We start from the raw sequence: 64,415 nt of genomic DNA, 5'->3' as shown, positions 1-64,415 counted from the left end.
GAGAAACATTATCGAGAGAGCACCAGAGAAGGTTGCCATCAGTGGAAATTTGTCATTGAAAAATTGAAACTCTAAAAGGGAAAATATGACTTTTCAAAATTTAAGTCTAAGGGAAAATTATTAGTTTTTAGAGTTTAAAGATAAAAATAAGATAAAATTTTAAAATTGAAGGATTTGGTTAACTTTAACCGAGCATAAATAAGTATTTAAGTTTTTAGAAAATAACAGATAAAAACTTGGACAAAGAATAAACTTAGAACGGAAATAAGTCCTTTGGCCTTCACCTCCTAACAATTTCTAAATTTCTCCTGAAAAGGATACAATAAATTTAACATATATAGAGTCTTATATATAATCATCTATAATCATATAACTCATAAATGATAAACACTAGACATCAAGAATTCCTCGACCTCTCTCTTTCCCTAATTTGCTTTTATTCTATATTTCCTAACTATTTAAAAAAATAATTTTTTATTAGTCCACAAATCTCTCATCATTTATATTCATATTTGTATAAGTCCTTAGACCTTCATTATATTTATATTCATAATAGGTTTGTAGATATTTTATCGTATTCATATTCTAATTAGTCCAGAAATCTTTAATCACTCATATTTATTATAGGTCCGCAGATCTTGCATTATTCATATTCATCCGTTACAAAGATTTGATTGAGTTAATTTATATTCGAAAATTTTTTGCAAGGTTAATTAATAAGAAATTTAAATGTCATAAAAATTTAGTAATGTTCCAATGAATTTAGAATTTGTTAAAATTTGTTAATTTGATATTATATTTTAATTAAATGTTTTTATCAAAAAAATTATTTGAAATTAAAAATTTTTCTGAAAATTCTACAACGTATCTTTTCAATTATGTCAAATTTTTATAATTTTCTAATAATTATATAAATTATTAAAAAATTTTGAATTTTATACAATTTAACATTCTTGAACGTTTTAATAAAATTTTGATAAAATAACAAATACTGTCCAATAAAATTCTCAAATTATAAACAGTTTTATATTATGATTTTATTAAATATTTTGAATATAAAATTAAATTAATTTATATCTAAGTATTTTTCTGAAATTTTTGTTGTCTGTCTTTTACATTATATTAAAATTATTAAATTTGGTTTTCTTAACAGTCCTAATACTTTTTTTTTTTAACTATTGTTCGACAATTTTTTTATTATTTATACAATTATAATAAATTTATAAAAAATATTATATAATTTTGAGAAAAGATTTTCAATTGCAAATGAAATAAAATCATTTAACAAATTCAAAATTAAAATTCTTTACTGGCTAATGTCTATGCTAAGATTTTTAATAATTTCTAAACTCATCATAAAATTGCTATTTTTTATAATTTATAATAGACATATTAATAAACCTCCACAAAATTTGTCGAAATTAAATTAAATTAACTCAATTTTTAAAATATAATTTTATCCCTAATAATATGGTAATATAATTAAAACCTAAATCATGGATAATCTAATAAAAAAAATAAAAATTCCTATAATTTAATGTATGTAAATTAAATAAATGGGGAAAATTTTTTAAAAATTACTCAAATTCCCAACCTTTTTTCCTTTAATTGCAAAGAGGGTAGAAAATGTGTGTTTTTTTTTTTTAGGATGTAAATTTTTGAAATTTAAAAAAATAATTAATTTGTTTGAAATTCAAAGGATAAGAATTCCTTTAATTTAGAACCATATTTATTTAAATCATATCCTATTTTAATTTCTTTTTCAAATTTGGATTTTAAAAGGATAATAATTCATCCAATTTAAAAATCTTTTTTTTTAATATCTTAAAAGGATAAGAATTCCTTTAAAAATAAAAATCCATCAATATCTCCCTACATGTACATATATATATATTTATCTAATTATATTTTTTCTTTAATTTAATTTTTTATTATATATTTTATCTTAAATTTAAATTTAAAATTATTCAATCATATAATAATATGTCATTATTTTTTCATTTTATTTATGTAAATAACATTACTCATATTTTTTAACATGAAAAAGGGTAAATTACAATATTGATAATTCAAAATAAAAAAAGAAAAACAGACTGTCCAACAAAGAAGTAGAATAATTTCTTACAATCACCAAATTCAACACAAAAATGAGATTTGCTAGAACTTCGTTCTTCTTGGTTTCAAAGGTTGCATGGAGACTTGAGGATGGTTTGGAACCCAAAAATGACAATGGAGCCGTGTATACATCATCTTCGCTTTCCCTAAGTTCGTGGATGAATTGGCAGGTGGGACCAATTGGTTGTGTTCCCTCTTCATGTTGGAAAATAAAACAGACGAAAATGAAAATGAAAAATTTTGGCTAGGTTGTTTTGAGAGTGAAGGAAAAGAATCTGGGCATTGAAGGGGATGGGTCGTGATGGAAGGCCAAGGTTCAATGAAGGAGAGGGAGAAAGTGAGTCAGTGGCGTTTGAGAAATTGGGAATGAAAGTTGGAAGGAACAGATAAAGTAATGATGAACAAAAATTATAATTTTTTTTTTTTGATCATCCCAGTCCATTTAGGGGCGTCCCGGTTCATCCATGGCCGATGGGTTTAGAAAATATTTTATTATTAAAATTAAAAAATTATTTTAAAAATAGATAATTTAAAAGATTATTAATATAAATAATTATTATATTTAATAAAATTTGATTTAATAATATTTTATAAATATAAATAATTATTATGTTTGATTAGAGGTAATAAAAAAATATTTTACTTAAATGTTATTGAGCATAATTATTTGAAAATATATATCATATTACTAATGGTAATAGAATATTACAGTAATATTTTATTATTGACAAATCAAATAAAGTAATATAAGTAATAAAAAATAGATTATCATGAACCAAACGACCTTTTAATGTTTTATTGTCAAGAAAATAGGCATTGTTTGTGAAATCAATCAGGGATGTATACAATTCGCTTTAAATCGTAAAATCGAACTAAACTATTTAAAAATTATGGTTTGATTTATAAAATGATTCGGTTTGGATTGGAATTTTTCAAACTTTTTTTTTTTCAATTTAGATTATGGTTTGGACAATTTTTAAACTAAACCAAACCATAAACTGTGTTTTTTTAAAATAAATATATATAGTCATATTTGATAGAATTTTTTAATAAGCAATTAGGTGTACAATTGGTTTTTTCATAATTTTTTTATTATTTTCTTTACATGTATATTATATATATATATTATATTTATTTTACACGTGTATATTATGTTTTAGAAAATTAAAATTTAGTTAATTTTATTAAATGATATATATGTTTAGAAATGAATGATTTTAAAAGATTCAAACTATATTAATTGAATTGTGTATCGTATCATGTATTAAAACTCTAATTTACTATATCATTTATTATATCATATGATATGTCTTTTAAAAATTAAAGTAATAAAATGCTAATAAAATAATAATATACTAATAAAATCTTATAATTAATATGTTATCATTTTGAAAAATATTACAAACATTCTTAATATTTTAAAAATTTTCATATACACCCCTAATACACTATCATTTTCTATAAAAAAATTATATCAATTTATATCGATAATATGTATCATATCTTATGACACATTTATAATATTATATTAATTTGATATACCTTATAATACATATTATTTTTTATCTGTATCATATAATACGATACGTATTATGCATTATAAGATACTGATAACTATAATTCAAACCAGAGCAAATCGTATTTTTTCAGTTTAATTTAACTTGAAATCTAAGATGATTTGATTTAATTTAAAAAAAAAATTTAAATGTTTTTTTTTTCAATTTAATTTGAAAAAATTGCACCAAACCGAAATATGAAGACCCTTATATCCAACTCTTTCAACCGTCAACATTTATTTTTTCGCGTTTAAATTAAGAGAATCAAATTTACTTAAATGCCATTTTTATTAACAAATTATACTAAAGTTAACTGCTCATTGGTGAAACTTTGGCCTGTCCAAACTTCATGGGTAGAAGGTAACCAAACATCAAACTTTGGGTGGGAAAAGTCTTTTGGCCTTCAGTAAATATACCACATAAACCAAGGAAAATGACAGCTATAAACAAATAGTTAGAAATATTATTTATTTCAAGAAACTGATGAAAATAGGAATCTACATAATTAAACTGAAATACAAATCAAGATTATGATTAGGCACAAAAGTGACCGTAAAATTATATGATCATCAAGTCGATATATTAGTCCAAATCCAAATATCACTGATTCTAGTAAACCATCAAGTCACTTCCAATATAATTATGACAAAGATAAATCACTCGGTAATCCGCTACCTACATGTACAAGAACATCATCATAGAGTCAAAAAAATGTCTGGTATGCAATGCCCATAACCTGTAAAGATAACAACTGATGTAAAAGTAACTGAATATAGTTCAAATAAATTGTAAATCCTCGCAATTAGGGAAAATTACAAAATGGTTTTTATGCAGAAAGGATGTAACTCAAGCACAAGTCTAAACAACAGAAATCGATTAAACAGGAAGCAGATGATCTTGAATGTGAGCCCCCAGATCAATTGTAGACCATGTATTTGGGGGTTGCACTGAACTTTTGGTATCCCTTGATAACTTTATTCACTGCATCAAGGAAGTCTTTCTCTGTCACTGTTTTCCTTCTTGCCCGGATGGCGTACATTCCAGCTTCTGTGCATACACTCCTTATATCAGCTCCTGAGGAAGATAACCAATTGCCAAAATGAGACATGCAAACATTCAATAGGACCCCAATAAACTTATATCAGTTAGTAAGATAACTATCCAATTTGAGAAGTGAGAAATCCACTAAAGGCATACTTACCAGTTGAATTTGGGCAAAGGCGAGCCAAAAGTTCAAATCGGATATCTCTTTCACAGTTCATTGTTCTTGTATGGATCTTAAATATCTGGGTTCTGCCCTCCAAATCAGGAAGGCCAAACTCAACCTTACGATCTAATCGCCCTGGTCTTAACAATGCAGGATCAAGCGTGTCAGGCCTGAAAAACAGAACATCAAGCCCAATGTAAGCAAAACATTATAAATACAACAGAAGTTTGTGCTAGTTAAATTAGGAATTTTATGATGTTCACTTTAACATTCATCACTAATTATGAAGACTTGAAGCTGGAGCACACCCCATCTGCCACTCTCACAGAACAACCTCACTAGTGAAAACATGATTGTATGCATGATAAGTGTGCGCATTAATAGAGGGGGAGAATGAAGCTTATAGGGCTATATGTAAGGCAGCAAACTATACCTGTTTGTTGCCATTAGGACTTTGATATTTCCGCGAGCATCAAACCCATCAAGTTGATTGACAATTTCAAGCATTGTACGTTGGACCTCATTATCTCCACCAACGCCATCATCAAAACGGGCACCTCCTATGGCATCAACTTCATCAAAAAACACAATACAAGCCTTCTTTGAACGTGCCATCTGCAGGGGACAAAATAGTAGCCAATTAACAAGGTGACAAGCAAAAGGAATTATAGATAGCTTCAAGGACAGCAAACACTATTACATGTAATGGATCAGTTTCTAACCTGAAACAACTCACGAACCATACGAGCTCCCTCACCAACGTATTTTTGAACAAGCTCACTTCCAATAACACGGATGAAACAAGCATCGGTTCTATTAGCCACAGCTCTGGCTAGAAGTGTTTTACCAGTTCCAGGAGGGCCATAGCAGAGAACACCCTTTGGGGGATCAATACCAAGCTTTACAAATTTCTCAGGATGAAGCATTGGTAGTTCAACAACCTAGATGAAACCAAATTCAGAGATATAATTATCATATTAAACAATTATATCTACCTCTGAAAGCAACTCCAGACTCATTATGTTTTAATGTCGACTAATTAAATTATATTACTTACTTCTCGCATCTTTTCAATTTGCTCCTTGCATCCCCCAACATCATTATATGTCACATCTGGCTTCTCCTCTACTGTCATCATGGTCACACTTGGATCAATTTTTGGAGGCAAGGGAATTTGAATTTGATATTTATTCCGGTCAACCCTGCAATGACAGAATATTAGTCAAACTAACAAGAAATATATAACGAACAAGTACAAGAGTAGACAGACCTTGAAAGATGCATCAACAAAAGGTAGAGTAAGAATGGAAATCTAGAAACATTCACTTGTAAGTTGAAAACTTACCCCACCCGCATGCCTTCTTCAATATCAGTAGGGGAAACTTTGTCACCAAGCCCAACAACAAACTGCAGTTTAATTTATAAAAATTATTACACCCAACAAGCACATATATGATTAACAAAAATCATACAAATTCAGACTCAAACTCAACTTAAGATGAAACAATATCAAAAAAAAATTTATGCTCTATCTAAAAATTCATCAAAAATAGAAGGAAAAAAGCCACTGAATGCAGAAAACTTGCATTCTTCAACTGAAAAGGTAAAAACAAAAGGAAACATAGAACAAAAGCTGCACAATTTGAACGAATACATATGCTATTGAGTATAACAAAAGAGAAAAAAGAATCTGTAAAAGCTAAAATATACCTTAGCAATTTGCTTGACATTAATAACGTATTTGGCATCCTCAGAGTTAGGATTGATTATCTTGGTGCACCTTGCCACCTAGTCAAGAAAATTGCAAACAGAAGAAGCTTAAGACTTCAAAAACACCAGAGGGAAATGAAATCAGTGAAAGATACTAACCTGAAGAGGCTGCTCCTCCTGCATCATCTGCTTATCAGAGACAAGATCCCACTGGCTGGGTGCAGCTAGGCCAGTGTCGGACTCTTTAATACCACATAGGTCATTCACCTTTTTAGCCATATCCTTAATTTCTTTCTCAACTTTCTTAATGCTTGTCGAGTAGGGTCCTAAACCCTACATTAAACAACCAAAACGAGAAAAACTTGTAAAATTTCCCAAATTTCTCAGCTATGCTATGCTATTACTATTTGGAATATCAACATTAAGACCGATACAATCTACTGCGTAACAAAATAAACCAAGATAACAAAACCCAGCATATGAACCAGTAAATAAAATTAGGGTTATGGAAAGAAAGAACGAAAGAAAGAAAGCATACGTAGGTTTTGAGAAGAGCGATATCGTCCTCGTCGAGAGGTCTAGGGTTCTTCTCGTCCTTGATTTCATCTTCCGGTTCCGGTGCCATGATTTTTCAGATTGCTTGCGAGTTGAGTCACCAAAGCTTCCTCCTTGCGGGCTTCTGTTTCTTTGATCCCTTCAAATAAGAAAGAGATTCGATAGACTGATTTTAGAGTTCGGGCTTGGGCTGTGCATGACAATTAATTAATTTTCTAATTATGAATATTAATTAGTAATTACATTATTTTTTTAAATCAAGCATATATAAATTTCAATAATTTATGTGTACATACTTTTTAAATAATAATTAAGTAACCTTTGAATATATAATTGAATTTATAAATAATTTGTTATTATATTATAATTGAATTTTTAAATAATTTATAAATAATTTGTTATTATATTATAATTGAATTTTTAAATAATTTATAAATAATTTGTTATTATATGTGTACACAATATCAAATGCAGATTTCAAGTCACCATATGTGATTGACATCTTATTTGGAAAATATTGTCTCTTAATATATGTTGTGTAAAAAATGGAATATTCTTCCATATGTTAGATTAGTGAATGACTCTCTAACCAAACATTAAAGAGAATTCAAATCAAATTAAACAAATATCCACCCTCTTTATCCTAAACTAGAGCTCGTTAATAGAGTTTTCCTTGCTGATTTCCTACAAAAGTACTGAATGAGTTAATGTATTATTGAATCTCGATGTGTTCAAATCAAAAAATGGCCCAACGCATGTATGTTAGAATATCATCTTTTGATTATCGTTAAGCCTCATTCGAATCTGGTTGAATGCATCTTTGTGTAGTAACACTATCACATGTGTTTTAAAATGGTGAGAAACCAGTACTTCTCAACAACCTTATTGCTTTGCCTTTGTCACAACCAAGTTTTCTCTTGTTTTAGTTTGATGTTATGTTGTACAATCAAAAGATTAAAAATTGGTTACTTCTTATAACAAAGCAACAAATTTAATTATATAGACTAAAATAACCCCCTTTTGACATAAATATCGGTGGATACAAATCAAACCAAGCAAACACCCTTGACTTGAGTTTGGTAAAAATAAAAAATGTTTACTCTTACCCTCACGTATGACTATAAAATGTGCCAAATTACAATAACCTCTTAACATGAAACTCTTATATTTATCCCTGCCTAATGCCACCCCGAGATTTTATGCTCTTTGTGATAAGTACGCCAAGTGCAAATCCATCAATGTTTTGCAAATGTTTCTCATAGTAACTAAAAATTGATTCAATATCATGCAAATAGATTCTCACTATCTTTAATCTCAAACACATTCATTACTCAATCACCAAAATAAAAATCAAATTCAAAACAATGTTCTTGAACCCGAACCAAGCCTTGACCTGGTCAAGAGGATGATCTAAGTCTATCCCAATCCAATCGAGACATCAATATTATTGATATAATGTAAGTTCACATGGTTAAACAAATTAAATAAAAATTAGAATAATGTATAATCAACATAATTGTGATCTATTGGTCATATTCTTGCAATTGTTGGGACCCAACTTGAGTTTGAACCCTAACAATTGCCAAAAAAAATTTACAAAGTAATATTGATGACAACAATTATAAGAAATTTTAAAAAACTCTTTGACTCTATGATTGAGTTGCAACCCAACATGATCCACTTTTTTTTATCATGGGACTATTCAGTTTAATTAGTAATATCAATATAAAAATTGAACTAGATCAAATTGACCATCGAGTGTTGGTCAAACTAGTTTGATTCCACCAACGGGTCTAGATGTTAAGATGCAAATTCAAACCTAAGCCTAAACTTTAATTATGCTGTAAAACCTTAAAGTCATAAAGAATTGCATTTAACACTAGCGAATATTATAAATTTAGTACAATATTATAACAAAGAAACAATCATAACTTTTTTTTTGAAGTGAAAAATTAATAGCAATTTTCGAAGAAGATTGATTGTTCACTATCACAATGTTAACTGAGGACAAACAAAGGTGAAAAGGAACGAATTAAAGAAGATTAACAATAAATAAAATGACTAATATGCTAGATAAGATATGGTTGGTGTGTTTTATGCCAATTGTTTAACAAAAATGATTAATTTGACATTTTGAAAATTAAGAGAAAAAAGAATGAGTGAAAATTCATTATATATATATAAGAGTAATTTTGTCCTACTAGAATCTAATAGTTGTGTAGGTACAAAAATTGGAGTTAAAATTATTTTTATATAAACCCTTTAACCTCGTAGTAATATTTTATATATCTATTTTAAATACATAAATAGATATATATTTATATGTATTATTATACGTTTAGAAGTTATTTTATCATTAATTCAAAATCATCAAATCACATAATAATACATATAAGTGTATACCAATTTATCTACTTAAAACGGGTATGTATAATTTTATTGTTATCTTTATATTGTCCTAACAATCATAAGTTAAACTGAACAATATCAAATCTTAATAATATCATAATCTTGGAGCTAAATTGTTAAAAAATTCAATTAAAACTTATTGTACGTATACAAACTCTTCGTTGTTCTTTGTTTTAATATTTTTAATAATTTATGTAATTATCAGAAAATTGTGAAATTTGATATAAATTAAAATACATATAAGAAAATCTCCAAAAAAATTTTTTAAATACGATTCAATTTAATTTATTAATAAAAACATTTAACAAAAGGGAAAATGACTATTTCCTACCCAAGTTTTAGTCTTATCTCAAAAGTATATCTACGTCTGATGAAAAACCTAAACACTCACCCATCTCTAAATCGTCGTTAAGTTTTTCATTAAATATAAGGGTAAAACCATTATTTTACTGTTTACATTCAAGTTATATAATTTTATCGCATTTTTCCCCTCCGATTTTAAAAATTAACTTTTACTCCCATCCCTGAACTTTGAAAAGTGACTTTCACCCCCTCCCAAATCCTTAATTTTTTTTCACTTTCCCTCCAACCACCGACGACGACGTGGTTGGAGGGAGAGTGACGATCATCGTCTAGATCTGGACGACGCTCGTTGATCTTCACTAGACGATGCTTATCATCCATTCTAGATGACTCTCGTCGTCCAGAATAGACGACTCTCTGTCGTCCAGACTGGACGACGCTTCGTTGTCCAAAGATCTAAACGATGGTCATCCTTCTTGGACGACGATCATCGTCCAGAGGTGGTCGACCTCTAGACGAAAACTTTTATGTCGTCGTTGGAGAAACTGGTTGCATTTCAGGGGAGAAAAGTAAATTTTTCAAAACTTAATTCAGGTAACAAATGTTAGTTTTTCAAATTAAAGGGGGGAAAATGAGATAAAATTTTAATTATTTAATATTATTGATGAAATAACAAATTTACCCCTTAACCCTAATAAAAAATATGAGTAGGTCCAAATAGATTAAACTTTGGGTGGGTATTTAAATTTTTCATCAGGAGTGGGTATACTTTTGAGATAAGGGTAAAACTTGGGCGGGAAATAGTCCTTTTCCCTTAACAAAAATTAAAATATTGGACATCCCATGTTATATAAGTTTGGTAATTTTTATTAGAAAATTACCAACCTTCAAAAAAAAAAATTTCATATATAAATTAATTCAATTTAATTTTTAATAATCTCTAAGGTCATCAGAAAATTACAAAATTTATAGACGATTTAATGGACATAAGAGTGAACATCCAAAAAATTTTTGAAAATAAATTAATTCAATTTTATTTTTAAAATTTTATAAATGTTGTCCAAAATTTTATTTTCTAATATATACACAAACTATTCTACTTTTAATATTATTCTAATGCAATTAAAACTTAAATTATCAATAATTCAATGAAGTAAATTAGAACTCCTAAAATTACTTGAGCTGAGATAAAAGAAAAAGGGGAAAGATTTTTAAACTTAGATTTCAAGCTTTCTATTGAATCCACACAACACTTTCACTTTTTCTTCTTCTATTGGAAATAACTTAAAAAATTTAGAGTATTGAATGACAAAAACAGATTGAATTTATGGGGTGTTTGGTCGAGGGAGAATGAAGATTATTTTGATAATCTATCTTTATTATTTACATTATTTTATTTAATTTATAAATAATAAAATATTTTAATAATATTTTATTATCAATGATGATATAAGATAAGAGGTAATCTGATTATTATCTCCATATTAATATTAAAAGATTCTCAAATTAATCTTATTTTATTATAATTATATTTTTATTTATTAATTTTTTAGAACAAAAATAATCTCATTCTCAATTAATATAATAAATCATATAAATAATATTTTAAAATAATTATACTCAAGAGAATTTAAGTAAAATAATATATTAGTATTCTTTTATTACCTCTAACCAAACACAATAATTATTTATATCCATTCAATTTTATCAAACGTAGTAATAATTTATATCTAATAATTCTCAAAGTAATCTATCTTCAAGATAATATTTTTATTTTGATAATACAACATTCCCCAAACCAAATACCCTATAAGTTCCAATTTGCAGTAAGATAAGCAAAGGATTATTCTAATTTAAATATCCATTTTTATCATAATATGTCACTATCTCCTTGTCTATCTTATATATGGTCCAATTTGCAGTAAGATAAGCAAAGGTTCTGCATAAGGAGGGTGCAATATCTACTACATTGTCATGGTTTAAGTTTACACAGAGCATATAGCTCTTCTGAGATTAGATTCCCAGAATACTGATTTAAATGAAGCAAATTCCCACATATTTTCTTCTTGCCTAATTTTCCCCACTATGATTCTCATGCAATCCAAATAAATAGTCAGCCTTTAACAAAGTGCTAATTAATAAGTTATGACATAACTATTAAAAAAATGTGATTAAGATACCCATTAGTGGCAGATGTTCACAGCAGAACTTACCATGAAGGAGCTAGCAATTTGTTTGTTTCATGCATAGATTTGTTAAGCTCATCTTCACTTGCCTTCATATTAGAAATAGCCAAGTTCTGAGACTCTGAATGATTTGAGACTAACAGGAGCTTCTCACTACCCTACACTAACAAAGTAACCATATAAAAGAAGAAAATGGGATTCTCGAGGGGGCAATGAGAAAAAGGGAGGGCAAAAATTAACAACAGAGTGAAAAAAAATAAAAAGGTTCTTATAGACTTATCGTAGGCTACATGCCATCATATTCCCTGTTACAAACACACTAGGAACAAGGGAAGAACATGAACAAACAACATCCAACATTTCAATATGCTGGCCCTAATTAGCGTTAGTAGCTGAAATAAAATGTGATGCAGGACCTAAGTAAAATGTGCCGTAATAGGTTAAGGTTTTACTAAGAATGGTCTGTTCTCTCAGAGGTTTACATACGTGATTTTTCTATGCGCATTAGCATTTAAAGAAATCACGTTGCGATTTTAAATTTTTGCAAAATGTCAAAAACTCATAATATGGTGAATGCCAGGAACACCTGCAGTGCTCGCCTATGAAATAAGATCCAAAAGAATGGGATGTTAGGCAGAGGTAAAACCTATACAAGGAAGAAAACATGTGAGAACATGTCACTAAGTACATTTGACAAGATTCTACACAAATGCACAAAATTCTGGAACTAACCTACATACAGAAAATGCAAATGTCAATGGAAGCAAAGAAACTGAACCATAAAAGTAATTCTTGTGAATGATGGTTCCCCTGATAACCAGATAACAGATTTCGGATCCGGTACAATTTTAGAAAACTGATAAGTACATATTAAATGCAACTTCAAACCACAATTTTAAGAGAAAAAGCAATATACATACATGCATACATACATACATATACATATATATATATATATATATATATATATATATATATATATATATATATATATACATATATGTATATATATATATATATATAGAGAGAGAGAGAGAGAGAGAGAGAGAGAGAGAGAGAGAGAGAGAGAGAGATACATACGTACATACACATATATATAATTTTTTGAACTAACAACAATAAAGGATCAATAAGATGGTGTCTATATGTCTCTACTGTAACACCCCACTTCGGGAACATACCCCTAGCTGTGATTATCCTTTTTTTTTTTTCCCTCTTTTCTCCAAACAGTGACAGAGTTCTTTTCTTCCAACATTGTAGAGTTGGCTTCCTGGAGAAAGAAGACGACAATAGTTTTGCCCATGATAGGTGTACATGCCGCATGGCCTACGCGTGAGTTGCACAGCCAAAGTATTTGGTGCTCATCCAGTATGCGCGTAGCATGTCTGTCATGCACACTGCATTTCAGCAATAGAGCACTTGCCAATTAGGACACGATCGGCATCTATGCTGGAGTCGGGATCCTGGCAACGTCGGATGGTGACCCAACCATGGTTCGGCCATGACCTTCCGACTCCCAAGCCGTCGAATCGCACAATATAAACATCACAGTATATATATAAAGACGCCATAAAATTTCCAAAATGTTATAGTTCATGCACGAATCGCACTATAAACATCACAGTATATATATAAAGACACCATAACTTTTAAAATTTCCAAAATGTTATAGTTCATGCAAAGTTTCTCTCTCTCTCTCCGTGTGTGTGTGTGTGTGTAAAAAACCATCATGACAATCATACTTCCTAAGAGATTCAGAATAGACATTCACAACGTTCTATGGTTTAGACATTAAATTCCAGTGCAAAAGAATGAATTAATGGCCTATCTCTCCTCCAGCGATGACGACGATCTTCGCGTGACAACGGTCTCCTTGGTGACTTTCTTCCTTGGATGGCAAACAGAAGGTCCTTCTCTCTCCTTTGTTGCACAAAAAGAGGATTCTAGGAGTATTACAATATGTAGTGGAGAAGAGTTTTTTTTTTTTTTGGTCAAAGAAAGCAAAGAAAATATTTATCCGAGAGGCTTCTGAAACTACCTCCTTTTTTTTTTTTGTGTCATTGCCTTTCCAAAACGTTTTCCAGGGGAGTGATACACAACAAACGTAATCTAGTTAGAAGTAACTGTCGAATTTGAAGAAAACGCGTTACACAAAGTTGGCAGAGAATTAACTACTGGGATTTATATTTCAATATATAAACACTTCCTTTCAAATATTTTACTCACACATATATTTTATGTTCAAATATATCTATATATAGTCACGCAATGCTCCTCTGAGTTTACTCTCAGATGTATACAATTTTTGTATATGGGCACATACACACAGTTAATACTTACAAAAAGAATTAGGTGACAAATTTAGAATGATAACAAAATGACCAAAATGCCCTTTTTAATTAATTTAAGAGAATTACATCTACCCAAAAGACTTCTAGACTATATTTATCTATAGCATAGCACCTACTATGTCTATCAGTCTATCATTATCATTCATTGCACATATTGGCGAATTGTGTTTGTGGAAAATAATAGCAATAAAGACATCAGTAATCTCTGTCTATAAATCAGCTAGCCCTGTTGATTCTATTTCATTCAAATTGAAGTCATTTCCACCAAAAGATTTAACAACTTACAGGAAAAGATTAATTATTGGCTAATTATCATTAGCCATAAAATATGTACATTTCCACAATTCACAACCAAAGATTCCAGTATAATATTTTGGGCATTTGAGGCCACAGAGAATAATAAATTTCTAACTCCTTTACAACTTCAATCAATATGTCAAATAACAATAACAGAAACCATTACCTCCTCGCAATATGCTGTAACCTTCAATGCAACAGCCGTGCATTTAAGCTGCAATGTTTTGGAAATATAATATGAAGCAGTAAAAGAAACTTAGAAGCATTGAAATGCTGATTGAAAACCGTGTTATGCATATATCCCTTTGTGGGGTGAATTACCTACGTGCAAGAAATGCCATTATCACTTCAATAGAAACCCTTACTAAAGCTAGAGAGAGCCTATGACATGCCTCAGTTGAACACAGTCTCAAATGCCGGAAAAAAATGCAGTGACTGGATAGAGAAATAAAGAGATGTATTGGCCATTAAAACAAAAGAACTTGAATAGAATAAATGTAGGTTGAATGTGAAAACATTGAAAATTCCATAGTTGTATAACAATTTTATTTCTTATCTGTATATATAAATTCTATAAATTATTAGACTGCTATTTTGTTTCATTTAATTTCTGCAGGTAAAGAAAATAAACAGTCAAATATATGAAGGTGAGTTAAAGAGAGGAGAAAGAACCTTGACGGGTAATTAACGTCAAGATTAGCAACCTCCTTAGATATGGATTACAAGAATATCTCAGACGGCTTAACCCGTGCCAACAGCATCAGCCCCAACCTACACAAACAAGAAATTAGATATAAACCGCCATCCAATAAAAAAGAAGAAGAATAGAACTTTGAAATATATCCATGAATCTTCCTCTTTAAAGATCCTTGAGGAGCCATCGCCAGACCCAACCACGCTTTATTCATCTACAAAAAGCAAACCCAGATGAAATCAGATGAACATTTGAATAAAAGAAAGAACAGAAGAATTGGCGAATGGAAACCTTGAGAGCAATGAAATGGATGAGGAGTTCAAGATGGTTGGAGTTTTTGGAAGAAGAGAGGCGGTGCTATAGTTGTTTGTTTGACAGTGGAGGGAGTGAGAGATGAAGCGGGTTCAGAAACAAGAGGGTCAATGGATCTGCTAAAGCACCAGTTCCTGCCTTTTACGGGGAACACAACCAATCTCGCTCTCATCACTCCGTATATTCTAACTTCAAAAATACAATACAATACGATACAAAACTCAATTCACAGGCTGAAACAGTGGGCTGCCACTACTTCTACAATGGGAGTGATGTAGATTATCGCTCACCATTTTGCCCCTCTGCACAACCCACCTTCCCACATAGGACGTGTCGTTTATGCTTCGAACCTGCCAGAAGCTGCTGACAGTACACGCACATAACTTATTATAATGTTTATATGATCATCCCCTGCTACAACTCTCTGCAAGTTGAACGATTCTTTGATTTACAGAAGAATGCTGATTGTCGCAATCATTCTATGAAACCACTGAGTAAAATAAAATGGAAAGTAGCAAAATATTCTGTGGCGTTTCATTGAAGGTCCAAAGATAATTAACATGAACTCTTTACAAATGAAATAAATGTAAAACAGCACAGGCGTTTTAATTTTTCAAACGGAATTATGATACAAGGAAGCAAGAGAGATTAAACAAAATTTAAGATTACAAAATGCTATTATTATACACTATTATTCGTCTTCAGAATACAACGAGTCAATTCTGCATCTCTTCATTTATTCATCTTCAGCTATGAAGTTGGGATCTTCTCCTTGGCAGAGGTATTCATCACACACTGATGCTGATCCCCAACCCCTCCGCAGACGCAAGATATCCTCGGTGAAGGTAGATCCAGAGGCTCCAATGAACACACTAGACAAACCACATATTGTCTTATCCAACATAGCTTCAACCTTCAATAGATAAATCCATAAACAAATTACAAATATAATTCATTTATATGGTTGAACACACGAAAAAACAAGCACACTATGTTGAATGTATAGGAAAAATTTTCATTAAGTGCTGCGCCTATATTGAAGGCACTCAAATGGCAACTGGGGAAAGCTGGATCACTTAACTAATAACAAATAAACCAAGAGGCACTCCCTAGCTTGATAATTAACTCTCCAAGAGTATTGACCAGAAACCTAAAATACCCATATATCATTGAAATTGAGGACAGACGGGGAAGAGCATCAATGTAAAGCTCATTCTCACATAAAGAAGAACCAAAGAATTTGCACATATACAAAAAATTAAAAGGGCAAACTCATGAGGAAAAAATCTGACCAGAAAGAATCCTCATGGAAAAACCCCCAATTATAGAGAAAAGGTGTGGTAGTGTAATTTCACCTGTGGGTCATTCTCAAGATTATGTCTATACAACAAAGCATCCCATTTTTCAGCTGCATTACGTGCAGGCCGCTTAACAAGTGGTATAGTCTTCCCATTCACCACAATTAGTGACTGAAGCAAACTAGTTTCACTTTCTGCTGCATCTGTTGAAAGGTATATGACTGGTGCATTGGCTCTTTCAACAATCCGAATGATACAATCTGCAGCTTGAGGAATGGGGTAAAAACAACTTGGCTTTTTAGCATTGCTGTCAAAATAAGCAATTCTAGTTAGAGAAACAACAACTTCAATGATTTCTCAGCATGAGCAGAAAGATAAAAAATAAAAAATAAAAAACTGCTAAAAAAAATGTTTGTGAGCCACAAAACAATTACCCGATTAATAAAATGCACATTAACTGGAATAGGAAGGAAAAAAGAAAATGTACCACCTTTAATACCAAACCATTTGATAATTTCGTAGATACACATTATTGACAATGTTTCCACTAAAAGAAAGATATACACACAACAATTCAATCTAAAACAAACTGGTAATAGCATCATCTATTAAAAGAAAAGGAATTATTTTCAACACCTTAAGTGGAACTAGGAATGAACTCATTGAGGAGCTTTAATTTTGGATAAATTATATAAACTTCTTCTTCCACACATTCTACCCACGCAATTACAAGGAACTACATGTTTCATTTGAAAAACATCAAGTCGTAGGTCACACCAGGTAATCCGACCTCTAGGTTTGCATAAAGAATGTAATTAATAGTTCAAACAATTTGTTAGATTAAATATACATGCTTCTAACACATTAATCAGAAACTTATACAAGAAAATCAGTTTTGGCAAGAAAGTAGAAAAGCATACCAGAACTTCAAAAATCCATGCCGACGAAAATGAAGAGCAATGAAATTACTTCCCAAGAAGGTCTGAACAAAGCGCTGAGCAGTAAGGAAAATAAGCCTACTGGGTTCAATCAAGGTCTTGCAATTGTGAGCAACGGGACCACCTGGCTGCATAACCCAATCTCTCTCAACATCTGCATAAAACACATCCCCAATGGCAATCACAGCATCGTCTGTCTTAAATTTTGCCTCAATATCCTGAATTGTCTTTTGACTCGGCTTCTTGGTATCCTCCTTCCAAGGAGTCTCAATCTTGCCTATAGTAAGTTCTAACTGTTTCAACTTCTTCATATGCTCATCATCAATATAGCAGGGCTGTGGCGAAGAGAAATAACATATAAATTTCTCAATGTGGAGATGATTTTTTCTCGATTCCTCAAACTCTTCAAATGACACCACTACTTTTCTACCCACACATTTATTTATATGCTCGATATCTAAAACTCTACTGTACTGATAATCAAACTTAGAACTGGGCATCACCAAAACACGACCTAACACAGCAGCAAAAAACATATGCTTTTCTAAGCAAATCAAATGGTTCGACATTTGTCCTGACAAACAAATCGCGAACAAGTATTTGCCCGACTTTGGCTTCCATTCAATGGTTCTTCTATTCGCAACCCACGAATCATTCTTTCTACAGCTATTGAAACCAAAAAGCGGGTTCCAAGCATCATCGTTTTGAGAAAAATTAGAAACTTTATGAGGAGATAAAAGAACTTGCTGGATCTGTTTGTTCAACGAAATTTGTTTGAGAAGAATAGATTTAGCGTCTTGAAAGAATGCATTAAAATTATTACTATCACTAGAACTATTGATATTAGAAAATGATTGGTTCCATATTGAGACCAGCTGAGATTGTTGCTGCTTAAGTAAATATAAGGCTCGTAACTCAGACTCGCGCATGGAGTCGGTGATGGAATCGAATCTGAATTTAGTAATGTTGGCGGGGAAGAGACTCCGGAGATCGACGGAGAAGTAAAGGATAAGGATGAGGAGAGGGAGGAAGACAGCAAAGAGGTACCTTTTATTCAGATTGCTGCAATTAAAACCGGAACGACGTCGTGTTGAGTTGGTGGAGTCGTCAATGTGCAATGTGGAATGCGTGTGGAGTTGTAGCTGATGGTTGTGCTTGGTGTCGTTTTGAGGAATCAAAGTCTCCCGATCTTCGTCTTCATCTGATGACTCTCGGTCCATTTTAGACGGCTGTATGATTGTTGGTGTAGAGAAGAATGGTATTTGTAATGGTTTAGTTATAGTTGCTCAGTCTGTCTGCGGTGGTTACGAGGAAGAAGAGAGATGTGAAGGAGGAGAGGGGATAGTTAGTGCGTAAAGAATATCAGTCGGTGGAGAGAAAACGACCCGTTACCGTACAGCCCAACCCATCTGGATCTAACAATCTAGTATACATTTCAATTCAACAGTGTTTACGGCTGTGAGTTGTCCCTAGGGTCATATTTCATCTGAATCAACTCGATCTTAAAACTAACTCAACTCAATTTAATTTTACTCGAAATCATTTAATTCTAATTTAAATTAGAGGATTTGACTCATTTAAGAAACCGAAATGAACTTGATTTAGAAGATATTCAGCTTGAATTTATAACCTAAATCATTAATTCGAATTGATAATTTAATTTGATTCGAATGCATAGTTTAGACTAATTTAAATTTATAGTTTGAATTAGTGATTCAAATTCGTGGCTCGGTTATAATCAAATTTATGATTTGAATTTGTGATTTTGAATATTATTTGAATAAAATAATATCGTTTTATCAATAAATTATAAATTCGAATCATGAATATGAATCATAAATTTAAACCATTAATTCAAATCAGAATTCAAATTGAATTGAACCAAAACTTTGAATTATTAATTCGAACTATAAATTTAAATTAAACTCAAATTAAACTACACCAAATTTTTTTCATTCGAATTAAACTTGAATCATTCTTAATTTTACTTTATAATCTCATGCAAAACTCGAATTAAATATTTTTTATTCGAATCAAACTCGAACGAAAGAAAAAAATTCAAATTTGATTTGCTTCGCATCAATTCCTGGTTTTTGCCCATGTCAACCAACCGATGACAACTCATTTAAACACAGCTAGATGTAAGCAGCAGTGCTCCTATTAATAATGTTATTTGTTCAACAATCAACAATGGCAATTGAGGTGCGTGATGTGAAAGTAAAACACCATCATTTTACTACATGCACTGCATTGGCTTACAAGCAAAGTGGCAAGATGGCTCTGCAATCAACATCTTCAGAGTTACAGAATTATGCTCCTCCTATTCTATCACTTCAACAAGCCTTCCACAAACCCACTTTTTAGTTACATTGTCTGGTTTAGTAGCTGTTTCCTCTTCCATACTCTGAACATTTGTTCCATTTGGTTGAAGATTCTTTTTGTTTTTGATGCTTCCATTTGCTTCTAAATGGCCAAGATGCTTTGCTGAATCAGGCTTCCCTATTAGGCCCTCCAAATTGAGTGTCTGCAAACTATATACTTTGAAGTTTTTACCAACAAGTTCTTCCCGGTTCAGTTTATCTAGCATTTTGAAGCTACCAAGGTTGAAAGCCTCATCTTTACTTGGTAGTGGTTGAGTTCCATTTACTTTTGTATGTTCTGGTTGGTTCAAACCTCCATTTTGTGTTTCTATTTCCTCTTTGACCTTGCTAACCAATTCAGCTGAATCAACAGAAAGAGATCCACCATTTCCATTTTTGGATGTGACCTGCCCCAGTTCTATGGATTCAACTGACTGAACTGCTTCAGCTATTAGCCTTCTGGTTTCCATGAGGGAAGCTTGAGCAATAGGGCTCTTCATGGCAGCAGTCTCAAGGGCTTTTGCAGCCTTCTCTGCTTCAGCAATTAATAATCTGCAAATTATTTTACAACATTAGCATAGATTTCTCGGTGACGACACTGCAGTATGTGAGTCGGAACACCTGCCAAATTAAGTCAGTTTAATCTTTGTGAAACAATGACATCAGAACATCAAGTTAGTTTACTCTCAGTTTCTCTTCATAATCTGCATCCCATATAATCCAATACCAGAGAGGATTGCAAGAATAAACAAACCTTGCTTGTTCAACGGCTTCAATTTTCTTTGATTCTGCAGCTGCTCTTTGAGCTCTGATGCTCTTTATCATCTCCAGCTTGGAACTCGCAGAAGGATCCTTATACAAGGGTGTATTACCTCTCTTCAATTTAAACCTTTCAATTCGGCTTGGGGGCTCCATCATGAGAGAAAAATCTGTATCACTATCATTTTTCCTAGTGGATTTTTGTCTTCTAGACTGCCCATCGCCACTCGGCTTTCTCCTAGGTTTTCTTACTGCTCCAGCTGAGATGGCATGATATATCGCCAGCCCAGAGCAAACCCGTTCCCGGTATGCCTAGGAGAGAAAGAAGATAAATTATCAAAAGAGATAAAAAAGTTAAACTCATGTTACCAGCCTTGAGTTAACATATTCAGCTAATTTGTACCAGTGTGAGTTAACAAATTTCTTGTCAAATTCAAGGCAGCCTATAAGAGTATAGATCATATTCAACATGTTCAAAACTACCCAGATATTTTATTTTGAAGAAACAAGAAAATCAGTTATATCTGAAAGAATAGTTTACAAGGAAGGAAATATATTGTTTTCACCATCTATACCAGATTAGACAATATTGGACAAGAAAAATTTAGCTTCACTTTGGTACTTAAAAAAGAATTCATATTTAAAGCCAACTTCAATTTTGAGAAGGAATATCTGCCCAAAGCCAGTTCTTGCAGATAGGACTGGGTCTGACTAGAGTGAGTTAGCTTTCCATTTTTCCAAAATTTTTCAACAGCATATAATCCTATAATAATGGTTTCAACTTTATTCACACTTTGTTATTATGTTCCTTGAACTAAAAAAATGTGCTTGTGTACATGAGTACAGATAGTACTTTAATTTGCCTCAACAAGAAAGAAAATATGTCATTCAAGTACTACAAAATGTTAATTACCGGATCAGCCCATTTGGCAGCAATTGCTTCGGCGATTTTCTTTCTTTGCTCAGGGGACTTTGGAGCTCTCTTGCTAACTTTTGGCCTAGGCATAGATTTCCTTTGTTCAACACTCTCCAACCACTCCTGCTTAAGCTGTTCTTGCAATACCTTATAAGAATTCCATTGCAACTCTTCCTCACCAGCAAGACCCTTTCTAGAAGCTTCTGCAATCAAGTTTTGCCACTCAAAATAGCAATGTTCCTGCACCATCAACTTCTCTCGACGCTTTTTCCACCCCATACGTACACCAACCCCAATTTTTTTCCTAGTCTCAGCACTGTAAAATGATTTGGAAGGGGGCAAAAGCATTGGTTCAAAGGTATGATGATAAAGTGAATATCAAAGTTCAAAATCTCACAGCTTCAATGGTATTCTTTGGAATCACAAGTAGAAGTAAATATTGTACCATATAGAGCTCCCCCTGCTAATAGTAAATAAAAATATTATCAAGATAAAATGGCTTGGTAATGGTACCCACCTCTGAGCATGTCCAAGATTAACTAACTTCATTTTGACCTGCATGGCGAGTTATATTGTCAGAACAGACAATTTAAATGCAATTGAAATTGTGGCTTCAATTAATCATGAAAACAATTGAAATTGTGAATACACTTAATCATGCAAACAAGGAAACCTTTCTCTTACCTCATCATATACTTTACCCAACAGCTACAGCATTTTTAAATAACACTATTATTCTATTCTTTGAAATGCTAAAAATACCAAATGATCCATCAAGACACGAGAACAATACAAGGTACAACATTATTCAATATGTGGAGGCCTTGAAACAACTCAAAGAATTAGTTTCTACAGCCAGATAATGGACACCCGAAACTGCCCATTCCAAAGCTGCAGTGATTTAAATGTACAAATTTTTTAGTACAAAAAAAATACATCATTTAATTTCCGATATTTGGGAGAGTAATTGCAATTTGTAATTACTGATCATCTGGACTATAAATAATTTGGATTGTGTTTGGGCAGGCAATACGTCACTACTGTCTCAAAGTGATAACCTAGGGTGGGTTCTAATAATTAATCAAAGGGGGTGTCATCTCAAAATTATGGTCCAAACATTGAACAGTGGCATGATTGATTTCCTGCTAAGTATTTGAAGGGCATACCAAGTGATAACAAAAAATTATTCTTACATGACATCACCTTTGGATCCTGCATTGCAAGCCTTGTTCTCTCTCTGATCCGTTGAAGGGTTTCTGAACATGAACAAAGACACATACTGAATATTATGTAATATATGGAGAAAATTCACAAAATGGCACATAAAATGCTATGAGTTCGTTACTACCAGCACTGTGTTTTCTTCCTTTGTTCCACGGTGTGTTTCCTTTATTTGCCTTAGAAATTCTCATCCGTCTCAATCGTTCTCTCTCATCCAATTCAGTAGAGTCTCCATTAGATGACTTAAGCTGAGCTGCTGATGGACTTGAATCCACACCCAGCATTATATTCTTTTGTTCATCTTCCTTATGAACCAAAAACTCAGGTTCAAGGGTCGCAACAGCAGTGATCAGGAGTTTACCTCTTAGTGTCTCAAGGTGTCCGAAACTATAATAAGTTTTTTTAGGGAATTGGAATGATTTTGATGCACAGCACAGCCTCTTTTCATCTCCAGATAAAAAATTACTTGGCAAAAGTTTAGCATGAGTAAAGGTTTGAGCCCTTAGTGGACCCAGATGATTTTGCAAACAAGACTGAGCAGTAGCAATATCTGTTAACAAATTACAGAGGAGCTAATTAAGGCAAGGGCTAAACATTAACAAGCTAAACTATAAGCTAATTATTTTGATAATGACTCCAAGAAAGGTATAAAGCAACAATGAACCCACAACCGTAACCACACAAACTCATGAACCATAGCTACATAGATGAACCAAAATGAAAACCATAGCTACATAGATGAACCAAAATGAAAAATTAAGTCAACACTGAAGGACAAGCATATAACTTTCAACTATTAATGAAATAAGAAAAAAAAAAAAAAAGGGGAACTTTATGCTGCAAGCTCTAAAATTTACTGAATACATGCTTGAGACTCACATGGAAGGACTTTGTAAATTCATATGATAATTGAAATGAAACAACAATGATGAAGAAAGGAACAGAGAAGAATGAAGAGAGTACCTAATAAAGGCATGGACGGGAGCTCATTCAGAATCCAAAGCAAATGGGTCACTGAGTTTCACTGAAACAACATAAAAAATATGGTTAAGACTGCTGAGAGGAGGAGAAAGTAACTGAAGTAGCAGTGTAGTAAGATAGAAAAGAAGAATTCTGAGGGAGAGAGCCACGTAATCCACAAACCGATACTCTTTGTAATATCTGCAGAAGATGGACAATGAATCAAAGCCCATTTAGCTCTTCACTCTATAGTCTAAATCCTGGCCCAAGTATTGCCTTATTCTTGTTGCTGGACTAAGCTTTATGTTTCTTCGAAAGATACAAACCACCCACATGCTTAACGGCCGTATCTCTCTTATATATTTATTAACAACATAAGATTTTGAGAGTTTTAGACCTCAATACCAGAAAAATTGTATAAAATAATGTCTACGCAGAAGGCAAGCAGTAGTCCACCTTTGAAAAGTTATTTAGATATATTATGCTTGAATAATATAAGTAATATAGGCAAGCTTAGAAAGTCAAATGTGCGAAATTAAGAATGGACAGTCAGCTACTTTGACAAAACAAAACATTTGCCCGCTGCCGTGCCTTCTATGATCAACAAGTTAGCAAAAACGACTGACTCATCTTTTGTGTATTGTTTTTTCTTACTCAAGTAGGCTTTGCAGATCGGCTCTTCAGAAACGTTTTAAGTTATGAACCCAGTTTTCCTAATTCTCATCTAAGAGTCAATAATCTTCATACTAACCTTGGCTTTAACAGTCAAAAATCTGCAGAATATATACAGAGCATGTATTGTGGGAGAGCAGCGAAAAATTAATTCAGATAATCTCTCGGTATTATATCATCAAGAGATTCCCAAAGCAACCGAGACAATGATGATCAGTATTACTGCAGCTGTGATGTTCATGGCCATACTTATAGTTTGCTCATTCTATTTATATAACAGATGGTTTGGACAGTCACAGTCAGGTGGTGACAACCAAGGCCACAAAGAAAATGGCAGCACCCAATTTCATGCTGAAATTGATTGTACGGTGTGCCTGAACAAGGTGTTACAAGGTGAACCATTGAGGGTTCTACCAACATGTTATCACGGTTTCCATGCTCACTGCATTGATGCTTGGCTCAAGTTACATTCAACATGTCCTCTTTGCAGGGCTGATGTCCCTTGTAGCCAGCCAGCTCCTAAGCTTGAGGGTCTCGTTTCTTGGTTGCTGTCTTCCTTAACAAATGTAAGTAACTGGATGGAGGTTTCTTTTAATGATGAGATCAAGACGGCGCTTTGTGCAGATTTTGGAAGTTTGTCTTGAATATTCTTGCCCAGCAAAAGAATATTTACATTCTTTAATTCTATGTAAATTCTTGTGTAATGATGTTTGAAAGGTAGCTCATTTCTGAACTGTAACAATCATTCATATCAACTGAAACTGAGAAAGAATTATTGTTCCAATGTTCAAAGAGAACAATGGCACTGGTTTAATTTTTAATAGCTCATGGGAAAGCTTAAACAATTACACAAGTCAAAGTTTCTCAGAAACATTCTTTTATGTTTAAACATCTGCAGAAAGTGAAGTGAGGTCGTTGATATGGTAAAAAAGCTAACATGTATAGGTGCACTGTTCAAAACAATCCAAGCCAAATTTTGGGTCCAGACACCAACTCCACCATAATCATGCCAAGTCGCCAACCAAACAGATTCTGCCGTCGGGCATAACCTTTGCCCTCATTGTTTGACCCCCCCCAAGGTTTGATTAAATTACAATTCCCACCCCTTAAGTTTTAAAAAGCTAGATTTCCACTTGTCATCTGTGAATCTACTCGTTTTTAAACCTAATGAAAAATAATTTATTTTTGAAAATCAGATTTTATGTGGCCAAAAATTTGAAAAGTTTATACCTCATGAAAGTATGATACAATCTTAAAATTTATTTATGTTCGTAAATATGTTTTAAAAACAATGCATGTAACACCCCTCTCAAGATGGTTATCATCTAGGTCAATGCATGTTCAAAGAGAAAGTATCACTTACCTAAAACATGCAATTTTAGCTGAATTAATCATACCTAAACAAAAGCTTCAACATTTATCACTAAAATAAATCATTATTTGACATAACATGCAAAAGGTATGAAAATCGTCTAACAAAAATGAGACATCCATAAATAAGGTATGATAAACATATAACAGAAACAATAATCATTACAATAAATCCCCCTCATGCCACCACTTTAATACCCACAAATACATTTCAGGGCAATGATGTCATTAATTTCATGTATATTTAAGGTTAAGTTTGATTGTGGCATGAAATAAGGATTTAATTTAGAGTTAAATATAATATTTCAAGTTGATGAACGACTATATATGCATGGCCTACATTTGTTTATCTTATGCCATGTTAGATAAGTGGATAGTGTATCACGTATGGAATTTTAATGTGATGTGCAGCTATGTGTTGCAAGTGCATGCTCATGCATGCGGTTTTAATTTTAAAAAAAATATATAATTGCTAGGATATCAATTATATCCCATAATTTTTTATGCACTATCTTTATCCAGTTATTGAGAGAGGGAAAGTTCATCATGCATAGAAGATTTTCGACGATATAGGTTGATTTTCTAGTGAAGAAGAGAGAAGTACAGATCAGCAATGAACCTTTCTTATTGAAAGAATAAGTAAGTAGGAGTCTTTTAGTTTTATATATTGGGAATTGTATATACAAATTTTGATATTGTGAATGACATGAATGCTCCTATTTTAGTATGTTGACATTAATATATGATTATATATATGATATTGTGGGATGAAAACCTAAGTCTTAAATAGGAAAGGTGGACATGAGTTAGAGTAGTTGCAACTAGATTCGTATGATGATTATATGTTATGTATAAATTTGGTGGTTGAGAATGGTTTGATAATGCGACATGTGATTTGCAGGAAACATGATGGAAACAAGTTAAAGTGGTAATAGGTAATGTTAGGTTCAGTCGGATTGGCTTCGACGTGACCCACTATACCTGTAGGCTATAGCAAGCCTAAGCCCACACAATAGTGATCCTTGCAGGCTAGGCAACCCACATAAACACTAAAGCCTATGGCACAACCCGCTCTTTATAAGGCCATGTCGTGTTAGACCCTTAACGGGCTGACCCAAAGGCCTTTATTGGGTTTAACCAGTTAATTCACTAATAAATATTTTTTAATTTTAATAATTATATAAAATTAAATAAAAATTAGTTTCCAATTACTAAAACCAAAGACATTGCTTAAAAAATGTTATTGATAATCTTTTACATGTGACAAAGGAATACTGTGATTACATGATGAAAGAAATTCAAAAATAACATAAATCAATTCATTTACATAATGTACAAATATAAATTTAATTTATATCATCTATCCGTTTTCAATATCTAAATTTTAGAATTCTTCAAATACATTTTCTGTGACCTAATTTTATAATTTAAACCAAACTATCATCCAATCTTATAAGTTCAATAGTCTATCATCCAACATGTATTCACTTGCACTAAAAGCATATTTTGATATTACAGAAGACATTGAAGGCATTAGTAGATCACATATCATGATAGAAAGTACATGAAAACTTTCTTTATGTGCTTTCCATCATGTTTAAACATCTAATGTGTCACCATATTATTTCATAATTTCATAATAATAATCAATATTAATATAATTATAAAACTCATTTTAATTTGAACTCTGATCTACATATTGCTTACCTTTGTGCAAGACTATATATGCGACTTTCGTCTACCTGAACGACTTGAACTTACCTTCGGCTCAAGAGTATGTGTTGTCCTTTCATGTTTATGTTTATAAATAGTATACATTTTAAGTAAAAAATCTTAAACATCTTCTGTTTTATTAGTGCACATTTCTAACAAATTTTTATTTATAACATCTAAACAATTTTGTATTTCTATTAATTTGGCCCTAGAATATAAAACCATGACTACTAAAGAAATGGAAATGTACTTGCTTCTAATATTTTTAAATTTTTTCCTCTATTTGTCTAGACATATCTTAAAAAACACTATGATACATATATTCTTTAAAAATATCACTTGTTTCTAACATATTATATAAAATTAAACATTTAGTAGGATAATACACATTTGAACATTGATTCGTGGTTGCCTACAGGAGCTCTAATATGTTCATTAAAGTATTAACAATCTCCCAATCATATTCAGTCAAAAAAAGTATGATATCAGAATCGTTTGGTTGGGTATTGAAAAAACATGTTATAGGTACTTTATACCTTCACATGCTTTCAACATAAGATATGGTGAATTTCACCTAGTTCTTACATCAGCTTTTAATTTTTTTTTCGTCTTAACCCTATTTGTTTACACAAATTATGATATGTTTGTGTGTTTAATGGGGATGATGAAATGTAAGCGACAATATGTCTAATTAGTACTATTTGGTCTTTCGCTAAACTCAAACCATCTTAAACTATTAAATTTATAATATGACATACATATCTAATATGAAATCCACCAAATGGTACAACTAAATTATTCAACAATAATTTAGCTATTCTATTATTATTTTTTGCATTATCTAATGAAATTGAAAAAATAGAGTTATTAATTTTATATTCATAAAAAATATTAGCTAATACTTGATAAATTGTCACACTAGTATGAGGATATTCTAGTGACCTAAATGCAATAACTTTTTCGCACAATTACCAATCAAAATTAACATAATGAGTAGTTCTGCATAGGTATCTTACATCTTGATTAATTACAGTCCACAAATTAAGTGTAATTAAAATAACACCATTAAAATTATTTAGTTTTAGAATTTTTAATTTTAAGAGTTCATAACTCTTAATGATATCAAACCTAAGGGTACACCTAAGAATTCTTCTAAAGACTAGTTGAACGTTATTTTGAATTGTGCATTTTAATATTTCATCTTCAGTATATCAAAAAAGAAAGCTACAACATATTTGGCCATATAATCTCTCATCTTAGAATGATTGTAGATTAAATTTGTTATTTTTCCAACATGCCCTAAACTACTCGGACCATTTGTTACATTGGAGCCACCAACTAATTGTGATCTGATGAAGAAAATTTGTTGTTGCCCTCTTATGTTGTGTAATATTCAATAATAAGATGACAAAGATGACTAGTGTTGTCCGAATTAACATATGTCAAACAAGAACCACAATGTTTGCACATTGTCCATTGGATTAAATTACCTTCAACCATTTCTTCTATTTGATTAATGTAATTGCACACCATCAACTTTTGTTTTTTTTTTTTTTTTCCAGTTGAGGTTGTCACATTTTCATGGATTGGTGCTTTAGATGCATCGTCAACAATATCATCACCTCCAAAGTATTCAAATGGATTAAGCTCATTTGAGCCTGGATCCATTTGTAATTTTCTATTGAATAAAAAAATAATGATTGACAAAATTGTAATACAAATGAAAAGTAAATTGTTTTATGCAAATAAATATTGATTGAGAGAATTTGAGAATAAGAGATTGATGAATGAAATTGTTGAGAGAACGAGAAATTTAGAATAACAGATTAAGAATAAGAATTAAGATTGTGTGATTTTTGGGAAGGGGAAGGGGTTATATAGAAAAAACTTTTAAGAAAAAAGAAAAAAAATCTGAATTTTAATCAGGCTAACAATTTTTGTGAGTGCAGAAGTTGTTCTACACCCCGCAAAAACCATTTTGCACCTGTAAAACCATTTTAAAATATTGGGTTTGATCCACCTATGATGAGTTGACCCAACCTATACCCAATATAAGATTACATGTTTTATACTGTTCGTGACAGTTAATAAAGGTTGAAGGCAATTGAGACTATATTTAAAGTCTTGAAATTGCTGCTCCTAGTAACAAACGCAAAAGACAATACATTGGTTCTTTGTTTTTTTCATAAAAGACAAACGCAAAAGCAATAGTAACTGAAACACAAAATAAGTTATGGATAAGTGATAAATGAATTGATGATCATCACCAAATTGGATTTAACATCAAATATATTTCAAATTTATATCGGGTATGTCCAAATTCAATCATATATTTTTTAATTCCAACATTAGTATCAAAGCTTAGGTTTTGTGTGGAAATCATGTTGTTGATTAAACTACAATCATGGCAATTTACTTTTATGATGAACAATGTGAATTTTTGTTTAATTTCAGGAAATTCAAATTTAGGGTTTTTGTTAAATTTGATACAATTACATGAATTTGATGTCTATAATCATATTAGGATGACCATAGGTTAACTATTACATGATTTACATGTTGAAATTGCATTGATTAAACCTTCAATCATGAAATCTAAAGCCAAATTGAACATGAAAACCATTACTTTGCTTGCACTCATCCCACATAATTCTATCAAGTTTCGATTGAATTATAGATTGAGTAGGAATGTCAGTCAAAGCTATCCAAAAGCCCTAACTTTGTGTCACCATTAGTTAGCCAAAAGATGACCAATTGAAAGGACCGAACAATTAGGGTTCTTCGCGTTACCGAGTTGTAATTGGCTTAGAAAAACTTGATTGCTCGACCTGTTGGTCAATGGGTTACCCAAAACCCATAAACAATGGATTAACTCACTTGGTCAATCGAGTAGCCTAACCTAGGTCTTCACCTATGGATTGGTTGACCATCAACAGTCAATGTTTGACTAGTCAAAAGTTAGTGTTGACCAACCAACAATCAACAATCAAAGTTTAATTGACAACGATCAAAGTTTGGCATCGACATGTGATGGTGTGCCTGAGTGCGTAGCAGCGCATGACAACATATGAGACACTGTTTCAGTGTGTAAGGCATTGTTTCAATGCATGAAAGAGCATGAGAACTTGTTTTGACATATGAAGCCTCATCCTTGGCACGTGGTTGTATGTACAAGCTCAGATTGACGTGTAAGCTTAAATCCAATGAGTCCTATCGTGTGTGAAAGCTTGTATAAGAAGCAAACTCATAACAATGTTTTCGAGACATGTTATTTTAAATTATACAATGCTAAATAACATGTAAACATATATTTTTTGTATAGTTATGCATATATAATTCACTTTCGCCTATCTTTATGTATAGAATGAACATATCGACTAAGGATTATTATCTGAACTATAAGATGAATCTGTTGCACAGTCATTTTACACACATTAGGATTATGGTTGGGAGATATTATTATTTAAAACAAAAGGGCATAAACTTAACTAAAAAGGAGAGAATATATGGATTGCTTATGTCTTACTAAATCATTGGGATCTTATAATTTTTAATCTTGTCTAAGACAAGAAAGTCAAGACTTCTTAACAATGTATGAATGAATTACAACTTGCTGAAGGGTGGAGAATCATAATGAACATAAGGAAATCCATAACTCTATCTATTTTCCCAAATCAACAACGTGCAAGGCATATAGGTTATTACAAACGATATAGTAACTTTATAATGAATAAAGTAACTCCGAGTATTGTTAGGGATATAGAAAATGTCTTCTCTCAATCTGATTGGTAGAGACTATTCTACTATAAATATGAAGTGTAGTTAATAGTTAGAATGCCTTGTTTTAATTCATATAAGCCTTGGATTAAGGATAGTTCAGAAGCTAGCCTTAGTCATTGAAATTGTTTGGGTTTCTTGTATATAACTCTTTACATTAGAAATGTTTTTTGTGTTGAACTTCATTTTGCAGTATATATAAATATTGAACCATTTGTTGCTTCAATTTATTTGTAAGATTTCTAAGATTGATAGAATTTAATAAAATTCTCATCTAGAATTTACATTGGTGCGATCGAATTAAATTTTAAAATATCAAACATTTGAATTATAGGAGATGATTGATAACACATGCCATGTGGGTTGCATTAAAAGAAATTTGGAGGAACTATTGTCTTCAAATATAGGCAGTTGACTATCAAGTTTGACACATATAAAAAGGTTCCTAATAGGACAATGAAGTAACATTTAAGGGAAATGTCAAACATGATAACAAAGTTAAAGAAAGGTAGGCATAACCTGACAAATGAGTAGCAAGTACAAACTGTCATATGATCTCCTCCTGATAATTAGGAGCACATGAAAGTCAATGTCCTATAATGAGAATATCAGGACTTTTGAAGACATTGCATAACACCTTGAGTTGGAAGATAAAAACTTATAGGTTGTTGGGTTAGGTGCTCATGCATATGTTATTGAGTGAAATTCTAAGAAATTCTCTTGCTACAAGCTAAAGTGGCGTAAGTCTAGGAAAAGGAAAGAGATTATTCGAAGACCCATGAATAAGAATAAGTGATTCAAGCATAAAAGAGATAAACACACTAGAAAAAGAGATATGGCCAAACTGACCTGTTGTAACTGTGGCAACAAAGGTCACTGTGAGTGCACAAAGTCAAAAAATGTATTGTCTTATCCTATTAACCAAATCTCATCCTATGTAAACTTTAGACTTGGAAGTCTTAGACCATGTAGCTCATGACAAAGGAGCTTTTATAGAGTTTCGTAGAATACGGAGGGAGACACAATGGATTTATGTAAGCAATAACGCAAAAGTTGAGGTGAAAGGAATAGACACATGTAAATTAGATTCGCGTGGTGGTCAGACCTTATAACTACACGAAGTCTTATACACTCTAAAAATTCAGTCTCTGTGCTTATTCTTTTGAAATTAGAATATAATTTACATTTCTCCCAAACCTCTATTAAAACATATTTTGATATTATATATTATAAATATGGATTTCTTTCAAATGGTTTTATGGTGTTAGACACCTTACTTTATGATTATAATAATTTTGTTAGTTTTTCCTTATTTGCGACTCCTAGTAGTTTGAATATACATACAAATATATGATATGTTAGAATAAGACACATTGGCCAAGATAATATGAATAGATTGGACCATGAAGGTTTATTGAGACGTATCATGAAATTGAATTTGTCTATTTGTAAGCATTGTCTAGCAAAAAAAAAAAAAAACAAGAAAACCATTTGGAAAAATTGTTAGAGTTGAGCTTCCTTTGTAACTTGTGCACTTAGATATTTATGGTCTTATGATTGTTAAATCAAGATATAGTGCATCTTATTTCATTATTTTCAAAGATGATTATACACATTTTGGTCATATCTACTAGATCTCTCATAAGTTAGAAGTAATATATTGTTTTAGACATTATATAAACGAGGCTGAAAGTTAATTAGACAAAAGAATCAAAGCATTGAGAACTAATCGAGACCGTGAATATTTATCTATGGAATTTAAAGAATTATGTAGTGAAAAAAGGAATAGTGAGGCAATTAACGATTCTAAAAACTCCGCAACAAAATGGTGTAACGAAGAGAAGAAATTGAACTCTATTAGAAATTGTTAGGTCATGATGACACAAGCAAATCTTTCAATTTCTTTTTGGGGAGATGCATTGTTAATTACGACTTATGTACTTAACTGAATACCTACTTAATCAGTTATTTCCACTCCCTATAAATTATAGACAGGTATAAAACTTAATTTGAAACTATTACAACTTTAGGGGTTAGCAACATATATCTATGACTCTTCCCACAATTTGGAAAATTAGAACCGAGAGAAAAGAAATGTGTCTTTATAAGATACTTTAAACATTTCAAAGGGTATATGTTCATTGGAGATGATTATAATGGACAAGTAATTGAAATTGAATCTAGAGAAATGACATTCATTGAAGACGATTTTTATAATATAGGTGACATTGATAAAAATCTTCATCTGTATGAGATGAAAGAGTAATAAAGAGAAAATAAGTCTCCATGACCATTAATTGAGTCTTAAGAGATAGTACCTTTATTTATTCTAAATAGTGGGAGCTACGAGAAGTTGTCTCACCTATGTCAACCTAGTGGAAGCAATGAGGTTGAGTTCCAACCTATTTTGGATAATAGGAGCGAAGATCCTTGATTACGTAGGAGTGGACATTCAAGAATGCTTAAACAACGTTTTGAAATTGAAAACGAAGTTTCCATAACCACTCCTTAAGAAGACAAAAAACCTTAAAATATTAAAGCAGTTTTATCATCCCTTGATAAGGAAAGATGACAAGAAACATCGGAGGAAGAAATGAAACTCATGGAAATTGACCGAGTTTAAAGTTTGGTTGACTTATCGCTTGATCGAAAACTCATTAAGAATAAATGGATTCTCAAAATAAAGCGTAAGGTGGATGACTCAATAGATAGATATAAAACTCACCTTGTGGCAAAAGTCTATACCGAACAAAAAGGTATAGACTGCGAAGAAATCTTTACGTCTATTGTGAGATTTACTTTGATTTTTTTAATTCAAACTGTCGTGGCATATTTAGATTTAGAATTGCATCAAATGGATATTAAGACAACTTTCCTTAATGGAAAACTTGATGAAGAGATCTATATGGAACAATCTTTAGGTTTTATGGAAAAAAAAAGGTTAATAGCCCAAAGTATGCAAGCTCCAATGATTAATATATGGTCTAAAACTGTTATCAAAACAATGTTACTTAAAATTTCATAAGGTTATAATGTCTTATGACTTTAAAATGTTAGAATAAGACTATTATGTCTATGTAAAAAGGTCTAATGATAAGTTTGCAATTTTATCTCTTTATGTGAATGATGTACTAATAGATGGAAATAATTGGTTATCTGTGAATTTTACATTAAGGACATGGGTGAAGTATATTATATTTTGGATATTAAAATCAAAATAGATCGTTCTAAGAAAGTTTTGGCTCTATCATAAGAGCATTAAATCCAAAAGATTTTGAAATAATTTAATATGAAAAACTACAAACCTGTAGATAATCATATGTCAAAAGGTGATTCAATGCGCCAAGAAATATATCCCAAGACTTAAGATGAGAGAAATAAAATGTCCTTGGTATTTTATTCAAATGTTGTTAGAAGCCTCATGTACGCTATAATGTGTACCCACCTTGATATTTGTTTTATTATCAAGCTAGTTAGTCGATATCAATAGAAAAGAATATTAGAAGGTTGTCAAAAGGATATTGAGATATCTGAAAAACACTGTGAATTATTGTTTATACTATCAAGGATTAGATTTACATATTGTTAGCTATTCAAATGTGTACAATGGAGAGATTTGCATAGGGAAGATGCTACATGGGAGAGCATTGATGAATTTAAGGTTGTTTTCCTATATTTCGACCTTAAGGACAAGGTCACTATTAGGGGTGTTCAAAACCGGTTAACCGAACCGTTTTGCCAATATTTCAAACCGAACCAAATTTTTGGTTTGGAAAAAATCATGAACCGAAACCGAATCGATTTAAAGATTAACCGATTTTAAACCGAACCGAAAATATCAATTAACCGAACCGAAATTTCGGTTACCCGATTTTTGAACCGAATTTCAAAAAATTATCATATTTTATTATTTTTTTCTAATTTTTTGAAAATATATTCAATATTTTATTAATATTTTATTCAATTTTTTAAAAATCGGTTCGGTCCGGTTAATCGGTTTTCAAAATTAGGTAAACCAGTAACCGAATCGAAAATTCGGTTTATATATATTTTTGAACTGGTATCCGAACCGATTTTTCAAATAACCTATTTTTTGGTTCAGTTTTCGGTTTAAAAATTGGTTCGATTCGGTTACCGGATAATTTTGAACACCTTTAGTCACTATCGATATAATAGGTACTAGTGAGCTGATAGAGAAAGGAGAACAACAATTGCAGGCAAGAGATATCTATGAATTTAGTTAACTTATCTCTTCGTCATTCTCTACTTCTTTGTTTTTGTTACTCTTCTTTTGTTTCCCTTTCCTTTTATTATTGCAGTTTTGTTCTTATGTTGGGTTCCATTGTTACAAGGCCACAACAGATAGGACAGAGATGACAACAACCAACAAAGGACCATACAGAGGACACTTATGATCGTTTATGACACATAAGTTAGGTCATTGTGAATGATAGTGTAGATTGGGTGTATAGTCGTTCATAAGGATGAAAAGAGAAGAATACCCTAGAATCACATACAATTATAAAAAGAAGGAAGTAGTCATTGTTGACCATGCAGAGGACACATGTGATGGTGCATAAGGTCATGAATTGATGTAGCCATGAATGAGGAAGTCATGCATGAGGCACAAGACGAGTGTGTATGATCATGCATAAAACATGCACGGTCATGCATTAAGTCATGGTTATGTATGCTCATGAATGAGGAAATCGTGCATAAAAGGAAGGGATGCACACCCGTTAACCCAAGATGTATGATCGTACATCCAAATAGAATACGAATGAACATTCAAGGTTTATACCCAACTATTCATAACAATATCTCAATAGATTGAAGGGACAAATAAGGTAAGTACATAGAAGCATGGTAAGCAAATCACGTATCATATCATATATCGAAAACTTAATTTTCTATATTGCGTTTCGAGTATCATATCATATCGTATGATACAATTTTATATAATAAAATAATAAAAACAATCTAATTGACACTTTATCATTTTCAAAAATATTTTAAATACCCTTAAAAATTTTAAAATTTCTCATATGCACTTATACTATATCATCATTTTCTCTAAAAAGTGTATTGATTTGTATCCGTAATATGTATTATATCATAGGATATGTATTATAACATATGATACGTCTATTGTATCATATTAATTCAATACATTTTATAATAACTATTATTTTATATTTGTATCTTATTATATTATAGGATATATATTATGTTTTGTAAGATACTAATAACTATGCATAAAAATACCGAGTCATACCAAAAGAATGCACTTATAAAATAGGGCATGAGAAAAGTAGAGTTAAGAGTGAAAGCTAGTTACAAGCATGAGTTACAATAATAGTGGCTCGAGTGCATAAACGTTACTTACATGAAATCATAACATAGATAAACTTTCACATGAAATGAGTTTTATTATGTATGTTTTCACACACTTAGGGGACATTTGGTTTGGGTAATATTTTATTACCAAAATAAAAAGATTACCTTGAAGATATATTATTTAGAAGATTACTAGGTATAAATGATTACTATGTTTGATAAAATTTGATAGGTATAAATAATTATTGTGTTTGGTTAAAGGTAATAAAAGATTACTAGTAAATTATTTTACTTAAATGCCCTTGAATATAATTATTTTTAAATATTTTTTATATTATTTGTCATATTAATTAAAAATAAATTTATTTTTATCTCAAAAAATTCATAAATAATAATATAATTATAATAAACTCAAGATTACCTCAGTAATCTTTAAATACCTAAGGTGAAAGTAGTAATCAGATTACCACTTATATTACCTGCCACATCAGCATTGATAATAGAAAATTACTGTAATCTTTTATTACTGATAAACTAAACAAAGGAATAAAAGATAGATTACCAAGGTAATCTTAAAAACCCCCAACTAAACGCCCCCTTAGGGTGTTTCCATGTTTGGAACTAATGCAATAGTACACACGGAATTATTTTTGGCTGGCAGTAGTCCACCTTTGAAAAGTTATTTAGATATATTATGCATAAATGTGATATAAGATTCGTTTTGGTAAATGGAATATAGGCAGGCTTGCAGAGTCAAACGTGCGAAATCAAGAATGGACAGTTAGCTACTTTGACAAAACAAAACATTTGCCTGCTGCCGTGCCTTCTATGATCAACAAGTTAGCAACAACGGCTGACTCATCTTTTGTGTATTGTTTTTTCTTATTCAAGTCGGCTTTGCAGTTCGCCTCTTCAGAAACGTTTTAAGTTATGAACCCAGTTTTCCTAATTCTTATCTAAGAGTCAATAATCTTCATACTAACCTTGGCTTTAACAGTCAAAATTCTGCAGAATATATACAGAGCATGTACTGTGGGAGAGCAGCAGAAAATTAATTCAGATTATCTGTCAGTATAATATCATCAAGAGATTCCCAAAGCAACCGAGACAATGATGATCAGTATTACTGCAGCAGTGATGTTCATCGCCATGCTTATAGTTTGCTCATTCCATTTATACAACAGATGGTTTGGACAGTCACAGTCAGGTGGTGACAACCAAGGCCACAAAGAAAATGGCAGCACCCAATTTCATGCTGAAATTGATTGTACGGTATGCCTGAACAAGGTGTTACAAGGTGAACCATTGAGGGTTCTACCAACATGTCACCATGGTTTCCATGCTTACTGCATTGATGCTTGGCTCAAGTTACATTCAACATGTCCTCTTTGCAGGGCTGATGTCCCTTGCAGTCAGCCAGCTCCTAAGCTTGAGGGTCTCGTTTCTTGGTTGTTGTCTTCGTTAACAAGTGTAAGTAACTGGATGGAGATTTCTTTTAATGATGAGATCAAGACGGCCATTTGTGCAGATTTTGGAAGTTTGTCTTGAATATTCTTGCCCAGCAAAAGAATATTTACATTCTTTAATTCTATGCAAATTCTTGTGTAATGATGTTCGAAAGGTAGCTCATTTCTGGATTGTAACAATCATTCATATCAACTGAAACTGAGAAAGAAGTATTATTACAATGTTCTAAGACAACAATGCCACTGGTTTAATTTCTAAATACAAGCCCAATTTCGTGTCCACACTCCAACTCCACCGTAATTACGCTAGGTCGCCAACCAAACAGATAACCTTTGCTCTCATTTTTTGACCCACCCAAGGTTTGTTTAAACTACTATGCTGCCCCTTAAGTTTCAAAAAAGTTAGATTTCCACCCATTATCCACTTCCATAAGTAAATCATTATATTTTCTTTTTCTTTAGTTTATGACTATTAAAACTAAAGTTGATTTTTCACATAAGGTGAAAATATCGCAAGAAGATCTTTAAAAAAATGCATACATATTTTTATTGCGTTATGTAATGGACATAACTGTCTAAAAAATATCTTTTACGAAAATTGGGATCCAACATCATCTTTCGTTGTACCATCCAAGTAGTCAACCATTATTGTGGAGGTTGTGTTTAGCAATAAACATATTTTAGTTTCCTCAAACTCCTCACTCATTAATGAATCATGCACGACATGTTGCAAAGAAAATTAAATACCTTCATATTCACCATAATCTCTTAATTTTTCAAGGATTTTTTTTTAAATATATGCCACAAACATCATTAATGTTGTGTAGTAGGGAACACAATTTCAATTTTACATTGCATTGCTTTATCTTGATCAATTATTATTGCCTTAGGAGCATAATTGAACATATATGCAAGTCAAGATTAAAAAAGTCATATAAATATCTTTGTATCAGACTTGTGTTGAATAACCAATACTAACAAAAGCACCAAAGGGCATATCATACTTGTCATTTAACTATGTTATGTCGAATTTCATATCACCGAATTCTTTAAATGCAGTCTTACTTCTGGCATCAACTTATAAAACATTCTTTAATCATCTGCAATAATCTAAATCCATTATGTAGAAGAAATTTAAATTCTTATTTTACATTTTCAAAAAATATTTTTATATTGCAGAAGCATCACCAACACCAAGTGGCAACCTCCTAACTTTTTCAATGTAGTTTTTATAATCTTTCTGTAGGAAAGGAAACTTTTCAACTTCCCCTACCTCAACTAATAATGAATTGAAATTTTTATTTGGTTTAATCCTAACTTTATCATTCACTTCAAGCTATCTTTTCACAAGTGATTGAATTATTCAATTGCTCTTGAAATATCAAGTTTTGGTAGGACTACTAAATTCATGGTAATGATCCAAAACAACTGAACATATTTGTTATTTTCCACCAAAATGTAAACATACACCAATCCGAGCCTCGCAATCAGTTTTTGTCATTGAATTCATTTTGAAAGCACTTTTGTAGTTGCTTCTCAACCTCCCAATACAAGAACAAGCCGATGTCACATGTTTCATCTCTCCATCATCTTTTTTCTTTGAAGTTCTTATAATAGCTTCAAAACCTATTTCATTCCCATTGCTTGTGTAGTTTTGAATAAGATTATCAATTAAATCAAAAACCATTCTTGTCTTTGGCTCCCATGACTCCTCTATACATCCTGTGTCTATTATTTTTTTCAAAATGATTATCCTAATTTATTCTTGTTATAATACTCAAAATTAGAATATAATAGAACAAAAAAAATGGAAAAACAACTTTATATATAAAATTTATATACATATAATTGAGTTAAATGAGATTATAAACAAAACATTACCTCCGTATCATTGAAATGAGAGCAACAATTTTCCGATTTGGTTGGTTTGCACTCATTCATCTCTTAATATTATGTGGATTATAGCCTGCAAATACAAGCAAAGATAGACCTATTTCAAACACTATTCCACTTAACAATATTGATAAGGCTCATTTTATGTTCATCCATCCTTAAATATGATAGTATATAACATTAAGTAATTTTGCATTAGAAACTGAACAATTTGTTCACAAAAAATAATATTGATATTGAAAATAATCTAATTTATTATATTGCAATATTTGGCTAATTTATACAAAAAAACCAAAAATATCATCTAAAATCTAAAGATAATTTTGCTTCAACGTAAACATATAACATGAAAAATAAATGTTGAAAATGGTAAATTAATATTAGAGGGTTTTACAAACATGACAGAGGTTTGAATCCAGAACTTTTTGGTTGAAATTATAATATTTTACCTATTTTACTAACTCATTTTTTCATTGGATTACCCAATTTACTCTGCACTTGCTCATAAAAAATGAACATTCCTAGGAACAACTTTCTCTCCTACTCCATTGATCAATGGCTGATTAAGAACATTACCCTGACTATTTTCTTGAGAAAGAATCAATTTAATTGAGTTCTATTTTTATCATAGTATTTTCATCAAACCTCAATGGAAGATCAATTTCTGACTAAGAAAATATTTTGATACATTGAAAATTGTACCTTACGAAGAAAACTGTGGTAATAGTTTGGTTCACCTTAAATTTCAGTTTGCTTTCTGTAAAACTATGGATACCTTCTATTACGAATATTACATGTTTCTATGTTTCTATAAGTTTGGCTATAAAAACAAATTAATAATTTCATGATCTTTAATTTTTTTCATGAAAGTCTAGATTTTTTTTTTATAGCCAAACGAATTAGCTTAAATAGATATTATGTGAGAGAATGATTTACCTTAAACATGATGATTAAATAAAGCGGAGGGTCTGTAAATATTGAATGCAAGAATGGAAGGTGATGGTGGTGAAGAAAAACCAACAGTGGTAGTGGTTCTGAAAAGCCAGCAATGGTGGAGAGGAGGAGTGACAATGGCAGATCGTGGAAGACGAACAGAGACTTTGGATGCCACAAAATATCAAGTGTTGTTTTTTTTTTTTTTTTAATGAGTTCTATTAACTAAATATTTATTAAATAAAATATTGGTTTGATGTGGCATTACGATGACATGGCTGATGAAATAGCAGATAATTACCTGGCTACCACGTCAGTCAATGCAATTTTCGGTACCTTTGGTTAGTTCCATAGCATTTCTCCTTAGGAAATTAGGCATTTTCCACTAGCTCTTCCATCACAGCGTTTGGCAAACACCAAACTGTCATTAAACCATCAATTTAAGCCTAAATGATATTGTAAGCATGGCTATAAAAAAATAGGATAAGACCAATCGGTATGATTGTCACCCACTAAGGAAAATAGTTGCAGTTCACTCAAAAACTATTTTTAAAGTTAAACTAAATTAAATTAGATAGTTTGAACAGTTGGATCTGATAAAAACTTAAGTTAGATCTAGTAAATAAAAAAAATCACTCATCTTACAAATTCTTACACCACATTGCACACAACAGTGGCTCATCATAATCCATTTAATCGTTTTCACATAGTTATGACTTTTCACTTCATTTGTTTTGAATTCAAACATTTTAGGATCTGTGCTTAAGACTACACATCTTAAGGCATTCTTCTCATAAATATCCTTAATTCGCCTTAATTTTCAACCTATATAAGGCTTTATCTGTGCAATCCCTATTAATGCAAACAACTCAAATGTATCTTCATCATTTTAGTCTTAGGAACAAGTGTTCAAGGTCGTTGCATGACTATTCATCATCTTACTCATAGTCTCATACACAAAAGTGTCTTATCCAAGGGGAAACTGTGTGGTTTTACATATCATCATGATTATACATCCCTTACATAATCATTGTACATTTTCTTAGACCTAGCACATAAACGATTATGTCTTTTTCAGAAACAATGTTCATTACTATCTAGATTTTTTATTTCGTTTCTACACCCTAATGAATGGAAATTAAGTCTCTAAGTCCTACATCATGTCTTTCATTCCAAATTAACAATTTCTTAGTAAAATTACTCAAACTAAATCATCATAGATTAACATATACACTAGTAATCATTGGATTTACATTTCAAAACATACAGGCATCTTATCCAATTCAGTTTGTCAATCTAATACATTCTCATCCTTAAGCAAACATTCAAAATCATATAAATACTTTAAAAGCATGTCAACATACTTGTTATCAAATTTAATCAGAATGATGAAGCCCTACTTACCTATCCTCCAAAGTTTGACTATTGATATTTACATGGCAACATGAGTATCTGACAACTTCTCCTACTTAGTGTTCTGAACTTGGTTACAATACTTCTCGAATTCCCTACTTTCTCTACTATTTTTCTCTCAATTATTGTCTATATACTTATAGAATAATGTTGTGAAACATCTTTTAACCGAGACTACGATGCCTAATATAGTTTTTAAGTAAAACTATCATGTATGATTGTGTATTCCCTATGCATAGTCATTCAAGATAATTAAACTGCTAAAAGTCGTGTCCTTAGACACACGTTTTTTCCAATAACTGATAATAGTGAATGATCGTATATCCCTTACATATGATCATTTGTCATGTTAAATAAGGATTTTTAGAAAAATCACTCCTTATTGAATTTCTATAAATTTTTTGGAGAATTTAAAGGACATACAAGGCTACTCCAAGAAAAACCTCCCCAAATGAAGGTAAACCTAGGATATTCAAATTCTGCCCAATTCAGGTTCACAATGAGGACAAGTCACACCAAGAATATTAAAAAAATTGTAGGAAACACAAAACCACAAAATTTTAACTGGAGAAACTAGACAAGCAAGAGAGCTTGAGTAAGAAAAAGCCCACGAATTTCTATCAAAATTATGAAATTATGTCTTCATAATTTCAACACACAATCTAGAAAAATATCAGAAAATTCAATCCATGTCCTTTTGAACCGAAACAGAGTTCTACAAATTCCTCGGGATTTCTATTTTCATGATAAGAGTAAAAAATCAAACAAAATCGATCAGCCAAATCTAAAGAAAATTTATTTGCTCACTGCTCCTATCAATCCTTACTTATTGAATCCTACAAAATCAAACATCAATGATTTACCTAATGTGAGAAATTGACTGTTGAGATGATTAATCACTTTTGTGACCTTTAGTTCCTGTTGTCGTTTCGCGGTGTAAATGAATAGTAACAAGGTTGGCTCTTTCCTTTGAAATTACAATATCCGAGGAAAAGGCAGGAGCTGATGGGTCAGCAGGAGGCGTGCATCCCAAAAAGCCATAAAAGTTGGAAGCCATTATTTGGGTGCTTTTACCACTAAATTAGAATCAAGTGTTATAACAAGGGAAAGATCATTCTGTCTAACCAGATTTTTGACTATCCACTGCTTCAAATCCAGGAATTATAGCTACCAAATTATGTGAACTACATTGTCAAGATCAATGTGGTTTATATTTGGATTCAAATTGAATTTATTTAAATTAGAAAATAAATTTAATTTAAATAAATCTAAAATGGGTTATATTCAAATAAATTATAGTTCGATCAAGAGTTAAATATATTCAAACGTAAACTTTAGGGATGTTTTATTTGTTATACTCACAAGTCTGAAAATTTTTAATATAAATCGATTAAAATAATGTTGTTTTATCTAATACATATAAAAATAATGTCATTTTAATTATTTTTAATTTGACTATAATACCGAATTAAACTCAAACTCTAATCGAATTCAAACTCAGCTTTTGTCAAATAAGTTTAAGGTAAGCTTGGTGAATTTAGGCTCGAGGCTCTAATCCAGTCCAATACGATTCACGCAAGAGCCCTGCAATTCAGCCATTCTGTTGCGACCTTTCAAGTTTACTGGGAGTTTGTAGATATGCAAAACTTGAAAGAATGATTAAGAGTTGGCAGTTGCGAGGACAGGAGAATCTAAAAGAAATGAAGTCAAATATGCTTGACCAAATTGTACAAAGTGGGTGGAATCCCCGATGTTTTCGGTTGATATTTCTGGAATCAAGGCCTACTTTTAATTGTCTTGAGATTTGCATTGTACCTAAAACATATTCCCCTCTAAATTAATCACCCACTAACATGACATTATTCATTTTAATTACATTGTTAAACAGGAATGGCCAAACTAGCATTATTACTTGAAATTACTCCTGGCTTTCGTTTCAAAATTTCCAATGAAATCACGAGATGGATTCACCTAAAAGACGAAAGCAATTCACATGAATGTTCACACATAACTGTGTATATTTCTCTGCTTCAAATTTTCTGGTCAACAAGCCACAGCCCACAACTGGGTCATCCTCTTTTAAGTCATTACCAAACACGGCTTCAACTAAATCCCCAAGTCAACAAAACAACAGGTTCCATAATACTTGATAAACGATTACCCAAATTTGCTTCTTTTGAGTATGAAAATTCCAAGTTGGGAATATTCATTACTTTCTACTAAAGGCAATTGCAATTTGTATGTAAGAGGTAATTAGTAAGTTAAATTTAAGGCAAAGGAAGAAAGCTATCACTTCTTGCTTAAAATCATTACTTAATTAATCTAATAAAACCCTAAAGTAAGATTACAAATAAGGTTAAAAATGAGCGTAATTATTTTGAGTAATATTATGTATATTAATTTTTAATATATATAATTAAATATTATTTTATTTTAAATTTAAAATCATTTAATTAAATGATAATATACATAAGTATATATAAATTTGTGTGGTTAAAGTGAGTGTATATAATTTTATTAAATTATTTTTATGGAAAAATAAAAACAAAATTAAAATTTAATTCTGTCCCTTCACGTACGCCAACACCCACAAGTCAAGAGAACACAAACTCAATGGAAAAGGAAGAAACGTAACGAAATTACGCAGAATTTGAGTTGGACCCAAATATCGTCTTCTTCTTCCCTTCTTCCTTCCAAGAAAGTCCAAGTCTTTGATCTTCATTCATAATCTTCAAATGCTTGAGTTGAACCGTTCTTTTTTAATGCTTGTATTGTAACTCTCTCTGAAAACTTCATTTCTCACCTACTTTTCTCCCCTTAAAACTCAGCAAAAACTCAACTTTGATTTCATAATATACTATACAGACACAAGCCTCAATTGGGTTTATTTTGTTTGGAAGGAAAGATGGATCACTCTAGAGAGAATAATTCGTTCAACGACTCGCCTTCAGTGCTAATGACAGGCCAAATAATGGTGGTGGCAATTATACTTCTTTTTGTGGTAGTAGTGTTTGTTCTTTTCCTTCATCTTTATGCCAAATGGTTCTGGTGGCGCATTGAACAGCCACCTTCTCCGCCTGCTTCACGTCGCCGGCGTCGTCGTTTTGTCTTTGCTCCTGGCCAAGACCCTGCTTTCACTGTACGTACTGGCCTTGACCCTGCCGTGCTTCGCTCCATTCCCGTGGTTACTTTCTCTCCACAAGAATTTAGAGATGGACTTGAATGTGCAGTTTGTTTGTCTGAGCTTGTTGAAGGAGAGAAAGCTAGACTACTGCCTAAATGTAACCATGGGTTTCATGTTGAGTGTATTGATATGTGGTTCCAGTCTCATTCGACTTGCCCGCTGTGTAGGAATCTTGTTGATGTTCAATGCTCTAATTCTATCGAAATAGCAGAGGTGATTGATATGCAGTTTCCACAAGAAAATTCAGTTTCTGGATCCTCAACAGAATCTCCTAACTTTCCTACTAATGTATTGTTTTGGGGAAATGAAACTCAAGTTCGTACTGGTGGTTCTTCTTTAGAAGAGGGTTCTTCTTCTTCTTCATCCACTGCTTCTGAATCATCATCATCGTCTTCTTCTTCAACGTTGATTGCAAGCAGGCGAGGTGAAATGTTAGTAATTGATATTCCTGTGACTATGAGTGAACATTTATCATCATCATCTCCAATAAGATCTCCTGATGAGGAGTTAAAGTCGCCCATGACAACAAGATTGAGGTCATTGAAGAGGCTTTTGAGTAGAGAAAAAAGGGTAAGTCCCAGTTGTGGTAGTAGTAGTAGTACTGCTAGTAGTTCTTTTGACATTGAGCAGATTAGAAAATGATAAAATTTCAAAAGCAACTTTCTTTCAAAGCATGCCTGAAGATGTGATTATATCTCGGCATAAATTTCTCAATTTCAGATGGAAGAAAGTGAAACAGTTTTCCGTCTATCCTTTGAAAATGAGAAAGGAAATAATTTATCTTCTTCAGAAGAATCATTTGTAACATTCTTTCTTTCGCATGTAAAGCCATTAAACCATGTGCTGACAATTTTTAGCCCCTCATATACTTGTTCTGCATTTAATATCTTGCAATAAATTCATTTGTTATTTCCAAAACTAGTACTGCCAACATGATCAATTCTGTAAACAAGCTTGAAATGAAATGATACTGTAACCTTTCCAAATAAAAAATGTGAAGGCACCAACAATGGCATCCCTCTTATCGGGGAGCCTTCGAGGTTTCCAGATAATCAAAACCAGGGTCTAGTTCCTTTGCAGTTATGTGAATTCAATTAAAGGAAATACAAGAGATCAGCAGCAGAATTACAATAGTCTATGGTTTACATAATCACTTATTTGGCATATATGCACAAGGTTTAGAAATATACCATACATAACTATGGTGTTTGGACTGGCATGGCATGAATGCATCTGTTTAGATAAATTTCCATGAAACTTCATAAGTAACCAGATTTTTAACATATGTCAATTTGAATTGAAACCTTGAAGACATGAAGATGGTAAAAATAATTTGTATAAGGCTTTGTGAAAGCAAGCCTAACTTCCTCCACAATACTTTAGTTTCTCATTAAGCAATCAGGCTGCAAGGGCAACATAAGGAGTCAGTGCTTCCCAATATTGAAACAAGAAACATTCCTTCTGATTTTATTCTCCATTCTTTTTCCTGTCCATTCTTTTCTCCTGTTCCTTTTTTGACTATCAATTGTGACATATGGCTTTGACAGACCAGGCTGCATATATTAGCATGTTAAGAAGCTGCTTCAATATTGTTTCAAGAAAAACTACTTTGGTTTATACAAGTAAAAAAGAATAAATGGAACTAAACTTATCCAAGATATGGGGATTAAAAATCTGAGATTTATTCAGACTGAACCCATTTGTAAAAAAGAAAAATGCACTAAAGAAGCAAGGTATTAAGAACTAGTTGCAATAATTTAAAAAACTTTAAACAAAGACAACTTCAATTTCAAGTCTTTTCCTATCAGATAATCCAACTGTATAAACATTATCCAATTGTAGGTATCAGTTGCTTTCTCCAACATCCAACATAAACTACACTGACAAAATGCATTAACTCCATGGAAAAGTTTTGTCTTAGAGAATAGACAAACTAAGTAACCAAATAAACGGGTCCATAAGACTTAACATGATGAGAGTCATTAAGCTGATCAAGACTCATATAAGGTATCTCATTCTCCACTCTCCTGACGGGGTTGAAGATGGTAGTGATTGGCCCGGAAGTTGGACGCTTGTTCCTCCTTGTATCATCTCCCCTGCCACTGCCATATATCGGACCAGACACATGACCCTTTCTTGGCTTTGAAATATGAGAAGTATTTGCAAGTTCAGTGCTGGTTTTGCTCTTTTTCTCCACTTTCCACCATCCAAACAGAGAATTCTTCCATGATTTTTTCATCTTTTTCTCTTCTCCTGTTTTTCCCTTGCTAGGCTCTTCTAAATATGTTGATGACGCCTTCAATTTCGTCTCTCTTGCATGTTGTTTTGCTTCTTCCAGGAACTAATAAAAGATGCAACAAAATGATACCAAAATTAAAATTTTAACCTTGTAGAATAAATTGAAGAAACTCCAAAGAAGTGTCTGGTTTCTCTATGGACAAACAACATAAGTTACAGAAATACTAATTAAGAATGCTGAAAATATCTATATTCAAATGGTTAATCATAAAGTTAAGTTTTACATATCAATCTGTAACATCAAAAACAAGAACAGATCGTTTACCTGTGAGAAATCAACCTGTGGATCAAACGCATGGACACTATAATCACTTGTTTCATAGTCCAGGTGTATCATAGAGTTCCTCATCGCTGCCCGAAAGCTATAAAACCTGATCACACAAACTAAAACCAAGATTAAACAATAAGTGAAGAATCGGAACATGAAAAACAACCAATTATAAGACCATCTCTGGTGAGCTTGATAAGGCCAATCCTCCAAATTAAAAGAACAAGTAGCTGCTAAGAGAATTGGTAATATAAAAAGACTAGAAGATGATCATGTGAAACTCACAGTTGTCTACCTTGAGTTTCTTCTTTAGTAAACAAAAAGTACGGTCAAATGAAAGCTATCTGTCCTATGTACTAACCATTCCAAAGATTCTATCAAGTAGACCAAAGAAGGTAAAGGCCAACTACCAAACTGAAACCCCTTCAAATTTGTAAATTTAGAGATTATAGTATGGAAAATAGAAACCCTCATGTAGGTTATATGCAGTGTAAGCTTTACTAAAAGTGTTCTTCGGTAAAGATAATGGGGTTAATAGATAGGCGAATTCATGTTTTTCTAACAATTCAGTTGTTAGCTCATACAAGAAGTGATGCTCAAAATCAGGGGAAATCTAACAGCTAACAAAACAGTGAGAAAAGAAAAAAGAAAAATAGAATATAATCATGATGTCCTCCCTCTCAATCACCAGTCTTGCTCATTAAGGCAGAGGAAAGAGTGAACAAAAGATATTGGGTTTGTTGGTAGCTATCATACTTTATGTATCATAAATAAAGCCAGTACTCAACCTAACAAAGAAGACTCCGAAGCCCTTTATGCTTAGCTATAGATATACGTTTAAAGATACACAAATCTTTATATATAGGTCATACAATAGAGGAGAGAAAGAAGGTATATTGGGGAAGGAATGTAAATATGGAAGGTAGAAAATTTTTTTTGATTAACTCTATGGATTAACTCTAAGAAGACAATGTATTATCATTAATATAATGTAATAATTGTGCCAGCAAAAGGAAATAAAAGAAGGAAGCTTTATGAAGTTATGGGGATTAGGAAGTGGATCCTTGCTTCATTTCAGGCGCATGTTTGGGACAACTGAGGCTTACTTTATTGAGATTGGGAGAAATTTGCCAGCACAACTTGGTATGCATCTGCTTGAACTTCTGGTAGAACAAGGAGGGAGAGAAAAGGAAAACTTGTTCTGTATATTTGTTAGCTTTGAAAGATGTCATTGATTTGCTACCGTAAAAGCAGAAGGCAAATCTTTCTTTATGCACAAAATCATTTCAGGTGTACACTCTAGAGAAAATGGAACATGGTGCGCCATATAATAATGTTTTCAAGGAAAATAGAGAATTAACAAGCCTTCAGTTTCCAAGATAAAAATTGAATCCTTCATATTATTAGGAAAACTGGAGATTCTAGTAATATGAACACATTTTTTTTGAGAAGTGGCTTGAGACACCCTAAAGACAAACTTGCACAAGATAACTTCAGATTGAGCTTATAGCTATGTCCTATACAGCGTGCACGGTTTCTTAACAGCTTCATCTGGCCTAGGACTCCATTAAGATGTTAATTAGCTTTTGAGAAAAACATATCAAAATGGGTTTACCCAGAAGAATAGATTACAGCTTAACTACACTGTTTGCATTCTAAATTGTGTCACAGATAAAGTGAGAGAGAGTTCACAAGTACCAATCCACACACCAACAAGAAAATTTAACCAAAAATATAGGATAACATCAGCAAACATGTTGGAACATTGCTCAACTACCAACGCCAACATTAAAGGAGAAATCCAATTGAGCCTCCTTGGTGCAAATCACTATACAGAAGTTATGCTTAAGTTCACCAAAACACTAAGAAGCACAAAGGATTTTTTCTGGCCTAGCAAAAGCCTGTATGTCTACTATCCCCTATAGACTTTCCAATTATTGACCGAGAAATATCAAAGTTGAAGTAGAGGCAATGCCATTACAACGCCAAAGATGGAAACCAAAAGCAACATCATCCAGGTTGGCAATGTCTGCTTCCTGTTTCTTCTCGTGTCCTTCACAGTATCTACAGTTTTAATGTCCTTTGGCAAATTAACAACTTTTTCAACCTTTGGTTGGGAATTTTCTTCGTGAGGTGCATCTGGCAGCACCTGCTCCAAAACCTGCTGCTCTGCAAGCCGCTGCTGGTTATACTTCTCCACATATTCTGGAAACATTTTCCTGAATGTCGCACTGTCAGGAAAAGGAAACATTAGATTGTATTGGAATTTAAAGTAGACTGCACATTTCAAAAAGTATAGTGTAATGCAGCATTGCCCCATCATAATCAAAAACCTGTTTAAATGAACAGATTGGCAGGATTATTAAGCAAGCAACAACCAAGCTAAGGTTATACGAAAGGGCTGCTCTATTCACTCTTTTATGAACCAAGACAGGTCAAAGAGAACTGGTTTAAACGCACAAAATACATTGAACCAAAATTCAGGCAGCAGTAAAGTAAAGAACTACAAGGGATAAATGCTATGAGTGACCTGCCCTTGCATGACCAAATTTAAAATCAAAATAAGTTACTTGTCTCACTCCTAAGACATGTGCCTCGATCCACACTGACAGGAGCATATGATGTAGAAAACAACTGAGCAGTTCAATATCCCTCTGAACCAGGAAGGAAAACAACAGTCTTTGGAACAATACACTTACTTCTTACAATTGAAAGCAAGAGATGCTTTTGCTAGTCGTCGCTTCTCATCAGGGGTTGAATTCACACTGCCAGTGGTAGGACTAGTTTCCATCTGAATAAGGAAAAAAAAAAAAAACAACCTTGCATTAAGAAATTTCATGAAATCCTGTAAAATTTCATACATGCTTCCATAAAAAGAGCATTTCTTGGAAAGGAATTTCAGTTAAATTTCATAGAGATATGCCAGCTTAGGCTTCAATTAGACAGAGGGAGGTCTAAAAATATTTCCATTTCAAGTGCAAACAGAATCAAGCCCTAGTTAGCAGCCCAACTAAAGTTACTAATCTGTACAAGAGAGAACATAGAGTAGCTTAATGCATTTATAAGAAATGACCCTGTTAAATCATTCACTTCAAAGCCATCATGACTGAAAAATGAGGCAGAATAAGCTTCCAGTGGCTAAACTCACTACAAGAACAGACAAGCATCAACAATTAATCAAGACCTCAAGTTGAAGGACAAAGGCAAAACAGACATATCCCAAAAGACATATTCCCACCCAAAGTTTATTGCAAACCCAATTGGCACCCACTAAGTATTGAAAATTCAAACTCCCACCCATGGGGTATTAAAATTAACAGAAATAATTAATTCCAGGCGTAAATTGTCATTTGATCAGTAATATATTAAAAATAATAAAATATCATCCATTCCACCCCCCCCCCCCCCCCCCCAGGTTTAAAAAACTAACAATTTCCTCCAAAATTAAACTTTGAAAAGTTTAATTTTCCCCCCTACTAGGTTTTGCATTTTCCAACTCTCTCCCTATGACGACGGTCCTCCTTGAGAAGGGGGAGAAGGGAGATAAGGTCATCAGATGGAGAAAGGGCCGGAAAATGCAAAACCTAGCAGGGGAAAAAAGTGATTTTTCAAAATTTAAGAAATTATTAATTTTCTAAATTTGAGGGGAAAATAGATAATATTTTATTATTTTTAATATATTACTGATCAAATAATAATTTTACCCTTAAAACTAACTGTTTCAATTAATTTTAATACCCCATAGGTGGGAATTTGGATTTTTAATACTTAACGGATACCAGTTTGGGTTTGCAATAAACCTTGGGTGGGAATATGTCTTTTGACCTATTCAAAATAAATGGAGTGACCCTTGAAGCGACTAAGAATCAAGTTACCAAAGAGCTTACCATGAATGAGAGAAGCCCTGTGAGTATGCTGCATTTGGAGAATAATGAGTTAGTCCAACAGGCAAAAAACAATAAAATCTATGTTACTGGATATGAGAACTTGTGCACAAGCACGAATAATAACAGTGTCAGAATAGAACATCACAAAAAGGAATCACACACAGTTGTTCGATTTATTAGAACAACTTCTGCACAGGCAATAGCAAATGCAGAATCAAGATGAAGAAATATCACAACAATAAGTTACAGAACAACTCAAATTGTTTACCTTGATACAGACCACATAGGGTTCCAACTCTCTGGATGAACTGCAAAAATAAAAAATGAGAAAAACTTAATATTAATGGATTATAGATTCAGTTAACAATAATCCTCTATGGATTATACTTCAATATACTTACAGTCACTCATAGATAAGCAGATTTTCTTTTGTGTCATGAACCTTCCACTGGGAGTGATCATGCTATGGGCAAGAAAAATCTAGTTTAGTATTTAAACAATATTGCATAATGGAAATAGAAAATAAAAGACACTCCAACAAAAATCAAAATAGTTCTCGAAAAGTTAAGTAGCAAAAAAGCACATACGTGATTCCAGGAGGTTTATATGGATACTCTGGGGGGAATTTGATCTTTCCATAATAGTATCCACCTTATTGCCAGAGGCAGAAGAATTTCCAATGTCAAAATTATTGTCTCAGAGACTAGAAAGAGTAGCATGTCATCATAAAAGGTCAATTCAAAAAAAGAAAAGAAAAAATAAACCAACCTGCAAAAGGTGTCCCTTCACTTCCCTCCAAGACATAATCTGGAATATCAAAATTTTAGTACTTTGACAACAGTTAAAGTCTTAAAGACTTCCAACTTAACCAAAATAGTGAAGCAGAAGAGACTACACAAGGTAACAATTGCATGAAGAGAAATGGAAAATCACTCAAAATTGTTACCAAATATGTATATGGCAACCTCCACCCGCTCTAAGAGCTAATAAAAAATAGAAGCAACACTAACCATTATATGGAAACACTAAGCCATGAACCCTCACAATTGAACAATGAAATCAAAAGTAACAAAAATCCAGTAATAAACCAGGCCTAATAATTAGCATCGAGCTATGCTATATATGCACTTTTTTGAGTTGATACCTAATCCCATAAAGCCAATTCTTGAAGATCAACTAGCAAAAATATGAATAAATCTTAAATTCACATTCTTTCCTGCTTCAGTGTCAGCCTATAGACATATAAATTATTAAAGATAAATCAGAAGTATAAGCAGGATGAAAAGACAAGGATTATAGCACCACTCAGAAGGGTTAAAGAAAGTGATTCCACAAGATAAATTCAACAGCTATCTAAACAACAAAATGGAGAAATTAAGAATTTACTTACGCCACTCAAGAATGTCATTTGGGGATGGGCTTGCAACCACATGGGAGACTGGTTCCTAAAAGTTATAGAAGAAATTCAGAGCTGTTAAAACCAGAACAACTTTCATGCATAGCAAAATAAAGCAATGAATGTCTTAGGCCATTAGAAACTTTGTCTTCCAAGAATACAGTCAAAAAGTAAACAATAGCAGAGACTGAGCCTATGATTCATTGATTTTAGACTAATTAAAAGATATAAGCAAGTCAAACTAAACAAACTATACTGAGTATTAACAAGTTGCATAAGCAGAACAAAAGGGGATACCAATTGTTCTTTTTATCAGCATAAATAAACAAAAGGTATGAATCCACATCAACTCTTTGCATTAAAATCAAAAATCAAAGATATAATTCAGTTCAATACACTGTTTAATTTAAGTAGCCTCAGATAGACATTAAACTCTACAATTCCAAATACAGCCCAGAAATTAGAAAGAAAATGAGATTATACAAAACCAAAAATCCACTACAAAGGATGCAAATATTATTAACTCTCTGTAAATATACAGAATTTCAGAAAGGTGGGGGCTCATACTTTACAGAGTGCTCTATATTCTTTCTGAAGACGCTTAACACATGCTTTCTCTGCCATCTCACAACTTCAAACTTATAGTAAAATAAAGTCAAGACCTTAGCTTCTATTTTGTTTGGAAAGCCTCCAGTCTGCTGGCCCATAAAAAAAAAAGTGAAAAAATGAATTTATTAGTCAGCTGCTAGATCATATATACAACCAAGATAAATACATTAAAAAATCTCCATTAGATGGAAAGCCACTATTTATCAAACAATCAGGATTGAAGGGGGGAAAGGGGTGTAAATCTGATCCAGGTTAAGAATCCGAAACACAACTTCCACATAATAAGATCAAGATACCAAAAGAAACCCAAGAAAAATAAAGATGCATAATCATATATGCAATGGAAAAAAGTTACGAAAATCCACACAAGTGTTGTATTTGACACCAGCCAGGAGGGCAAGGCTACAAAGGCAAATCAAAGAGTGCTTGTACACTTATGATACTAAACATAAATAATATGCTATAAGTGTGGGTTTGTTTAATTGTGGAAGAGCTTTCTAATGTGATGAAACTAGAGTAATTACATATAGGTGAAATTTATATAAGAAAATTCTATCATGGCACCCTCAGCATGTTACACGTTTTTAGCATATGAAAAAGCATTCTCCTATAATTTTCTACACAGCTGCAACAAATGTGTTCTGTTCTCAAGTCTTTGGCACAGCATATTTCCCCCAATTTGAGCTTCCAACAGGAAATATGTCCTGCAGATCATAATAACAAAATTTCCTCCTTTTCATTAAGTAGCCAATTCCTACAACACTCAACCTTCCAATCTCAGTTCTCATATCGTTATAATGTTACTCAGCCGCACAACCAGGGTTCCAAAATTAAATGACGATCTCATGAAAAAGCAAAAAACAGTAAAAATTGGTTCCTTTTTAATTACATTACTCCATACCCAATCCTCAAAAATATTAGCTTTCTAAGTTATACCCCACAAATTGGTTTTTCTTCCCTTTTTTCTTCTTTCAATCTTCTATTTTCTAGCCAAACATCCATAATAAACAAAATCAAAAACCCATTTTAGCACAAACAAAAAGTCATCTTTTATATATTCCCTTGCAATAATTAATCTCACAAAGAGGAGAAAACAGCCCATCAAAGCAAAAACCCATTAACACGAAGCATCCATTTTTCAAATCACAACCCATTAGCTATTAGCATCAAGATCAGATATATAAATCAATAAAAAAAAATCAAACAAACCCATGATCCACAGCAACAACAAACAAAAAAATTAAAAAAAAAAAAGAAGCATAAAAAAAAAGCAACGGAGATCCATCTCAAAAAACAATTGAAAACCCATCTGAAGCCATAAAAAATGTGAGAATTTCACAAATTAAAAGGGTGACAGAAGCATACCAGGAGATTGTAGAAAATGGTTTAGTAGGGCTTCCAATTTAGGGATGACGTATCGGAGATGCTTCAGAGAAGGTTCCTGCGGAGCTTTTGACGAAGACTCGTTAATGGAGAGCCAGTTAATTATTAAAAAGCTTCAGTTTTTATTTCGTTTTTTTTTTTCATATGAAAAGACTGTCCTAGCCCTACGTTAATTTTGTTTCTCTGAAATTCACTCTGACAAAAAAGGAATGGGAAAATTAGGAAAAATGAATTTTTATTCCTCTGAAAATCACTTGAGCAAAAGGCACTGTTTATACTTAATTTATCTTAAACCAAAAATTCCCTAATCTGAATTCCTCAAACTTGTTCCCTTTCTTTCGTAAAATTTTCCCCAAATTTTTCTTTATTGCATTTATGTTATTATATCAAATCAAAAAACAACCTGTACGAACCGGTCTGCCCTCTTCAAAATACAAACCAAGCATTAGGGATGTTTAGAATTAGACACGATAAAGGGGTCAAACCGGCTCACCATGACACAACTCAAAATGACACTATCTATTACTGTAACAAGTCATAACTAGTCTATAGGTTAGTTGGACCATGTCACGGGGCTATTCTTCATGTTTGTGGGCCACCCTGAGCGAGTACAACACTATAGCACACCCTTTAAAATTAAAAAACTATGGCCTGCACCCAACAACTACTGCTAGGTTTCAAATTTTATATTGTTTTTCTTTTTTTTTTCATATAAGCACTCTTCCCCTGATATTTAACCACACACATCTAACCAAACAAGTTGATTGGGTTGACTCAAATAGAGGTCTAACCCGAATCCCATAATTAAAACCCAATTAAACATTGTAACATATCAGATCTAACCTATGAACTTTTTAAACTGGACTATAGGCTTAAATATTAGGCCTATACGCTGGCCCGATCCAACTCATCACTATTGAGAAAATAAATAAATAAATAAATGGCAATTGGCTTATACAACAAGCAGAAGCCAATTGACGTCAATTGCTTCTGCCACAAGCAAAACCCTTCAACAGCTACTGGCCTTTATTTTTTCAAAAAAAAAAATTATTTGTTCTTTTATATAAACAATCCAAATCTTTTTCAATTCCAATTTTATTTATAAATCTCTCAATTTTAATTTCTTAATCATATTTTCAGTCTTATTTTCTCATATTGATTCTCTTATGAAACTGTCTAAATTTACAAATAATAATTTTTTGTGTTTATAATATCATTTTTATTTCAATTTTATCATTACAAAATATTACAAATAGATCCAATGTAAAATAAATTTAATTCATTTGAATATTATCATACTAGCACTGATGATATTATTGATGATGCACATGGTAGAATAGGTGCAGCATCAACTGGTGAAAGTGGTACATACACAAGTTCGCATTTGACAAGAGAAAAAGAAAACAAACATTAATAGTTTAGGAGCACTTCGATCGAATAGAGAAAATGATCAAAGAAAAATTAATTCGTTGAGTAGTATATAAACATTGTGGTTCTTGTTTGATATATGCAAGTACAAGTAGCACTTGACATCTTCACCAACACATCATTGATTACTGTAAAAAAAATTTACATAAGCTCAAAGGATAGAAATAAATTGCTTTCACCCAATCATGATCCATTGGTCCCGATGTCAGTTTAGCAGGAGGTTCGAGCAGTCTGAACACATAGAAGAAATGTCAACTCTTATATACAATCAAATGAAAATGTGAGATTACATGAATAGATATATCGTTGTTTTTTATCAACCTTTTAATTATGCAGAAGATGAAATTTTAAAATGAATTATCCAAAAAAATGTTCAACTGGTATTTAAAAGAATTTCTAAGTCAACTATTAGCTCAGACATCTTAAGAAATTATGAATTAATAAAATTAAATGTTATTAAATAATTAAATAATTTTATTGATGTTATTTCAATCATTTTTAATTTATAGAGCACTACAAATCAAGATATATAGTATCTGTGTGTAATTGTTCATTAGATTAATTTGATTGACAGTTATGCAAAAAAATTATTGCATTTAGAAATCTAGAATATTCGCATAATGGTCTTATAATTTATCATACATTAACAAATATTATTTAGAAAAATAAAATTAATAATTTTATTTTTTTTCAATTACTTTTGATAATATCAAAAATAATGATAAAGTTATTAAATATATATATATATATATATATATATATATATATATATAAAATCATTTATCTCTTCTATCTAACAAAAAATTATTTCATATTAGATATACATGTTATGTTATTAATTTAATAGCGTAAAAAGATTTGAACCTAGCTAAAAAACATATACAAATAATTAGAGATTGCACACATTTCATTATCTCATTATAGGTACAAACATATAATCAATTATGTAAATTAATGGGGTTGAGAATAAAAAAATTAAAAGTATATATTAAAACTAAGTGGAATTCAACATACCTTATATTGAAAACGTGTGAAGGTTACAAAGTTCTTATAACATGATACTTTAGTACCTAACCAAAAGACTTGGTAAATCTTGTTTTTTGACAGATGAAGATTAGGAGATAACTATAACTCTAATGAATATATTAGAGCCACTGAAGATACTCACAAACTATTACTCAAGTGTATATTATTTAACTGCGTATTCAATAATATATAGTATGGTAAAAATAAGTGATAGTTTTAAAAAAACATGAGTCTCATGACTTTCAACATACTTTTCAAAATACATCTAGGTAAATAGAACAAAAAATTTAAAAATATTGGAGTGAAATTCTTTTATTTTATTTTGTAGCTACTATTTTAGATTTTGGGGTAAAAACTAATTGACTACAAAATTTATTTAATATTATTAATAAAAATTTATCAATTAATGACAATGTTAATTCTATTGAATATATTCAAAATTTTTTACTTAAAATATATAGTATTTATAAACAAAAATATGAAAGGACTGAACAAAGTTTTATACCAGAGATAAATTTCAATAGTTCAGGCAAAAAAAAGTCGCGCATATGGTCTCTTTTGTGCAAAGGTAAGCAGTGTATCATTCATTGTATAAATTATACGCAATTTTATAATTATATCAATATTGACCATTATCCAAAAATTGTTTAAAGATATAATGTTAAAAAACTAAATGTTTTGGCATGATGGAAAGATGAGGCAGAAACTTTTCTTGTGCTTGTTGTCATGACCCGAGATCTACTAATACCTTCAGTGTTGACTGTAGCATCAGAATCCACTTTTAGTGTAGGTGGATGCGTGTTAGATGAAATGCGATTCAATTTACGCCCAAATATAGTTAAAGTGATAATATGTATAAAAGATTAGGTCAAAGCTAATTTCAAATTACAAAATCGGGTGGTAGAAAATATCTTTGAAGAATTTAAAAATTTAGACATTGAGGACGAGTAGATAAATTGTATAATATATATATATTTTATTTATGTTTGTAATTATACAATATATAAATTAATTTATTTGTACTATATTATAAACTTATAATATTTTTTATCATATAGTCACGATACTCCTCCTCCACAACTGAGAGATTATAAATAAAATATTCGATGATATTATTCTTAGTTTTAATAATTATACTATATTATAAACTTGTAATATTTTTCATCATGTAATCACAGTACTCCTCCGCCACAATTGAGAGATTATAAATAAAATATTCGATAGTATTGTTCTCAGTTTTAATAATTGAAAAATAATTTGTATTTAAATTTTTTAATTAAACTTTTTAAAAAAAATTGTTTAAATAGAGAAATACGTGGGCCAACCCAATCCTATATATATAAGGTTAGGCGTTAGACCTTAAAAATTCCATGGGTCCCCTTAGCCTGAAGGACTATCATTATGCAGTCCTAAGACTTAGACGACCCGACCTATGAACATGTCTACATCCAACTTAATTTCTTAATCTCTCACAACATTCTCTTAATCTCTTTTTTCAATCATTTTCTACATTTTCTTGGTTTAACATTTCAATCTCAATTTCTCTAAACATTTTTTAATTCAAATTTTGTATTAATTTTTTTGTCTAGTTTTTTATTAAAAAATAATTTTTAAAATATACTAACATAAATTTTTTTTCAAATTAATATAACCAAATATTGTAAATTATAAGTTGATCATCTAAATAATATTTTGTTTATATTTTCAAATGATTTAAAAATGTTTTCTATTACTAATTAATATATCAAATTAAAATAAATTCTTTATTTTAACAGTGACATCATGTTTGACTTCCTTTCTCTACTACGTTTTCTTGACTCACTCCCAACACTTGAGATATGAGACAGCTGTTAATTGTATACTCCACCCATAAGAAGAACCGATAAACTTGCATGCATGGCCTTCAGATAATGTTAGTCGTAATTTTTGTTGTACTTGTTATTGCTATCATTCCTTTAATGTCTATTAACAACATAATTTCTTTTTTTGTTTTTATAATTTTGTTAATTATTATTTTTCATTAAAATATTTTGATAATAAAAAAATTTAATATGTTGTAAATGGAAAAAGTACGCAAGCGATTGAGGCAACTTTACTTTATAGAGTCGATTGACCAAGAACAATTACAATGTAAACACTGTAAGAGAGACTTTCTATAAGATTTCTGTTACAGTGTTTACATTGCACTCATTTTTGGTCAATTGAGTCTATAAAAGTGAACTCATCTTAATCGTTTGAATATTTTTTTGTTTAAAATATATTAAGTTTTTTCACTATCGATTTATTCTAAAAAATAATAATAATTAACAAAATTATAAAAACAAAATAGAAACTAAGTTATTAATAGATATTAATGAAATGGTGGTAGTTGCAGACTAGCAAGAACTAAAAAATGTGAGAAATATTGTCGGCAATTACACATGCGAGTTACTCAATTCTTCTTGTTGATAGAGTGTATGAAAAATAGTTATCTCAACTCAAGTGCCAAATAAACTAATAAAATGTAATTAGATTAAACAAGTTTATCGTGCTGTCACTGATAAAATTAAAAGTTTTTTTAATTAAATACGACATCGATGATTAATAATAGAAAATAATTTTACATCATTTGATACGACGTCGATAATTACTAATTGAGTGATAATTTACAATCTTCAATTATATTAATTTGAAAAAAAAATTATATTAATAAATTTAAATAATTATTTTTTAATTAATATAATTAATAGACCTGACATGAATACCCATATAAATATAGGGTTGTGTCATAGGTTTTGTATGATATACAAACTAGCGTAGCATGAAGGCTCATGACTATGTAAGCCTCGAGCTTGACATAGTTTATAGGTTTGATGGATTACATCAAAGTCGATATGACCTGACACAAACTATTACCATGTCTATTTAGAATTAACTGATACTCGAACGAACTAGTATCCAAACCAAATATTGGGTATCCAAAAGCTAATTTGGATGCTGAAGAGGGCAAAAAATCGAAGCAATAGGGGTGTTTATGGAAATGGGTTTTTTTGTTTTCTAGCTGAAAAAGGAGGCACGACATATTGTTGAAGAGGGCAAATTGGGGGTTGTTTATGTGGATCCACCTTGACTACCATCACTCGTTCGAGAAGGGTCGGAACAAGCTTCTTTGCCAAGCAACATGTACTTCACACAATGAAAATTTGAGTGCTTTATATTGTGACCTGAAGTCTCACATCACTCCCGTGCAGTCTACTGAGCGTGTATATAGGCAGGGCCCAGAAGCTCTTAACTCAACGGACGCGTTTTAGGAACAAAACCGTACGGGCCTAAAGCCCAAAGTGGACAATATCTGTTGGACTGTTTATAACACGTTATCAGCACGATTCGTGATGAGGGGGTGTGTTGTGACCTGAAGTCCCACATCGCTCCCGTGCAGTCTACTGAGTGTGTATATAAGCAGGGGTCAGAAGCCCTTAACTCAACGGACGCGTTTTAGGAACAAAACCGTGCGGGCCTAAAGCCCAAAGCGAACAATATTTGTTGGGCTGTTTATAACACTTTACAATTTTTATCCGTAAATATTGAATTGTAAACTTTATCATCAAATGGTCAATTGAGTCTATAAAAGTGAAGTCATCGTAATCATTTAAATATTTTTTTGTTTAAAATATATTAAGTTTTTTCATTATCGAATTATTCTAATGAAAAATAATAATTAACAAAATTATAAAAACAAAATAGAAGCTAAATTATTAATAGACATTAATGAAATGGTGATAGTTGCAGACTAGCAAGAACTAAAAAATGTGAGAAATATTGTCGGCAATTACACATGCGAGTTACTCAATTCTTCTTGCTAATAGAGTGTATGAAAAATAGTTATCTCAACTCAACTGTCAAGTAAACTAATAAAATGTAATTAGATTAAACAAGTCTATCGTGGTGTCACTGATAAAATTAAAAGTTTTTTTAATTAAATACGACATCGATGATTAATAATAGAAAATAATTTTACATCATTTGATACGATGTCGACAATTACTAATTGAGTGGTAATTTACAATCTTCAATTATATTAATTTGAAAAAAATTTATATTAATAAATTTAAATAATTATTTTTTTATTAATATAATTAATAGACCTGACATAACATACCTATATAAATATCAATAAAACTATGTGTACCTACTTTGGGTACACAAATATATATACATTTATATGTGTTATTATGTGATTGAATGATTTTAAATTAAGAATAAAACAATAATCAATTATATGATGACACATATGAGTGTATATACATTTATGTACTTAAAATGACTACACATAGTATTATTCTATAAATATATGGTCGTATCATAGGTTTTGTATGATATACAAACTAACCTAGCATAAAGACTCATGACTATATAAACCTCGAGTCTGACATAGTTTATAGGTCTAATAGATCACATCAAAGTCGAAATGACCTGACACAAACCATTTCCATGTCTATTTAGAATTAACTGATACTCGAACGAACTAGTATGCAAACCAAATACTGGGTATCCAAAAGCTGATTTGGATGCTGAAGAGGGCAAAAAACCGAAACAATAGGGGTGTTTATGGAAATGGGTTTTTTTGTTTTCTAGCTGAAAAAGGAGGCACGACATATTGTTGAAGAGGGCAAATTGGGGGTTGTTTATGTGGCTCCACCTTGACTACCATCACTTGTTCGAGAAGGGTCGGCACAAGCTTCTTTGCCAAGCAACATGTACTTCACACAATGAAATTTTGAGTGCTTTAAAATTTTTATCCGTAAATATTGAATTGTAAACTTTATCATCAAATGGTAACTTGCTGACCTATCAACACTTGAAATTATCAATTCACTTTTTGTCTGAATGCCCTTTGGGGCTATGCCTAATGTTGCACGTTTAAATTATCTTTTTTTTTTTTTTTAACAATGAAACCTTAATTAAGATGAATTATGTTTTTGAAATTGAATCAATATAATAAATAAATAAAATTTTAGGCCCAGTGAGTTATCAAAAGGAATTTAAATTTTCACTCTCATGTTTAGAATATCATTCTTCTCCTGATCAAACTACTTTTAAGGACTAAAATTATTAATCTGCTGATTTTTTCTTCTGTTTATATGGAGGGGTTAGAAATTTTAAGCGGTATTCAATTTTATTTTTTTAGATTAGATTTAAAATTGGATATTCAAAATTTTGATTTAGATATTTAGTTTATTTAGTTCAATTCTAAACCGGGGTAATCCCAAACTGGTTCAGTTTCAATTGAACGTATTGACTGAACTAAATTTTTAATTTGATTAAAAAAATAAAACCACTTCAATTAATTAGTTTAAACACCATAAAAAAACATGAGAGAAAAATTGTTAGATACTTTAAATTGGGCTACATTTGTAAACACAGCTAACAAAGATTAGAGATTCTATAATTTCGTTATTATAAAATATGTGCACAACTCATATGCACAATTTCGTGTACAAATAACAATATTACATAATATGATTAGATATTATTTTATCTTTAATTTAAAATTAATTAATCATATAGTAATATATTATTGTTTGTACATAAAATTATACCTATTGTTTATATATATAATACAACTCATTTCCTTATAATTATTTGAAAAGATAACCAAATTGGAAAGTGAGGACTGCAAATACCTTTTGAGTGGTGAACTAAATATGGTAGAATTTGAAAAGCATTAAAGGGTATCTCTAGAAGTGCCAGCTGAAGCTTATGATCATCTGATTGAATAAACCAACTAGAATAAGAGACCAACATACAAAAGGCTGCTGCTCAGACTTCAAATGACAAGGAAAGTCTCTGAGTCTGAGGCCATCATATTCATATGCATGTTCTTCAAAACTTTTAAGTTTCTTTTCATACTGTTTAAAAAGGGTTTTGTTTTTAATGAAAAAAGAGAAGCCTGCATGCATTTACACCAGAAAAAGAGTGAAATTAGGCACAAGGATTAGGTTCACCAGCTGTTAGCAACAGGTTTTGGACTTAGGATCCAACACTGATGACTGACCTCGGAACCCTGATTTTTCACATTATCTTATTAGCCTTTTTAACTTCCCCAAAAAGTACTATTACTTATTAATACTATTATCACGTGCCTCATCACATGACATTTCTAAAATATTTCACCATTTACCAAAAATCTTTATGGTCAGAGTTGGATCGTGTAACAGTCAAACCTTAAGCACAT

At 31.6% G+C, this 64,415-nt stretch overlaps 9 protein-coding genes and 1 pseudogene across 10 annotated transcripts in view; 4 read left to right on the top strand and 6 right to left on the bottom strand.

Moving 5' to 3' along the window:
- Positions 1 to 4,423: 4,423 nt before the first annotated feature.
- Positions 4,424 to 7,327, bottom strand: LOC123219615 (26S proteasome regulatory subunit 7). Its single transcript, XM_044641619.1, has 9 exons — positions 7,127 to 7,327; positions 6,748 to 6,921; positions 6,589 to 6,666; positions 6,224 to 6,285; positions 5,936 to 6,080; positions 5,601 to 5,819; positions 5,312 to 5,493; positions 4,873 to 5,048; positions 4,424 to 4,745 (listed from the first exon to the last, which is right to left on the bottom strand). The coding sequence occupies exons 1-9, from the start codon at positions 7,211 to 7,213 to the stop codon at positions 4,588 to 4,590; spliced, it is 1,281 nt and encodes a 426-aa protein (XP_044497554.1). The 5' UTR covers positions 7,214 to 7,327; the 3' UTR covers positions 4,424 to 4,587.
- A 4,513-nt stretch (positions 7,328 to 11,840) lies between these two features.
- Positions 11,841 to 16,120, bottom strand: LOC123219652 (annotated as a pseudogene).
- An 87-nt stretch (positions 16,121 to 16,207) lies between these two features.
- Positions 16,208 to 19,343, bottom strand: LOC123219165 (O-fucosyltransferase 36-like). Its single transcript, XM_044640940.1, has 3 exons — positions 17,914 to 19,343; positions 17,051 to 17,300; positions 16,208 to 16,608 (listed from the first exon to the last, which is right to left on the bottom strand). Exons 1-3 carry the CDS (start codon positions 19,149 to 19,151, stop codon positions 16,432 to 16,434), a joined length of 1,665 nt encoding a protein of 554 aa, XP_044496875.1. The 5' UTR covers positions 19,152 to 19,343; the 3' UTR covers positions 16,208 to 16,431.
- Positions 19,344 to 20,067: 724 nt separating this feature from the next.
- Positions 20,068 to 24,328, bottom strand: LOC123218147. Its single transcript, XM_044639393.1, has 7 exons — positions 24,151 to 24,328; positions 23,315 to 23,737; positions 23,170 to 23,222; positions 22,484 to 22,521; positions 21,964 to 22,282; positions 21,046 to 21,362; positions 20,068 to 20,843 (listed from the first exon to the last, which is right to left on the bottom strand). Exons 1-7 carry the CDS (start codon positions 24,161 to 24,163, stop codon positions 20,252 to 20,254), a joined length of 1,755 nt encoding a protein of 584 aa, XP_044495328.1. The 5' UTR covers positions 24,164 to 24,328; the 3' UTR covers positions 20,068 to 20,251.
- Positions 24,329 to 25,025: 697 nt separating this feature from the next.
- On the top strand, positions 25,026 to 25,463 carry LOC123219651 (putative RING-H2 finger protein ATL61). Its single transcript, XM_044641652.1, has one exon. It carries the CDS (start codon positions 25,026 to 25,028, stop codon positions 25,461 to 25,463), a length of 438 nt encoding a protein of 145 aa, XP_044497587.1.
- Positions 25,464 to 38,127: 12,664 nt separating this feature from the next.
- On the top strand, positions 38,128 to 38,565 carry LOC123219650 (putative RING-H2 finger protein ATL61). Its single transcript, XM_044641651.1, has one exon. The coding sequence runs from the start codon at positions 38,128 to 38,130 to the stop codon at positions 38,563 to 38,565; it is 438 nt and encodes a 145-aa protein (XP_044497586.1).
- Positions 38,566 to 45,339: 6,774 nt separating this feature from the next.
- Positions 45,340 to 46,824, top strand: LOC123218374 (RING-H2 finger protein ATL3). Its single transcript, XM_044639822.1, has one exon. The coding sequence runs from the start codon at positions 45,628 to 45,630 to the stop codon at positions 46,546 to 46,548; it is 921 nt and encodes a 306-aa protein (XP_044495757.1). The 5' UTR covers positions 45,340 to 45,627; the 3' UTR covers positions 46,549 to 46,824.
- An 848-nt stretch (positions 46,825 to 47,672) lies between these two features.
- On the bottom strand, positions 47,673 to 49,254 carry LOC123218897. The gene is made up of 3 exons (XM_044640549.1): positions 48,834 to 49,254; positions 48,470 to 48,575; positions 47,673 to 48,247 (listed from the first exon to the last, which is right to left on the bottom strand). Exons 1-3 carry the CDS (start codon positions 48,944 to 48,946, stop codon positions 47,840 to 47,842), a joined length of 627 nt encoding a protein of 208 aa, XP_044496484.1. The 5' UTR covers positions 48,947 to 49,254; the 3' UTR covers positions 47,673 to 47,839.
- Positions 49,255 to 50,193: 939 nt separating this feature from the next.
- On the bottom strand, positions 50,194 to 55,886 carry LOC123218896 (ubiquitin-conjugating enzyme E2 34-like). 2 transcript variants are annotated; one of them, XM_044640547.1, is made up of 10 exons: positions 55,730 to 55,886; positions 54,323 to 54,450; positions 53,750 to 53,804; positions 53,128 to 53,166; positions 52,947 to 53,010; positions 52,761 to 52,822; positions 52,628 to 52,667; positions 52,360 to 52,387; positions 51,172 to 51,263; positions 50,194 to 50,703 (listed from the first exon to the last, which is right to left on the bottom strand). In XM_044640547.1, exons 2-10 carry the CDS (start codon positions 54,377 to 54,379, stop codon positions 50,424 to 50,426), a joined length of 717 nt encoding a protein of 238 aa, XP_044496482.1. In that variant the 5' UTR covers positions 54,380 to 54,450; positions 55,730 to 55,886; the 3' UTR covers positions 50,194 to 50,423. The 2 variants fall into 2 exon arrangements, with proteins under 2 accessions (XP_044496482.1, XP_044496483.1); XM_044640548.1 differs by having other exon boundaries at positions 54,323 to 54,453; positions 55,730 to 55,879.
- An 8,303-nt stretch (positions 55,887 to 64,189) lies between these two features.
- Positions 64,190 to 64,415, top strand: part of LOC123219305 — a 920-nt gene continuing 694 nt past the window's right edge. The window contains exon 1 of the mRNA XM_044641178.1: positions 64,190 to 64,415. This exon is cut by the window's right edge and continues 387 nt beyond it. Within this exon, the coding sequence (XP_044497113.1) occupies positions 64,414 to 64,415 (2 nt within the window). The 5' untranslated portion in view covers positions 64,190 to 64,413.

Source organism: Mangifera indica, chromosome 6, assembly GCF_011075055.1.
Source record: "Mangifera indica cultivar Alphonso chromosome 6, CATAS_Mindica_2.1, whole genome shotgun sequence".
NCBI classification, from domain to species: Eukaryota; Viridiplantae; Streptophyta; class Magnoliopsida; order Sapindales; family Anacardiaceae; genus Mangifera; species Mangifera indica.
Note: the sequence above shows the minus strand (reverse complement) of the source record. Positions and strands in the feature narration are given on the sequence as shown.

Excerpts from the sequence above, each read along its gene's own strand:
- LOC123219615 (XM_044641619.1), bottom strand. The coding sequence starts at position 7,213 with ATGGCACCGGAACCGGAAGATGAAATCAAGGACGAGAAGAACCCTAGA. Across the intron at positions 5,820-5,935 it reads AAATTGAAAAGATGCGAGAA|GTTGTTGAACTACCAATGCT; the intron begins GTAAGTAATATA and ends GGTTTCATCTAG. Across the intron at positions 4,746-4,872 it reads CCTTTGCCCAAATTCAACTG|GAGCTGATATAAGGAGTGTA; the intron begins GTAAGTATGCCT and ends TATCTTCCTCAG.
- LOC123219165 (XM_044640940.1), bottom strand. The coding sequence starts at position 19,151 with ATGGACCGAGAGTCATCAGATGAAGACGAAGATCGGGAGACTTTGATT. Across the intron at positions 17,301-17,913 it reads CATGGATTTTTGAAGTTCTG|CAATGCTAAAAAGCCAAGTT; the intron begins GTATGCTTTTCT and ends TTATTTTGACAG. Across the intron at positions 16,609-17,050 it reads ATCTTGAGAATGACCCACAG|GTTGAAGCTATGTTGGATAA; the intron begins GTGAAATTACAC and ends TATCTATTGAAG.
- LOC123218147 (XM_044639393.1), bottom strand. Across the intron at positions 22,522-23,169 it reads TTGCAATGCAGGATCCAAAG|GTCAAAATGAAGTTAGTTAA; the intron begins GTGATGTCATGT and ends CTCGCCATGCAG. Across the intron at positions 22,283-22,483 it reads AATCTTGGACATGCTCAGAG|TGCTGAGACTAGGAAAAAAA; the intron begins GTGGGTACCATT and ends ATCATTTTACAG.
- LOC123219651 (XM_044641652.1), top strand. The coding sequence starts at position 25,026 with ATGATGATCAGTATTACTGCAGCTGTGATGTTCATGGCCATACTTATA.
- LOC123219650 (XM_044641651.1), top strand. The coding sequence starts at position 38,128 with ATGATGATCAGTATTACTGCAGCAGTGATGTTCATCGCCATGCTTATA.
- LOC123218374 (XM_044639822.1), top strand. The coding sequence starts at position 45,628 with ATGGATCACTCTAGAGAGAATAATTCGTTCAACGACTCGCCTTCAGTG.
- LOC123218897 (XM_044640549.1), bottom strand. The coding sequence starts at position 48,946 with ATGAGGGTTTCTATTTTCCATACTATAATCTCTAAATTTACAAATTTG. Across the intron at positions 48,576-48,833 it reads TTGATAGAATCTTTGGAATG|GTTTTATAGCTTTCGGGCAG; the intron begins GTTAGTACATAG and ends TTGTGTGATCAG. Across the intron at positions 48,248-48,469 it reads CACAGGTTGATTTCTCACAG|TTCCTGGAAGAAGCAAAACA; the intron begins GTAAACGATCTG and ends ATCTTTTATTAG.
- LOC123218896 (XM_044640547.1), bottom strand. The coding sequence starts at position 54,379 with ATGGCAGAGAAAGCATGTGTTAAGCGTCTTCAGAAAGAATATAGAGCA. Across the intron at positions 52,388-52,627 it reads CCTATGTGGTCTGTATCAAG|CATACTCACAGGGCTTCTCT; the intron begins GTAAACAATTTG and ends CTCCAAATGCAG. Across the intron at positions 51,264-52,359 it reads CAGGGCTTCTCTCATTCATG|ATGGAAACTAGTCCTACCAC; the intron begins GTAAGCTCTTTG and ends TTCCTTATTCAG.